General features: G+C 50.2%; 1 protein-coding gene across 1 annotated transcript; it reads right to left on the minus strand.

Annotated features, from left to right (window-relative positions):
• Positions 1 to 3,371: 3,371 nt before the first annotated feature.
• Positions 3,372 to 38,875, minus strand: VDR (vitamin D receptor). The gene is made up of 9 exons (XM_082634729.1): positions 38,772 to 38,875; positions 35,764 to 35,911; positions 24,717 to 24,847; positions 16,986 to 17,170; positions 16,663 to 16,783; positions 14,049 to 14,220; positions 8,125 to 8,276; positions 7,839 to 7,955; positions 3,372 to 6,561 (listed from the first exon to the last, which is right to left on the minus strand). The coding sequence occupies exons 2-9, from the start codon at positions 35,907 to 35,909 to the stop codon at positions 6,302 to 6,304; spliced, it is 1,284 nt and encodes a 427-aa protein (XP_082490855.1). The 5' UTR covers positions 35,910 to 35,911; positions 38,772 to 38,875; the 3' UTR covers positions 3,372 to 6,301.
• Positions 38,876 to 71,232: the final 32,357 nt, after the last annotated feature.

Consider the following 71,232-nt stretch of genomic DNA (forward strand, 5'->3'; position numbering starts at 1 on the left):
CACAACCAAGCTGGATCTCAGAGGGAACGTGGGACCAGCAGGGAAGATGCTTAGAGGCCCCAGGCACAGCAGGCCAGGCACCTTCACAGAGATAAAAGGAGGAGCAGAAGGGAGGGAGACGCAAGAGGGAAGAGATATGGGAACATATGTATATGTATAACTGGTTCACTTTGTTATAAAGCAGAAACTAACACACCATTGTAAAGCAATTATACTCCAATAAAGATGTAAAAAAAAAAAAAAGCAGGAGCAGGATGTAGAGGGAGGAGGGAGTGGGGGAGAGCAGCCCGGCGAGCAGCCCAAACCTGTCCCTATAGGGCAGTAGCACCACCTAGTGGTAAAGCTCAACATGACTTCGGGAGGAAAAAAAAAAAACACTAGACAAGGCTTCCCCGGTGGCGCAGTGGTTGAGAGTCCGCCTGCCGATGCGGGGACCACGGGTTCGTGCCCCGGTCCGGGAAGATCCCACATGCCGCGGAGCGGCTGGGCCCGTGAGCCATGGCCGCTGAGCCTGCGCGTCCGGAGCCTGTGCTCCGCAACGGGAGAGGCCACAACAGTGAGAGGCCCGCGTACCGCAAAAAAAACCCCACAAAAAACAAACAAACAAACAAAAAACACCAGACAGTCCAGAGCTGGGGAGCGGCTGGGAACGCCCCCCTCCGGAGGGAGCTCCAAGAACTATGGCTACCCCCTCCCTAGAGCCAAAAAGAAGGACCTGGCAGCATTCTGGTCCCTCCCCAAGGCGTCAGGTTGTACAAAATGTGAAGAAACAACCCCCAGTCCTACCTGCCCTTGGCTGAAAAGAGGTAACTCTTTTCCTGGGGACAGCCTGCATCCAAGGACGGGGTGATGTAAGACTGTAAAAGCCGGCCCCCTCACCTCAACTTGGGGCAATCCAAAGGGCCATCTCAGTTTCAGAGCTCCCCATAAGGGTTGGTTGAGATCTCTGCTGAGATTGCTTGGCAGCCCTTCTCCCTCTACCCAATCCCACTTTCTTCCCTGCTGCCCAAGCTTGAGACCTCTCCCCAGTAAACTTCCTGCACTCCCATCTACATTTCAGAGTTGGCTTCCCCAGAACCCGACCTGCAACACTATCTCATATACCATATACGGCATGTCTGAGTGGGGAGATTCCAAGCAGCTGTCTGGAGCAGTGACAACACCCCATCACCACTGCCAGCCTCTGCCCTGCATCCTGCTGTGCTTCTTGGTCAGTTGGAGCACAGACGCCTTCAGGAGCCTCACAGGCTTCTTGCCCACAGTGATGCTCGTTGACATGAAGAGGCAGCCCTTTGGCCGTACTAGGAGTGCCAGATGTCACTCATCACCCTTGTCCCCTGCAGGGCCATGGGGCAGGCAGACAGACCCAAGGTGCATAGACAGCTTCCAGGGAGCCTCGGTAGAAGCTAGAGACCCTGACCTGAGGGAGCTGGTCGCTCCAGGCAGGCCCTGTCTGCTTGTCCCCAGGACTGAAGGAATCAGTATTTCCTGGAACAGCGCTGACGTATTTATGCCACCTGAAGCTCTGAGCCCATCAACCTCATGACCTGTGAGATGTTTCTTCTTTATGTCTCTTTTGAGGAGCAGATGTGTTCACAGCAGTCCCGCTGCAGCATTGCTTGATGTAAAGGGAGGATGTCCCCTGAATGCCCTCTATATGGTGTCGATCACTTGGTGGCCATCTGCCCAACAGATCAACAGCAACATACCATCCAAACATAGGACCAGATAAGAATGCATTGTGTAGGGCTTCCCTGGTGGCACAGTGGTTGAGAGTCCGCCTGCCGATGCAGGGGACACGGGTTCGTGCCCCGGTCTGGGAAGATCCCACATGCCACGGAGCGGCTGGGCCCATGAGCCATGGCTGCTGAGCCTGTGCGTCCGGAGCCTGTGCTCTGCAACGGGAGGGCCCACAGTGGTGAGAGGCCCATGTACCACAAAAAAAAAAAAAAAAATAGAATGCATTGTGTAGACCAAAACCATCCAATAGAACTTTCTGCAATGAGGGAAATATTCAGTACCTTCACCGTCCATTCCCATAGCCCTGGGGCTACTGAGTGCTGAAAGTGTGGCAAGTGCAGTTGAAGAGCTTAATGTTTACTTTTATTTAATTGTAATGAATTTTAATGTCAGTAGTCACATGCAGCTACCTTACTGAACAGCACAGATGTAGACCCAAGACTTGGAATGTGAAAACTTAAAATCACTTTCTCCTAAGTGGGTGCATTCCTCTCTGTTTACCTGGAAAAGTTGATTGTAACGCACGGCCATGGAGATTTTGTGTTCCTCTGGATCATCTATAAAAATACTAAATAAGAGTCTCCTAACAGTTTCTAAGGACACGTCTTCACACTTCTCCTGCCAGAGCCTGTGTCCGTTTATGCAGCTGCTGGTTTCCTTTCTCTAAGTCCATTCACTTTTCTTGACAAAAGGGCCCTCAAGCCCCACCCCCAATTCTTCTATTCCCATCCCATCCCCCACTGACACATCTGGTTTGAAATCTTTTCAGATGCTTCTGAAAAATTAAATCACATCCACAGGTTCCTAGGCCAACTTATTGTAAATAAATACATTGTTTATGTTTTCCTTGCATGATTTTCCCTGCAGATGACCATGTGTGTCTTTGGTTAGTTATTTTTGCTTGTGTGTTTAATGAAAGCTGCCCTTTATCATAAACCCTACTTTTTTTGGAAATGGAGGGGGTACATTGGTTCCTCAGGGCCCTTTGGGAGTCCTGTATATTCATAGGAGTCACTTGAAGTTTGCCAAGTCACTGGCACAGCATTTCAAATACAAGACACATTTTTGTTAACAGCTGCCTGGTTTCCTATTCTTGAGGTTGGTTCTCAGGTAAGGGCCACACAGAAATGGACCCAACACATGTGACTGAATGCTTCCTGAGAGTAGAGCCCTGTTGGATCCAGCACCTCCAATTTCTCTATCCCAAGGCCTACTTTAGGAATGGGAATCTCCCTTACATCCACTTTAATAGAGAGCTGGCATGACTAGCTGTCATTTGTCAGCCCACTCAGCTCAATAGGAAGCAGTACAGTGTAGTAGGTAATTAATGGCTTCTGGAGCCAGCTGCCAAGGGTTCAAACCCTATCTCTCACTTACCACCACTGTGGCTTTGCGCAAATTATCCCCTCTGCGAAATGAGGGTAATAGTCGTCCATCTCCCCTAGGGTCCTTATAAGGATAAAGCAAGCTGGTTTGCATAAAGCATTTATTTACAGCAGTACTTGCCACAAAGTAAGTGCTATGTAAGTATGTGCCATCTTTATTATCATAAGCAGAGCTTTCTTCATTGGTTTATTTGACAAATTTCTGGCAAACTTTTTTCCTCTTTGGAAATCACTCAGGAGGCACTCTTCAAAGCTTTCTTTGCTGTTTTATTCCCAGATTTAACCAGATCTATTGTACATTCCAAGCTTCCCTGTTGGCCTCATTCAGATTCTCCTACTTCTTCCAGTCGGCCAGAGAAGGGTTTTCCTATCTCCCAGAATCTTGTTTATTTGGCATTTTTGGTGCAGACTTTCCTAGCTTTCCAATAACATAGTTTAAAAAGGTTGAGATTTATGAATGTCTACCTTCACATTCTCTCATTCTAAAACAGAAAAGATGATAACATTGTCTCCCAATTCAGCCCCAGGGAGCCTCACTTTTTCTCATCCTCCCAGCAGCTGGACTTCCCTCTGGGACTGGACTGTGCTGTCACGGGCCCCAGGGTCGAGGAACTGGCGTTCTCAGTGGGTCCTGTCACGTTCCCTGGGGAAGGCAGTTCCAGGGGAGCGCCAGGAGGGTGAAGACAGTACAAAGACAGATACACTTTATTGATAAGGCAACAGCATTACACCGAGCTGTGGCAGAGACCCCATCCGGCCAAGGCCACACTGGGGCGGGGGTGTGATTCACATTGAGACACAGGCTGAGGTGTCCCTTCTCCTCCTCCTGATGGGTCAGTGGGGTGACAACCCAGGGGAGCAAGGCAGGGATCTGGGACCCGGACATGTTCTGTCTAAAACCCAGGGCTTCCCCCAGGGATGAGGTCAGCCACGAGGGGAATGGGACATGGAGTCTGAGCTCAAGCATGATGTAGTGAAAACAGCACTGGACCCTAAGTCCAAAGTCCGGGTCCAGTCCTGGGGCTGCTTTGAACTAGTTACACGAGCTTGGGTGAGTTACACCTTCTCAGTGTCAGTTTTCTTTAACAAGAGGATAGAACTGGGTCCAAGATTTTCAAGCCCTTTCCACCACTGACTTGACAACTGGACCAATGTGTTCTGCAGCTAAAATCAAATCCCAGGGGTCTCTCCCTAATTTGTAAAATAACAACAACAGTAATTAACGTGTAGAATTTTCACAATGTACATCCTCATCACCCATAAATATCACTTCATCAGTGGTGCCTACTACCCGCTCTATTAGAATGTGGTACCAAATGGAGTCTGAAGACAACCCCCATCTAACAGACATCACAGTGAGTCTAAGGACGGTTCTGCAATAGGGACGGTGGCTGTCAGATGAAGAAACACTGGCCAGCAGACACTGGCGGGTCGTGGAGGTAAGCTGGTTTGCTGCCGGGGTCTTCAGGGAACAGCGGACGCAGGCAGAGGGGCATCCTGCTGACACCACCTCCTCCTGGCTGAGACGGCAAGCGCGGCTGCACCCCCCAAACTTGAGTATGATCTGAAGGACCCTCTGTGGCTCCTGGAGGAGCCCTGTCCGCTCTGCTCCCGCATGCCTGTCACCCACGCCCCAGAGAAGCCCAGCCGGGTACACAGGCCGCGAGTGCCCACCTGCTGAGCTGCTCTGCATATGGGGAGTTTGAGGTTCGGTGCCCCTACCCCGCCCTGCCTCACAGGTCCCTTTTGACGTCAGGGTGTGGGGTGGGAATAAGGAACTACCCTGCCCGACTCCCCCCAAAGTGCTCTCACTGACCAGCCACCAGGCCAACCCGCTGTCCCCCCACCCGGGGTGCCGGAGCACTGCCTTCTGCTTCTCCGGGGGACAGCAGTGTTAGAAGCAGAACTAGATGGGCAGGGAGGGCTTGGGCTTTTGGAGGTCTGGAAATTCCTCTCCCCCATCCCACCCTGCCAGGTGGGAAAGATGAGGCCCCGCTGGTAAGCAGAGCAGCACCTGCTTCTCCAGACTGTTGGGGGGCTCAGACAGTGGGCTGACCGCTGGGTCACCACCCTTGGCCATTCCAGGCTCAGGACCCTTCAGCGCCCTCGGCCACTGCGCAAGGGCCCTGGAGCCTGCGGCTGGTTCTCTCTCTGGGGTGGGAGGTAAGGCACTGGCAGGGTGAGGATGAGGATGGTGCCCACGATTCTCTGAAGCCTGGGGGCCATTCAGTCCTGCCATGTGGATTGTCGGAGGGAGAGCCCCTGCCTCGGCCAACCCCTTAGCTCCAGGCTGAGGAGCCATGGGCTTGGCGGCAGGATGGGTGTGGCCTCCATCGACCACTCTTATGTTCAGGCTGGGTTTGCCTGTCCCCTCACTGCCTGGGCCCTGCTCTCTTCCCTCCTTGGCCTCTCAGCACACGGGCTCTGGGCCAGTGGCCCGTGCCCTGGGGAGAAAGCCCATCTTACCACAGCTACTTCCGGGGAGAATGTTACCATGGCGATGGGATGAAGGTGGGCACCGTGGGGTTAGGCAAATGCCCTTTGGCCAGCAGAGGTGGATGAGGGGAAGCTGTGACCTTAGTCACCTTGGTTTTGGTCTTCCTTGGCAGTGAGTGTCCTAGGCAGGCCAGGGTAGGAAGGCAGAGGGAGAGGCCCCATCGTGGCACACTGCCGTGGACACAGTGGCAGCAGGATGAGGTGTGGGTCATGGGTCAGTGTTTATCGTGGGTGGGGCGAAGGAAGGGTGATCCCACCAGGCTCTGGACGTGTGGGCCTGGAGCTGGGTAGAGGTGAGGGTATCTCTGTCCCTGAGGAATGGCTGCGTCTCTCCCGCCTGCCTGTTCCCTCAGCACCAGCCAGCTGCCACTTCTGGAGTGTGGGAGGGGGGATCCCCGGGCACGGGCCCACCTTCAGCCTCTGCCCTCTGCCCGCACTTGAGATTCTTTGTCAAATAAAGAGCAATTCCTCATGACCGAGGTCTCAAGGCACTGGGGGCAGCCCGTGGCCTGCAGGTAAGGGGGACCTGGTGTTAGGTTGGGCAGGAGGGAGGATGGGCTGGGCGGGGAGGGGAAGTGGGAGAGGAGGGGCTGAACTCCAGAAGGAATGGGGAGAACTGCTGGGCAGCCTCCAGCCCCAGAGAGGCAGCCCCGCCCAGGCGCCAGGGCAGGCTGCCCTACTCAGGAGATCTCGCTGCCAAACACCTCGAGCACGAGGGGTGTGAGCTTCATGCTGCACTCGGGCTGGAAGGAGAGGCAGCGGTACTGCTTGGAGTGCTCCTCGTTCAGGCTACGCAGGTCCGCTAGCTTCTGGATCATCTTGGCGTAGAGCAGGTGGCTACCTGGGGGTGGGTGGCGGCAGCGGATGTAGGTCTGCAGCGTGTTGGACAGGCGGTCCTGGATGGCCTCGACCAGCGCGGCGTCCTGCACCCCGGGACGGTCTGTGGGCAGAGGGGCGGGCGAGGAGCTCTGAGCCGCAGCTCCCTCACCGTTCAGCCTCCCCCCGCCCACACAGACAGACCCCCAGCCTCAGCATCCTCCCCGGTCACTCCCGGATGGCTGATGACCTGTGGCACCACAGTCCTCCCCAGCCCCTCGGCCACTTCCCATTGCATTTAGGATCAAGTCTCAGGTCCGTCTGTGGGCCATCTGGGCCTGTCTCCACCTATTCTCTCTCCTTCTGTCTCTGTGCTCCATTTTTCATCAGGACCCCGATGAGCCACGCTCTCTGCACTCCAGGCTTCACATTTGTCTTCCTTCTGCCCAGAACTCAGCTCTTTTACCTTTGCCTGACTCTTGCTGACCCTTCAGGTAACAGCTTAAAGGACCTTCCTCAAGAAGGCGATTCCTGGTGACCCCATACCTCCATGCCCCAGACGACATCAGGTTCCCACTTTCTGCTCTACCCTCTGTAGCATCATGTATCATGTACTTCTTTTTTTTTTTTAAATAAAGTATTTGTTTAATGTCTCTTTCTACACTTCCTGGGAGAGAAGTCTGTGTCCTGGGTGCTGCTGAGTCCCTATGCACAGCATAGTGCTTGGTTCCTGCCAGAAGCCCAGTAAATCATTGCTGAGTGAATGAATGAATGAATGAGTGAATGCTCACTGGCCAGGAGGAGGGGCACCCATGTCCTTTCCTTGGGCCCCCAGCCCAGGAAAGCATCCCTGGAGAAAGACCACTGGCTTGTTCTCTGAACACAGTCCCGGTGGAGGCCTCATCAGCAATCCAGCAACCCCAGAGCCACAAGACCTCCCTCCTCGGCTTCTCTCCCTCTTCCCACCCCAAAGAGGCAGAAGAGCTCAAGGATCACAGCACCCTGCCTCCAAAATCAGTCAGCTAAACTGTCTGTCAGGCCAGCAGAACCTCCTATCAGACCCCAGGCTTTTGTGCCCTATCCCCAGGGGACCTCAAGTGTCAGCAGAGGTGAGTCCAGTTCACACAAGAGCAGAGCTTGAGTACTGTCTGTGGCCTGAGCAGCCCCATCTATTTGGTTCCTCAGAATCCCACCCATGAATCACCAATGGTCTTGCTAGGGCAAGGGCAAGGCCAAGGGCAGTGAGGGAACCCTCAACATACACACACCGCACGGGCTGGGCAGACCCAGCAAAGTGGGTGATTCCTTGTTGGTCTCTCCTTGTGCTCACTTCTCCCTCCAATCTTCCCTACTGGCCCCCAGCGGGACTTCCTCCTTCCCGCTCCCCACACTGTTAGGTACCTGGGGAGACAATGCAGATGGCCATGAGCAGCACGTGCTCCTCCTCATGCAAGTTCAGCTTCTTCAACCCCACCTGGAACTTGATGAGGGGCTCGACCAGTTCCAGGCTGTGTCCGGCTATGAGAGAGAACGGCCAGCTGCTGAGGGCACCCACCCCACCCCACCTCCAGCCCGACCCTCACCCTTCTCTCCCTGGTGCTGCCTCACTCCCTCTGATGCGCCTGGTGGGGCCCATGCCCCCAGGAGGGGCGGAGCCGGGGCAGGAGGAGGCAGAGCCCAGCCGCACCTTTGGTTACGTCACTGACTTGGTACTTGTAGTCCGGGCTGCCGCAGGTCCAGGACATGTCGTCCATGGTGAAGGACTGGTTGGAGCGCAGCATGATGACCTCAATGGCACTCGACTTCAGCAGCACGATCTGGTCCTCAGGGGTGAGGTCTCTGCCAGGGAGGGGGCGGGGGCGGTTGGGGGGGAGGTCAGGTTACTGGTCAAGACCCTCAAGTCATGCAGATCCGTGCAGTGCTTTGACAGGTATACACCTGCCAGGTGACCAGCATGTGCCCTGGGTCCTCCATCGAGGAGCTTGCAGCCTGGTTGGAAAGAACGAGACTGTTTCTTGGGGGAGAACGACTTGAGAACAACTCAGAGCTGGGACCAAATGCCAACTGATGTAGCTCAGCTACTAAGACAGGGAAAACCCAGTGACTTTCCAGGGTCTCCAAGGTCGGAGCAGCCATGGCTCTTCTAGGGTTAGGAAGATAGAGCCTGAAGAAGCTCCCAGGGCTATGGCATGAATATGGTCGTCTTCAAAAGCATGGCCAGAGCCATCCTCAATGGCTCCCATGCTTTCTTCCCCTCTCCCTCTTCCTGCCCTTCGGTCCTTCCAGTAGTGAAGTCAACTCTGTCTCCAGGACATCTCTGGACTCCCACTCCCACTGGGCTGCTCTGATTCAGAGCTCCATCATCTTTTTCAGTTGCCTCTTACTGGAATCCTGGAGTCAAGTCTCTCGTTCACCTTTCTTACTACTGCTACAGGGACGTGTCACTCCTGCGCTCAGAAATCCCCACGGACTATCAAATGCCCCAGGATCAAGCCCATACGCCATAACTTGGCTCCAACCTGTCTTTCCAGCCCCCATTCCCATCACAGACTCCACCAACCCTCCATTCTAACAACATCGGATTACTCCACTTTCAGATGCTAGGCGTTCTCATACCACCATGCTTTTGAACATGGGACAGCTCCAGCTTAGAGCGCCTATCTTCTGCTCCACCCCACCTTCCTGGTCCTGAATCCAGTGAGGTCTCCCTTGGATCCCTCCACCCTTCGATTCTCTTCGTAGAATTAGAGCCATTCCTTTCCGACCTGCTGCACATTGCCTGTAATCCTATTTTGCCCTTTCCCCTTCTTTTTGCCTCTGTCCTTCAGATACTTGTCTCTGGCTCTTCATCGTAAGCTACTTGAGGGCCAGCACCACCTCTTAATGACTTTAGTGTTGCCCTCACACTGTTCATTGAGCCCTGAGCATGAGGAGAGGGTCAACAGCTATGTGTTGATGAGTCAAGAGGCTCATGACTAGTTCCACTATTCTGAGTCACGAGCTGGGCTTGTCTGAACAATGACAAGGAAAAGGCAGGACCCACAGATCAAATTGCTTCCTCTTTTTTCTCCCTTTCTCTTTCTGTGTATTTCCTCCTGGATATCCTGTCGATGGGCTGTCATCCCCTGTGGCTGCACTTTGGAAAGTAAAAAGGTGGGAAACGGATATTAACTGATGAGAGTCCTGTATCAACAGGTGATATATGAGGAGGCGTGAAAGGGCTTGCATGATTAGATGACCACCAAAGGGCCTGCACTGAAGGAAAATCACAAAGTGCTAGGGTTGGAAGGCCCCACTTAGAGGCTATGTGGTCCAATTCCTTCCTCAGCATTCCTGACAGACGGCTCTCGCACAGCCTCTGCAGGACTCCCCCAGTGCCAGGGAGCTCCTGGTCTCTGGATACAGCCATGGGGTGCTTGGTTTTGGGGTTAATACCCTCCTCTGTTGGGCTCTAAGCCACGTGATCACACACTCATCCATTGCTTGTAGTTCTGCCCTCTCAAGGAACACAGAACCAGACTTCTCCATTAGCCGTGGGACATCCCTTTAACCATTTAAGGAAAGCCACCATGTCCCTCCTTGCCTTTTCTCTGGAATAAATAGCCCTGATGCCATGGCATCTAGGTGTCTCACCATCCTTGTCACCTTTTTCTGGGTGCTCAATCCACATTGAAAAAATAAAAACTAACACCACCCTCAATTGGGTTTTAATTCATTATACGAGTAAAACATGTTCATTATCAAATCTTTGGAAAATACATTCTCCCACCCACCTATTTTTGGGCATTTTGGTTGCTTCTAAGTTTTGCTGTTATAAGGAATTCCGTGAGGAACATCTTTGTACATAACCTTTTGTTCAATGGCCCACACAAAATGGATGGCCAGAAGTGAACAAACATCCCATGGGTGCCTGGCTAGAGAGATTTCCGCGGGATCACTGCCTGCTGTGATCCAGACATACTACTTCTATGGAAGCAAGCCTAGAATGACCTCAAATTACCACCCACAGCCTGGAAATACAGGGACTTTCTCAGTGCAGCTCACAGCCAGAACTGGAAATGGTAGTGGGTGGCAGTAGCGGTGGAGATAAAGGGGGACTCAGTAAGAGACCTCGTTCCTGCTGTGATGGGCACCAGCTCCGGCTCTGGGCCTCCTCCCTGGACCTGAGTAATATTTACACCCTGATCAGTTTCCACACCTGTGGCCACATCAGTTTCTGGGCACCTGTGAGGTGCTCTGGGGATGTCTCGTCTTCCCCACCCCCCTAGGCAGGGTCCAGCCTGTCCCCATCTGCCTTCCCTCGGTACCTCTTGGAGCCCTTATCTCTTCACCACGGCTATTCATATGTCTATCTCTTCCATTAGAAGCTGAGGGTCTTCCACAGGCCAGGGACTGTGTCCTAGTCATCTTTTATCCCTCACAGTTTATGTAATAAGCAAGCTGATTGTTGGACAGATGAATAAGTGAATATAGAGGAAAGGGCATAGGAGGAGGGAAGCACTATGACCCCAGGCCTCTGACCCAGGAAGGAGCCCCTGGGGATGGAAATGGCAGTGAGGTTGAAGGCGTTTAGCCCTCTGGGGTTGTTGGGGCCTGGTGCCTCATGCGCCCCTCTGGGCAGTGAAACCTGTGGTCCTTGGTTCTCGGATCCAAGACGGCTCCTGGCCACGGAGTCTCTGCTCCTGACACCACTTCCTCCATGCATTTCTTTTGCAGGGCTGAAGGAGGGGGATTTGTGGGGTGCAGACCAAGTGGCTGAGGGAGAAGAGGTGGGAGCCAGGGGCAGGGCCAAGGCCACCACAGGGCAGTCCACACCCAGCACAGCCCATCCAGCCCCGCCCACACTGGAATCTTGTCCTGTACTCTCCCCTCCACTCACCCACACAGACGTCTCATCCTGCCCTCCCCACACCCTCCACCCCCGCCTCCAGGCAGCAAGATCAAAGCCATCAGGGACGCAGCCACTGCTCTTTCACTTCTTGGAAAAGCAGAACCTCTAAGTGCAGGAACCGGCAGAACCAGAGAACGGTTGGGCTGCCCCCGCCTGGGTCCTATGGAAGCCTGGGCTCTGGCCCCCGTCCTGGTGCAGCATCAGCTCCACCCATTCCCAGAAAGCATCCACGTAAATGTCCCCACAGAGCTCTTGCTGAAGCCTGCTCCCTTTTTGTTGGAAAACATTCCACTTTGGGTCTTCTCAAGACATGCTGAAGTCAGAAAAGTTAACCCAAGCGTGTTTAGGATCGACTTAGTTGATTTTGCCTCCATAGCTGGGTGGCTCCAATACCCGCTCATATATACCTCACTTCAGCCAGGACTGCAGGGCTAGACCAGGGAACTCTGGAGGATGAGGCTTGAAAGGGAACGAAGGGGGTAGACTTCAGCTCATCCTTGGGGAGAGGAATTGAGGGGCAGGTGGTGCTATTTTGTGCGAAGGTATATGTGGCGAAGGGAAGGGATGGGGGCCAAGAGAAAAACTGGGGCTCAGGTTACTTAGTGGAGGTAATCTGGTTAAATGGGTCACTTTCTTTTTAGGACAGTTTTCCCATGTGGGCAATCCCAGCCACCAAACCTTAGCATCTGGACAGGGCTTCAGGTGCCCTCTGGTCCAGCTCCCCACTAGGCAAGGTTTGGGGACTGTGTAGATGAGGGCTGCTCCTCCTGGAATTGGGATGAGAGCCGCCTGCTACAGTGTATCCATCAACACCTTGAAGTGTTTTTTCTCTAGCTGTTTACACAAAACAAGACTTTGGGAACACGTGCAGTTTGCCAACAGTAACGAGAAGCGTGGGGGAGAGAGCTGGACCTTGTACTAAGCGGAACATCAGTTCCAAGGAAAGACTCTGGAGGGTAAACCCCAGGCCCAGTGCGATGCTGACCTCACAGGTGACACCCGTTCTGCCTGCAGAGTGGCCTTTACTCTTTTTGATGTAACCAAAATGCGCGATACAGTGAGAGTGTCTCAACACCATTTGATGCTTTCTCTCCTTTATAATTTTCACATTAATTCCAGGAAAGAACATTGGTGAATCCCTGGTATTTGAATTGGTGCGAGGCATAAAATAACACAGAGCAGGTTGTCTCAGGACAGAAACAACCTGGGATGCGCTGGGTTTAGCTGTGTGAATTACCATCATTTAGCTGGCAATGCAGCAATTTAGACAGGAGCTGACGGCTTCCCTACACACCAGAGATTCACCAAACAGTAAATGGCACCTCGTGTTAGCTTCCATACAGAGCTGGCCAACGTCCAGTCATTTCCCAGCTCCCAGTATCCTAGCGCTGAATCCAAGCGTCAGTATCGAGGAAGCATTCTACCCCTTCCGCTAGAGCTGCAACTATCGCCACTACTTGAAATGAGGAGAGTATTGCTTGATAGCAATTAATTTCTTTCTTTTTTCTTGTTTTGGCCACGCCACGTGGCATGCGGGATCTTAGTTCCTCCTCCAGGGATTCCCCCTGCAGTGGAAGGTGGATCCTTAACCACTGGACCTCCAGGGAAGTTTATTCATTTATTTCTTGACCACAATGTATATCTATTTGATGACAATGTTCCAAATGAACTTTTAGAAAGAATGAAGCTATTGATATACGTAAATATAGATATAACTGCCTCCCAACATATCTACTAAAAGCGTCAACTTTTATGTACTTTTAAGAATTTTTTTTTTTTTTTTTTGCGGTACGTGGGCCTCTCACTGTTGTGGTCTCTCCCATTGCAGAGCACAGGCTCCGGATGTGCGGGCCCAGCGGCCATGGCTCATGGGCCCAGCCGCTCCGCGGCATGTGGGATCTTCCTGGACCGGGGCACGAACCCGTGTCCCCTGCATCGGCAGGCGGACTCTCAACCACTGTGCCACCAGAGAAGCCCACTTTTAAGAATATTTAACACTGTATGACCATTTAAATATGAGTATTATAGATAGCATTATTACCAAAACAATAGAACATTTGAATGAATGAATGAAACTTGTATGAATGAATCCATAAGGGATGGTCTTTACTCCAGTAGAACTCCTTATACGTACCTACTTTGGCAAAAAAGATCTCAGTAGGATTAGGAAACAGCCTTGAGTGAAGGGTAAATTGGGTGAAAGATGCCCAGGTTATATGTACAAGTGCGTCTCCCTCTAGGATTCCTAAATTACATCACAAGCCCAACACTTTTTCCTCTCTATCACTTCATCCTGGTTTCAGAATTGGGTGTGCAGGATTAATGTAGGTTTAATTGAAAAGGATAATATGAGGAATAGATCCAAGGCAGCTGGAGTGGACACAGCAGTGAACTAAGAGTTCTTAACCCAGCTCTGGCACGTGGGCTCCAACACTAGAAATCCTGGTGCTGGCCATTGAACCACACTGGGCTCCTGTTCCATCACATAGAAAGTGTAAGGGATGGATGGCTCTCCAGTGCTGACCTGCCGAGTAATGCTGGATGGGCTGCACTTCTTAAATACAGATTCCTGGGCCTTGCACAGAGATTCTGATTTAGGAGGTCTGGGGTAGGGCCTGAGGCTGTATTTTGGGAAGCATTAGATTGGTAATTTCTGAGCCTTCTTCGGGCTCAGTCTAGGATTCTGACTCTGTTCCCTGGATGTCCCAGAAGCTCCTTACCTGAAACCTGGGATCATCTTGGCAAAGCCAATGACCTTTTGGATACTGTAACTGACCAGGTCAGCCAGGTGGGGCAGCATGGAGAGCTGGGACAGGTCCAGGGTCACAGAAGGGTCATCGGAGTCTTCTTCACTCAGATCCAGGTTGGAGAAGCCGGTTGGCTCCATCGTATCTGGGGAAGGATGAGGGAAGAGAAGGAACTACTTGAACCAGGCTTCCTTCTGCAAGGCCCCACGAGACCCTCCTACACCCTGGCAGCAGGGCCAGCTGGGAATCCCACAGTCACCACCTCTCTCCAAGGTCACTTCAGCCCAGGCTTCCCCCTAGGGTTCCCTGTGTCTTTCTTCAGCAGAGTGGGGCAGGAAAATCAAATATCAGAGACACTCTGAGATAAGAGACTTCTTTAAGATGTGATGTTACATGTTGTTCCTAATGATCTCAAATCAAAGATGCATTTGGAACCAATAAACTTGTGGAAAACAATGTTCAACCTCACTAGTGATCAAAGAATGGCCAAGAAGAACATTTACTTTTCACCTCTAAACTAGAAGCAAGTACGTTTATATGTTGACACCAGTGTTTGTAAAGATGCAGGGAATTAGGCAATCCTTGTGCAGCTCTGGGGTATAAAGGAGGCATACATTTGTGCAACTAATCTAGAAAGCTATTTGACTGTGAGGGCCAAAAGCCTACAATTATGTACACTCTATGACCAGTAATCCTACTTCCATGAATTCAACATAAGGAAAAATTCAGAATAAGTGCAAATATTTAGCTACAAGCATACTGTTATCTTAATGAAGAGCTGGGGAAAAAATCTAGATATCCAGTGATAGGGGTTTAGATATGTTATTGTACATTACACCCCAGAATACTATGCAGCCTTTAAAAATTATATTCTAGATGTGTACTGAATGGTATGAAGATATGACAATATACTATCCCAGCAAGTTACCAGACTGCGTATAGCACAATTCCATTTCTGAACATATATATGTGTTAAAAAAAATTGGGAAAAGATACATCACAGTGTTAACCATGATTATCTTTGGGCAGTAGGATTAAAGATTATATATAATATATATAATATACATAATTTAGTTTATATTTTCTGAAGGTCTACAATGAACACATATTGCTTTTATATAATAATTTTTTAAAAGTTAAAAATGTTAACTAGTTTGAATTTTTCAATAAATATATGCTATACTGAACATACCATGGGGGGGTGGTAAACACCTCAAATTAATTAACCTATGAGAAGAAATCAAAACTTCTAAATAATATAAAATTATTATGAAAAGTTGAAGTACAGACCAATGTATAGCATGCAGATTGGCCCTCTTCTTTTTTTTTCTCCCGGCTGTGCCGCAAGGCTTGTGGGATCTTTGCTTTCCCACTGGGGATTGAACCCGTGCCCTCGGGAGTGAAAGTGTGGAGTCCTAACCACTGGACCACCAGGGAAGTCCCCAGATTGACCCTCATTGATAAAAATGAATATACCATAAAGTAAAAAGAGCAGGAAAGTGGGTAGAGAAAATTACCACAGGGGAGGGGTTACTACAAGCTTAACTACAAGGTGAGGGGCTCAGAGGATCAGTTATCTGTGCAGTGGTCCATGCAGGTGAGTAGACACACGGCCAACTCCACTGTTAGCTCTGTCTAGTTGACACAGGGAGCCCTCCCACCTACTCTGGATCTGGGCACAGATCCATCAATGAGTCTGGAAGTACCATATCTGAGGATTCTAGTTCCCCAGAGGGGAGGGGCCTTTTCCATCCCTGCCTTTCTACAGGCCCCAACCAGAGGGCAGCTGGGTTGGGTGAGAGGTAGAAGGATGAAGGCAAGGGCAGGGGGAAGATGAGGCGGGAAGATGAAGAGGAAGGTAGGAAAGGACTCTAAGAGGAAAGCAAGGGTGAGCTGGAAGGGACAGGTCCTCCAGGGCCTTAGGGGCCCCCAAGGGCTTGAGGGGAAGGCGGGCTGTAGTGGGACCCACATCTTCTCCTTCCATGCTGAATTCCACCTTCCAAAGACTCAGGCTCTGGTGACTGTACTTAACAACACTGTTTGTTATATTTGAAAGTTGCTAAGAGAGTACGTCTTAAAAGTTATCACGGGGGAAAACATCTTGGTAACTATGTGAGGTTAACTAAACTTACTGTGGCAATCATTTTGCAATATATACATATATCACATCATTATGTTATACACCTTAAACTAATACAATGCTATATGTCAATTATATCTCAATAAAACTGGAAAAAACAAAACCCCAAATGAAACAAACAAAAAAACCCCAAGGGCCTGGGCTCAAAGTACCATTTAAAGGAATCCGGTCACTCCCAGGGAGGGAGCCAGGGGCCGAAGCCTGGCTTAGAGGAAAGAACAGAGGCTCTGCAGGCAGACCCTGCCCACCGGACCCCTGTCTGGCCCCTTCCTCAGCGTCCTCCACGTGGGCCCTCAGGAAAGCCCCGCCTCTTCTCTAAAAAAGGTTTTTCTCTGAGGACGTTGCCTGGCACACAGTATGTAAGTGCTGTCCTTCCAGCTGCAGCCAAGGACAGGTGGGCTGGGGAAGCTCTGGGCTCTCGGGGAGGGGGCGTGCAGTCCCACTTACCTGGAGAGGAGGTGTAGCGATCTGAGCAGGCGGAGGATGAGTTTCCAGAGAAGCTGGGCGTGTGTATCAACCAAGGCCCTGAGGGATGGTTCCCTTCATTCTCACCCTCTCGAACCGGAGGCTGGAGGGAAAGGTGGAGGGTCAGAGGCCCACACTTGGAGGTCACCTTCCTACCCCAGCCCTGATCTCTGACAGGAGGGGGAGTCCTCCCCCGTGTCAGAAGGCCAGAGCAGCCTCCGTCCCTTCCCAGGTTGTGTGCCCAGGTCCCCCTTTGCCCTCCGTCCCCCTCCGAGCCCGGGCTCTGCTGGTGGCCCATGCAGTACCCGGAACTGGCTGAAGTCGGCGTAGGTGGGGTCATAGGTCTTGTGGTGGGCGTCCAGCAGGATGGCGATGATGTGTTGCTGCTCCTCGGACAGCTTCGGCCGCAGGCTGTCCTTCAAGGCCTCCTCTTCCTTCCTCTTGAGGATCATCTCTCGCTTCCGCTGCACCTCTTCATCAGTCAGGATGACTGTGGGGCGGGAAGGGGGAGTCAGGGGGCCGCCCCTGCAGCCCCTCCAAGGAACCTTCCTCCAGGTAGAGGCACGAGATGGAAGGGGCTGTGCCTCACACTTGGAGCTCACCGGGCCGTCCGGCCGCGGGGACCCCAGGCCCACAATACAAATGGAAGATCGCGCATTCTATGCTGAAAAGGCAGGGGCACGAGAGAGGAGGAGATAGAGGATGTGGGAGATGGGATGCTGGGGCATTGTTAGGGAGCCTGGGATCTCAGTAACAAGGTGTCTGACTCTGCACAGACTGAGCTCTCCAGGCTTTTGTTTTCTTGTTTCTAAAATGAGAAGTTTGGACCAGATGATCACTTCTAAGTCCCTGTTTTGTTCCTTCCTCTGTAAAGCATGCGTATGTGGGGATCCTACCTCAAAGGACCGACTGCTCTGAGACCACAGAGCAGATGCTCACGAAACGTTTGTTCTTGTCACTTCTACCCCCTCCCTGTACTCCCTGATCCTGAGGGAGACACTGGGGGGAGGGAGGGTGCACAGTCACGGCGATAGAGGCTAGGAGGTGCTGAGAAGACCTCACACGGCCTTCCCCACATCCAAGTTTCCAGGCTTGTGATCTACTATGACCAACGCAGAAAGACTTTGCCTCTTTGGTTGGGCCAAAACAACCCCTGCCTCAGCCAATCCAGTCTTGAAATGATGCCCAAGGAAGTTTTCGAGTCCTCTGCAAGTCCCCAAGCATAGCAGCTCACAGCTCTAATCTGGGAAGCTCTCTCCAGCAACTGGCCAGTGTATCTCACCTCAGGGATCCCCTGACCCCTGCAGGCTGTGCAGGGGCTCCAGGCCTCCCGTGCTGGGGCAGCTGTCGGGAGGGCGGGGCTGGGAGCAGGGGTGCTTAGCACAGCAGCCGGGCACACAGACCTCCCGGCTGGGGCTTGCAGAGCGCTGACAGCAGGAGTGGGCGCTGGGGCCCTCGGCCTGCAGCTGCGCGCTCTGTGCTGGTCTTACCAGCGCATCTGCCCACAGAACTGAGAGTTTCACAAGAGCAGGGAGAGGAACCAGACCCCCAGAGTGGGTGGGTGCCCGGCTTCGAGAAAGGCCTATTGGCCTAGGCCCGTTGGGTGGGGGAAGGACGAGAGAAGTTGGCGGGGGCGGGGAGGGAGAGCCTGTCGGGGGTGGGAGTGGGCACAGCAGGAAAGGGAAGCCTGCTGCGAAAGATGGCCTGTTTCTTCCAGAGCTGAAACAAACTATACCTAGAGGAAGACTGGGGTGGACACCATGCCCAGGTTACTGAGTCACCTGCCCAAAGAGCTGCCAGCCCTCCTCCCACAGAGGGTGTCTGCTCAGACCCCAAGAGATCGAGCAGGGTGGGGGAGGGAGCATCCCATTCAAGGCAGGGTGTGAGGCCCTAGGGGAAGCCAAGATTAGGTGTCCGGTCTTTCCTGCTCACCTGAGGGGCAGGCGGAGGAGGTGATGAGGCTGAAGGGGGGTGGGGGGCTGGCTCTGTGTGCCCACAGGCATGCTTCTCAGCACCGACAGGGCTCTGATAACCCCCTGTGATTCTATGATGTCACTCTCCTGCTCAGAAACTTTTTCTGGATCCTTCCTGCTTACCATGCCCCAATTAAAGTCAAGATTCTCCGTGATTTCCCTTCTTCCTAACTTTCCAACCTCATTTCCTGGTGCCACTGGACACAGCTTCTGCTTTAGTCACGTTGGGATTGCTGACCTGTGAACATGATCTGCTCACTCTTGCCACTGCATTTCTCCTTGTGCTGGATGCCTGTCCAGCTGGGTCTTCTCTCCCCAGTAGCCGTGCAAGCTCTTTTGGTTCTCCAGCAACCAGTACACAGCCCTCTTGTACGACGAGAGGCTTTCTTATTGCCTTGATCTGCAGTGAGCCGTTTTTCCCACACACACTGGCACCCGATCGTTTTTCACTCTGTTACATTTACAGTTAGTACAGGTCCCAGTAAATGTCTTTATAGAGAGAACCTAAGAAGTTCAAGGTCTCCTTCACTGGAACTGCAAGCTACCTAAGGGTGGGGACCACATCCTACAATGCCTGAGTCTTCCCCACCAAGGCTAGCCCAGTGGGGCTTCCTCAATAGTCTGATGCACTGGACACCCAACACATCAACACTGGCTGTACCTACTATGTGCTGGTCGTCATCCTGGCTCAGGAAAGAATGGTGAGAAGTATAGCAATGCTGCACGTTCCCTACCATGTTGGAATGGCACACGCCGTACGCCAGTCCACCAGTTCACTGAGCAATGCTTACATGGTTAATTTAAATAATTGTGACTGAAGTATTTTCAAGACAGAATACCTTGTAACAGAACACCCGTAACATCACGTAACCTTTGCTTGATGATTCAGAGGCATCATTCTGAATAATTCTTAGACTTCACAGGGACAAGGTTATGACCTCAGAATTGTATGGAGTTGTTTTCCTGCACTATATGACTCAGCCAGCTGTGATTCTGAGTTCTTGTACTACTTTTCATACCAGTCTAGCCCGCTCTCTTCAGCTATGTGTTGTCTCTTCTTATTTGTGTGTCTCTAGAAGCGTGCCTTTATCCCCCTTAAGAGTTACTTCTAATCTGTTGGGAGCTGGAAATCCTGGTGATCAAGCTGTATGTAATAAAAAATACTGTTAATAAAATAGAGGTTTATTTGAATGTACCAGCCACTATTCTAAGTGCTTCTATATATTAACTCACATTACTTAGTCCTTATCATAACCCCTAAGGCAGGTACTATTATCCTCACTTTGCAGATGAGGGAAGTGAGGCCCAGAGAGGCTATAAAACTTGTTCAGAGTCACACAGCAAACAAGTGGTGGAGCTGGTATTTGGGCCTGGGCAGTCTGGCTGTACAGTCCAAGGTCCTAACCACTACCCCATACTGCCTGTGACTATAATTGGCTATGAATGCTCAGCAGGACCCTGGTCCTCAGCCATGGAGCTCTGACACACAAGGTGTTCCAATCGATCTGAAGAGTATGAAAAAGTAAATAAAGTTGCAAAGCTTGTAAGTGATTTACCTTAAAAGGAAAAAGTTAAGAGATTTGAGGTTAACCATATGACACTCATCTTCTCCCTCACTCCTAGTGAATAGTGACCACCAGCCCATATGCGGTACTACAGGAAGAAATGCTAAGATCCGCTGGTTTCACATGAAGGCTGCCAATCCATGGGCCTCCCTCCAGGCAACATTCTCTGGGGACTAATAAGTCATAATTCTCTCACATATGCAGATGTTGTTGTGACTTATGAAATAAGTCATTTGTTTAAAGGGGCTGTTAATTTCATAGGATTTAAAGAATCATTTTCTCAATGAATTGCTACTAAAATACCATTATTATTATGTAGGAGGGCACTTTTTTTGCTGGTTTGTTTTATTTTTTGTGTTTTTTTGGCTAAACAATAGAAATTTATTTCTCCCTAGGAGGCACATTTTGAAGTTAAAAGCCACTCAAGTTAAAAGCCCATTGATGGGTTCTCCAGTGAATAAAGGACATGAGCTGTGTACAGGGGTTTTGTGAAATCCGTTGCTTCCCAGGTCCTTGCTGAGTGTGCAAATGGCTTTGCTCAAGTTAATCCCGTGCAAGATATTCCCTGTTCCATAAAGTCTAGAATAGAGTTAGGGGGTCAAGATCTGAAAACATGAACAACTTAAAAACATTTCAGTCTGCCACAGGTGGCCTAAGGACAACATTAGGGGAACAGACATAAAATTTTCCCAAATGAATGACATTGACAGTATCAGATTTGGGAGATCTTCCTGATATATAAATCAGTGGGAGATGCAGAGAAACAAAGAAGCATAATGGGGAGCTAATATTCAATCATTCAACACATATTTACTGAGTACCTACTATGTGCCAGGGGCTGTGCTCATGCTGGGCAGAAAAGATGTAGATGTGTGAAAACATTAAACAAGTTCACATGTGCAGGCCGGGTCTACAAGAGGCCAGAACTCAACTGTGAAATGTCTTGGGCTCCAAGGACATCAAGTCAACTTTGACTTGAAGAGAGAGAGAGTCTTTAGCGGGAACAAAATCTCTTCCGCCCGCCCGTCTCTTAGGGCCCCAGACAGTGCCTGGAAATGCACAGTGGAGGAGCTCTGGCCCACTGAGGGGAGTGGAGGGAAAAGGGGAGGGGGGTCGAGAGGCTGTGCTGGGGTGGAGCCCACAGGCTTGACCTTTGGAAACAGGCCTAGATGATTAGCTTTGGAGGCATGATATATATATATATATATATATTTTTTTTTTTTTTTTTTTTTTTTTTTTTCGGTACACGGGCCTCTCACTGCCGTGGCCTCTCCCGCCGCGTAGCACAGGCCCCGGACGCACAGGCCCAGCGGCCATGGCTCATGGGCCCAGCCGCTCCGCTGCATGCGGGATCCTCCCGGACCAGGGCACGAACCCGCATCCCCTGCATCGGCAGGCGGACTCTCAACCACTGCGCCACCAGGGAAGCCCCGGAGGCATGATATTTTAATTTCTCTGAATTTGCTCATCTATCACAAAAAATAAAAACAGAAGTATTTACATATTTAGGGATTGTTGTCAGACTTTAACAAGAAAGTACTAGTGCCCGACACTGGTACAGTAAGTGGTCAATAAACATTAGTTCCCACAGGCATCTCCTCTGCTTCTTATGCCTCCTCTAGGAAACGGCCACCTCCCTGTCCCCACCAGAAAGGAGCCTGGGTTTGCAGCTCCCTTCAAAGGGAGCCCTGGGGTGCCCTGGGGTTTTACTAATGTTGACACTCAGTTGTCTCTAGGAGGCTAGGCCTTGGGGATGACAGCTAGCCTGGGTGATACATAAGCAGCTCTCCTAGGGTCCTGAGCTGGGGAGTTCCAGGCCCCCCAAAGCTTGGCTAACTTGAGGCAGGAAATAGAGCTCTTCCTGGAGGACCTTCCCTTTGGGGCAGTGGAAGGAATAAGCCTCGCGTTGGCCCAACATTTCTATTACAAACGGAGCTCTGGGGCCCAGACCCCAAAAGCACAGCTCTGCCAGCCCATCCCTAACTCAGCACAGCTCCCTGCACTAGCATGGTGAGAGTGGCGGGCACAGGGCTGCCCTGGGCATAGAGCAGGAGGGGGGCACGGGGCTCCGTCCGAGGGACTGAGGCTGAGATTAGGGTGGATGAGGCACAAAGCTGACCAGGGGCTGGGGGTGGGCATCCGCTTCTGGATTGCTGGCCCCCCACCACGTGGTGTTCCTGGGGTGGGAGCACCCTGAAACACTCAAGGCCTGCTCAGCACGGTGGATTCAGTGCTCTCCCCGGGGACCAGGAGTGATCTAGGAGGGACAAAGAGTTGGATTCTAGACCCAACACGCTTTCCGACTCCAATCCTGGCATTAATATGTTTGCCTTTCTGGGTCTCAGATGACTTCTAAGTGTGCTTCCTGTTCTAAGCGGATGGAACATCTCTTTTCTCCTGAGACATAGGAGAGGTACTTCTGGGACATCAGTGAGGCTGGCCCTGACCAGAACTCCTGTGGCACAGCCTTACTGAGTTCCAGGTGTAACTCTGGGCCATTCTTGGTTGGCTGGAGCCTTAGAACCATGGTCCCCTGCCCTGTGGAGGCTGTGTGCTCGGAGCGGGCAGGGGCAGGGGGCGGTGCACGCTGCCTCCTGTTTACGTCCAGCCTGGCACCTTGAACAGAGCAGGCTGCACTAAGCCAACGTGTGAGAAGCTCCACGAGGCACCCAGGCCTTGAGCCTCCATGACTCCAGGATAAACAGGAGTTGGGCGGGGCAGGGGACCTGGGCTAGGAGTGATCAGCGTGCCCAGGCCTGCATGCTCCCATGGGGGCGAGGAGGAACAATGGCCTGGAAGCTTCTTCCAGGGCTGCTGGTGTTGGCTGGGGAGCTGGTATCGGGAGTGAGGGGCCGTGGCCCACCAGAAGGGAGCCTGTCAGGGCCCGAGGGGCCGCCACTTCGCCTCTGTTTCCCAAAAACCCAGCATTTTTTCCCATCAAGGAAGAAACTTCCCGTCCCCTCAGTCCGGTCCTGTGGCTTTTTCCTTGTTCCAGACACGTCTCCCCTGTACCTAACCTCTCCAACGCCCACCCCCTGACCCCAGAATTGGCTCCATGGCCAGGAGGGCCTCCAGGGATGGCTGTATCTGAATGTCCCTCCTGAGTCTCCTCAGGCACATAGCTTAGCAGGGCATGGCCCCCATCCTAGGCCCTGGAAGGGATCAGGGTACAGTTCACAGACGGGGGTGAGCAAAAGGCACAGAGCAGGGAATAGTGTGCAGAGGGCACCCATGACCAGGCCAGCCCAGTGCCCTTGCTTCCAGCCCAGGGAGGGCCTGGCCAGCCCTGCCCAGGGTCTACTGAATTCAATGGTTACTCTGCTTACCAAGTAACTGGCACTAGAGCTCAGATGCAAAGTCCAGGGGTTATTTTTAGTTTAGCTTAGTTTTGTTTTGTTTTGGCCACGCCACACATCATGTGGGATCTTAGTTCCCCACCAAGGATCCAACCCGCGCCCCCTGAGTTGGAAGCACGGAGTCTTAACCACTGGACCGCCAGAGAAGTACCCAAGGGGTTTTTTGCTTGTTTGTTTGTTTGTTTTGCAGTATGCGGGCCTCTCACTGTTGTGGCCTCTCCCGTTGCGGAGCACAGGCTCCGGACGCGCAGGCTCAGCGGCCATGGCTCACGGGCCCAGCCGCTCCGCGGCATGTGGGATCTTCCCGGACCGGGGCACGAACCTGTGTCCCCTGCATCGGCAGGCGGACTCTCAACCACTGCGCCACCAGGGGAGCCCCCCCCAAGGGCTGTTTTTAACAGTGGGTCAGAACATGTTAACCTGCCACATTGGTCCTCTTCTGCAATGCCAGTGCTGGACAGGAAGTCCTAGAGGATCGCTCCTCTTTTTCAATCTGGATCTAGAGGGTCCTCCTAGAGTCTAGGGCTTCCCCTTACAGGATCTTTCCACCTAGTCCTGGACACCAGCCCTCTGATCTGCTCACTGGGCCAGAGTGGCTGGAAGGCTAGGGTGCGGCAGAACCCCCATGACAGCCAGGCTCTGAATATTTCTCCTCTCCATCACTCCTGCCCCTCCCCACTCACAGCAGCCCTCTCTCCCAAAGTCCAAAGAACCCCAGGGTCCTTGAGCCTCATCCTTTCCCCGAAGGTCCTGGAAAGAGGCTGCTGTAAGAATGGCGATGACGTCTTAGAGGAAGACAAACCTGGGGGGGCTCATGAAGGCAGTGCCCTGCCTGTCCCTCCTCACAGGCCTCGCACAGGACGGGCCCTTCCTGGGCCTCGGGACACACACACACACAAACACACACACACACGGATCCTAAAAAGGCTGGCAGGACTCCTTGGGCCTTTGACCTTGGAGTTCCAGCCTCCCTGCCTGATGCTGCTGGTCCCACTCATGCCAGGACTCCCGACTCAGGCCCCAAATGCCGGCAGCTACAGGGGAAGGGCAAAAGGACATTGCTGGCCAAACCTGGGTAAACAGCAGCGATCTGCCCCCTGACCCCGCCCTCGCCCTGCCCAGGCCCCGCCCCTGAAACTCACACTCCTTCATCATGCCGATGTCCACACAGCGCTTGAGCCGGCAGGCCTGGCAGTGGCGGCGGTTGTCCTTGGTGATGCGGCAGTCTCCATTGAAGGGACAGGTGAACAGTGCCTTCCGCTTCATGCTCCGTCTGCGGAGAGAGCACAGACCCTCAGCTGGGTCACTACTTCCCAGCCCCTCGGCCCTGCCTGTGGGAGAGTGGCCTGAGAGGGCTGTGATCAGGAGACCTGCCAATGCCCCCCACCCCCACCCCCGGGGCTCTATGTCTCCCAAGGAGGATGGCGGCCCAGCCCAGTCATTTCCTATTCTGCCCCCATCATTGGTTTTACTTACCTTTACAGTACTCTCCTCCTCCCTTTCTTTTTATTACACAGGAAATATGAGTGAATTAGCTAGCAAAAAAAAAGTTTAATACTGAAATCTGCGGAGTTGCCCTCACTGTCTTTAGTGCCATCATGAGAGGCGATGAAGCTGATCTCAGCTTTAAGTCTTCTAGAGTCAGAGATCTGTGACTAGAGCATCCCCGGTTCAGGGACAGACATGTGCACAGGTGCAAAGAGAAGGGAGAAAGGGCCCAAACCATAGCTTCAGACATCCAGACAACCTGCCCAGAAAGAGAAGCAGCCACATGAGCAGGTGGGTGCCTTGGGGTTTGGCCTTGCCTTTCCAAAAGGTAGAGGAAGTTAAGAGTTCTGTAAGAACAGAAAACTACCGAAGAGCTCTTAGCTCTTAGCTGGCGCCCCCCGCTCCACCTCGCAGCCTATGTAAATTTGTGTGTGTGTGCACACGTGTGCGTGTGTGCACACGTGTGCGTGTGTGTGCATGCACAGGCATGCGTGCAAGCCCAAAAGCTCATTTTCCTAATTCTGGCTTTCTCCCCTGCTCCCAGCCACAGCACATGGGACGTTTATGAGGCTGCATAAAGAACAGCTCCCCAGAGGCTTCTCAGCATCTGTACCCTAGAGGTTCCTCTTACTCTCCCCAGCCCCAGCAAGGGGAGGTCCCACTTTTTCTGCCCCAGGACAGGTGCCAAGATTTAGCTGGGGAAAGATGGTGGCAGAATCACTTTCTCTGTGAGCAACAGCATCTTCCAAGGAGCTGTGGAGATACCCAAGCCTTAGAAGCCAAGGTCCAGGCTCAACCCTTTCCCTCTCCTGGAGATGAGCTACCGATATCGTCTTCTCCTGTTGTCATATACTAGTTATGTTTTTGATGAAAAATGACTTATTGTTCACATTCACTAGAACACATACGGATTTAGGACAAACACGTTCATCAGTCGACATGGACATATGGGGACCAAACCAACTTGACCCCTGGGAGAAGGGAGAAGAGACTAGAGGAACAGGTAGTCATAGGTAGTCTTACGACCCTTAGGGCAGTCCTCATTTTATGGATAGGACCCCTGAGGTGAAGAGACTTACTTGAGGCGATTTAGCAAAGAGTTGAGCCTCCCAAGTTGGCACCTTAGGAATGTGAGGCTCAGCTTTTAGCTTCCTGGATTGGACATACTGTTTCATACCCAGAAACTCAAGGAGCTCGATGAAGCTGAACCCACAGGCAAACAGCTTCAGGCAGCTGGCCCTTGAGCACAGCTCAAGGCAAAGGCCACCCAGTGGTCTGGGAAGCAGGTGCTGTTGGCTTTGGACCTCAGCCCTGGTAACCCCCCATCACAACCCTCATACCCAAGGGGTCACCAGCAGACTGGGCAATACGGGGAGGTGGAGGAGTGCTAGCTATTCGGGTGGTTTAGCCCCCAGTCCAGCCCACTGAAGGCCATGTCCTGCCCCTGCAGTGACTCCCCAGGGAGAGACTGTATCCCAGGCTCTTGCCTATGGAAACAGAAAGCCTTTTTCCTTGTGCTTCCATACGTTTACCACAGCTTCCCAGGGGAACAGAAGAACATGGAAGCACCTTGGTTAATCTGAAATGAGATACTGTCATCACCACAGGGCACATCGATATGTTCCCAGACATGAGATTGGCTCCCCTTTTACTCCCTTGTCTCCTTCCCACTTGAGGCGCCACCTGTTACCACAAATGCTCGGGCCCCAGAATGCCCATAATTCTCTAACCCTACTCAAGGACCAGAAGTTTCTAATTAGAGCAAACTCTCATTTCCTTCTTTTTTTTTTTTTTTTTAACAACCACACATTTTGCCTGGGGGCTGAGCTGAGGGGCTGCTCTGTCCTCCTACCCACTGTCTGGTCTGGCTCAGAGGTCACCCTGTTCATTCTCTAGGGCCGCGGGCTCCAAGAAGAACACACATCACAGCACCTCTAGACCCATGAGCCAAAGCCTCTCACATCCCTGTGCTGGGGGCTGAGAGCTTCCCGAGGCCCCAGGAGGGAGGGGGCCCCAGCGTCCTTTCGAGGCTCGTCTCTCCTTCCTCAGGCTCTACGGGGCCTGCCCCTGTCCCTCACCAGTGGGCACCTCCTCCAACTGCAAATTTGCTTGGAAAAAAGATTTTGAAACTTCACTCTCTTTCTTTTATCTTTCTCATGTTGTAAATCTGAAGCCTAACCCTGGCTTTCACATACAGGAGAGTGGAAGATAGCTGCTCAGCCCAACTTTGCCTGACAGCAGCAGTGGACTCCAAGAGGCTGGGGTAGGAATCCAGAGGATGCAGAGCTGGGTTAAATGAAAATACTGGGGGAGGGGGACCCGTGTCCTTGCTTTCAACCTTATATTAGGAGTATGAAGCGCAACAGGATTGAGATTGAAAGAGGTGGAGGAGGAGGACCAAGACCATGACAAGGAGGGAGAGATGGAGAGAAAGGAGGTGGTGGAAGGGGGAGAGAAGAAAGGAGGGAAGGAGGGAGGGAGGGAGAGAGAGGGGGATAGAGAAAGGGACAGAGACAGAGAGGGAAGGAAGGAAGGAAGGAAAGGAGAAAGGGAGGGAGGAAGAAAGATGTTAAAAATTCTACTGGCCAGGCTCACAGCAGGGCTCAGACGGGGGGTAAGAATGCAGCCTGTAATTTTCATCTGTTGCCACACCTTGTCCTGAAGCCCACCAACCTTGTACTGTGTCTGCACGTTATTTGAGCAAAGCAGAAAGCAGCCTATAAACATCTGGAGCTCTGAAGTTATTATTATGAAAGCATACAGTAACCAGCTCTTCGTGGCTCCTCTACAGACAGAATCAGAGGCAAGGCACTGGATAGTGGCTGGGAAGACGGAGGCTGCACGTCACGAACAACGTCATCATGCTCCGGGTTGTGGGGTCAGCCTTTGGGGCCCGGAAAGCTCTCTCACCAACTGCAGCAGGCAGACCCAGGCCCTTCCCGGAGCCTGGGTTCTGGAGCCAGCCTTTCTGGCTTGTCTGGCCCAGCATGGCTGTTTGGCAGGACACAGTTTCCCTGGTCTCTGAGGCCCAGTTCTTCCGTGTTCTCCCGCCTTCTAAGGGCACTTGCACACATGTGGTTGTCAGCTAGCCTCTGCCCACGAGAACTTAGGGCAGCCAGACTGGCCAGCCCTGGCTCTGTGCTTTGTCCTGAAGATCCACGCCCTGCCCTGCCTTCCTCCTAACACTAATTGCCTGGGAGCTGGTTTGGTTTTGAGAAACAAGAGCCTTGGCTTTCCAAGGGAGCCCATTTCCTCAGCAGCGCTCTTAGCCTGGACCCTGTCATTTTCTGGATGGTTGGCAATTATACCCCAGCTCAGGAAGGGGGTGGTGGTAGGGGTGGTGCAACCAGGCTAAATATAGATGCAGTTTCTAGAAAGCTAGGGTGAGAAAGGACATTGACAGATTCTTGCAACAGAGACCAATTCATCAAAACATGAGACAAGCAGCTCACAAAAGCATCAAGCGCCTGGGGCCAGGGTCTTGGGCCTGGGACCGGAGGGTCCTTTTTCAGTAGGTAACCCCTGACAGCAGAGACACACCTTGTAAAACTCAAAACTGGGGCCTAATACTAGCTCTGAGTTTTGTCTCCACTGCAGCTCTAGTGTCACAGAAATCCCAGAGCCCAGTCTGGATGCAGATGTCTTACAGAGCTCCTGATATGAAAGGCCTGCCTGTGTGGTCTGATAATGAGGCCCACTGGGCACATTTGTGTGTGGTGACATCAAGGGGTTCTCAGCAGGTGGGTTAAAAAAGAAAAACCAACTTTAAGGGAAGGTAGGTTAGCAGTGGTAAAGACCGCAGGCCTCTTTTTTGGAGGGCAATTTGGCAATACAGCCATACATTGAGACATCGCAGGTTTGGTTCCAGACCACCGCAATAAAGCCAATATCGCAATAAAGCGTGTCACGCAAATTTTTGGTTTCCCAGTGCATATAAAAGTGATGTTTACACTATATTGTGATCTATTAAGTGTGTAGTAGCATTACATCTACAAAAACCATGAATACACTTTAATTAAAAAATACTGTATCATTAAAAACCATTAATTATCATCTGACAATGCGGGGTTGCCACAAACCTTCAATTTGTAAAAAACACAGTATCTGCAAAGTGCAATAAAACAAAGCACAATAAAATGAGGTATGCCTGTATCTACCAATATATAAAGTGCACAGAGCCTTTCACACAGTAAAGCACTTCCAGGAATTCATCCTGTGGGTAGGGACTTGAGAATTGGGTTGAGAAGGAGACATTTTTCACTTATGTTCCCTTATGAACTGTCTACATCTTTTTAAAAAAACCATTCACAGGCACTAGTTAACCAGACAAAAAACAAAAACAAAAACCCCACCCTTTATAGCTATTTAAAAAATTTTAATGAAACACAGACTTTGGTTAGATGGATCTGTTTGGGTTTAAACTCTAATGCACAACCTTGGGTAAGTTATTTAATCTCCCCATGCCCATGCCTCAGTTTCCACATCTGTAAAATGGAAACAACCTTACAGAGGGGGTTGCTGTAAGGATTAAATAAAGGAAGCAGGACCTGGTACAAAGTAAGCACTAAATAAAGAGAAGGGAGAGAAGCTGGCAGGGAGGGGCAGTGGGAGGGAGTGCTGAAGGGTGGCTGAAGAAAGCAGTGAGAATCCGAGACCCTGGAAGCAAAGAGCACATCTCACACCAACGCCTGGAGTGCCTGGTGTGGGACTCTGCAGGCAGAGAAACTCAAAATGTACTGTTGCTTCATGTATTGTCGCTCCTGATGTCTAGACCCACAGTCCTTGTGTGAGTTACAGCGAGCAATGTCCAGTTTCTCTGAGCACCAACCAGGTCTCACAGAGTCCTTGATTGACGTGAAGGTCTCTAGAGACCCCGGACCAGCCCTTTCTTTCTCATACCTGATATTTAACTCCTGTTCGGGGACCTTTAATCAGAGACCCTTGCTGACACATAAAGTCACACATGTTCCAGGTTCCATGATAGAGGAGAGGAAAGGACTGTATGTTCTCAGAAATTCAGACACTACAAAGGGACAGTGATAATAGGTACCACTTACTGAGAGCCTTCTCTGCCAGTACTTTACATATTCTCTTCAATGCTCTCAACAACCTATTAGGATAGGTATTATCCCTATTTTACAGGTGGTACAAAAAGGCAATGGAAAGTTAAATAATTTGCTTCATGTCATACAGCTAAAAAGTGTAAAAGCTGAGATTAGAATCAAGATCTGTTTGATTCCAAAGCCTCTGGTATTCTTACATAATGTGGTCCTTATCATGAATCCACCATATCTCAGTCCAAGCCAGAGCAGCCGTCAAAAGTATGCCCTCTGGGCTTCCCTGGTGGCGCAGTGGTTGAGAGTCTGCCTGCCAATGAAGGGGACACAGGTTCGAGCCCTGGTCTGGGAAGATCCCACGTGCCACGGGGCAACTGGGCCCGTGAGCCACAACTACTGAGCCTGTGCGTCTGGAGCCTGTGCTCCGCAACAAGAGAGGCCACGACAGTGAGAGGCCCGCGCACCGCGATGAAGAGTGGCCCCCGCTTGCCGCAACTAGAGAAAGCCCTTGCACAGAAATGAAGACCCAACATGGCCAAAAATAAATAAATTTATAAAAAAAAAAAAGTATGCCCTTCCAAGTCCATGAGCAGGAAGAAGGGGCTGTCTGAAGGACTTCTGTAGGACAGAGAAGCCACTGGGATAGAGGCAGGATCTGAGATGGGCGGGTTGGAAGTAGGGGATAACATATGGCCATCCTCTCCACTGGCACCTCTACTGCCATCGCACGGAGAGGATTCCCAGCGTGTGTCGAGAGGGAATTCACACCAGTGAGCCCTGAGGAGAGTGCTGGCTTCCTAAGGAAATAAAACACTGACCAGAAAGAAATGTACCCTCTTCCTCATGTCCACGTAGCTGCTTTTCCTTTTTTTTTTTTTTTTTTTGGCGGTACGTGGGCCTCTCACCGTTGTGGCCTCTCCCGTTGCGGAGCACAGGCTCTGGACGCGCAGGCTCAGCGGCCATGGCTCACGGGCCCAGCCACTCCGCGGCATGTGGGATCTTCCCGGACGGGGGCACGAACCCGTGTCCCCTGCATTGGCAGGTGGACTCTCAACCACTGCGCCATCCGGGAAGCCCCGTAGCTGCCTTTCTTGACACCTGCAGTGGCGTTCCCTCTCCAACGATTCTGGCCTCCTCCCCCCAAGCTTCTAAACATCACTCTTGGCTGATCCGTAGCTGACCCCCTCATTCTCTTCCGTTCACATCTTTGAGCAGCTACGGAGAGAGGCCAGATGCCAAGCTGACCTGGGCAAAGTTCTCTCCAGCAACACCAACCTCTTGGTGACTCATTCACTTGTGCCCACAGAATGACCCAAGCGACCACCCCTCCCCTCTCTATTTACTCTACTGCCTTTAAGCACTTTGAGTCGCTGCCCCGTTGCTCTGCGCCCTTCACAGCACAGCTCCCGCAAAGATTGTCAGGATGAACTTCCTGAAAGCCAGAACACTCCTCATGTTCCTGGATCCTCACCAGCCTGTGCTCCCCAAGGCCCGTCATTAACAAGGTCCCTGAGAACCTTGGGACTCACGAACAAGAAGGCATTTCTCCACACCGTCTTTGTTGGCTTGGTGCTTGCTGCACATGTCAGCTTCACGGTGTCCTGATGAAGAGGAGGGAGACGACATACAGAGGCAAGCAGTGATCTGTTTCTCAACCTTGCCTTCCAAGTCCACCTCTTAAACGTCACCAGTATTCTTCATTCTCTTCATCAAAAGGGTCTTTCTGATTTTTCTTTTCTGTCCTTTACACCTTTCCCCTATATCAAACTCTGGACAAAGCTATTCATGACCAGAGATTCATCCACATCCACAGATCATCACTATATATATGTGTGTGTGTGTGTGTTTATATATACATGCTTTGTAGTGGGCTTACATATTTTCCTCCTATGTCTCTTGCTTATGCTCTGGTTGTTAACCTATTACCAAGACATATAACCATCTAGAAGCCTGCCCATGCCAATCTTTTATTCACACTAGAAATCTTTCTCTGAGTAAGTACATGTATTCCAGAGGAGCAAGAAGCAGAAACAACATGAAATAACTTGCAGGAGGAATTGGCCGGCAATAGTCTCTAATTTCTGACCATGGATCAATAGAACTGACCAACCCCCATAATCACACTTCGGTTTGATTATGAGTCTTGGACCTGCTGGGATGACCAGAGCTCTAGCTTCTAGAGTGGTTTAGCTTGACTTAGAAGTCAATCAAACACTAAATGGTCAAATGGGCTTATACCCCAGGGCTTAGAAAATAGCCAATGACTCAACACCGAAGTAATGCTCTTGCCTTGAGAACTGCTACTGTGGGGTTGAGTGAGCTCCTTGACAGCAAGGACTTGTGTTATCTTTGTGTTCTCAAGGATGTGGTACCCGACACAGAGAAGTACCTCCCACTGACAGAGGCCTTCCTTCCCAGCATCAAGATTTCACAAACAGATATGTGACAATGGAATTCTCGAACAACTATTTGAAATAGACTAAAGTGGAAGAATATCAAACAGAATTTGTACGAAGCAAAGGAGGAGAAGTAGGGGAAGGGGGGGAAAGAAGAGAAGAAATTACATATAGACAGTCTATTCTTGTTATTCGAGGTAGTTATGTTCTATCAAGCAAATATTGAACCATCAGCAAATATTGAACCATCGCTCCTAAGAGAATACGGGTTAGGTTCCTGAGAGCCTCTGGTCACAACATTTTCGTCAATCCAGCAGTACATAACTTTGTTTCATGTGTGTTATCTGTTTAAAGGCACCTCATTTAGCACATATTGTTGATTCATTAACATTGAACTCACAGCCAACAGCACTATAGCTCACGTCTGAACAAAGCTTGTCTAACACGTCTTTTTTCTGTAAGGCAACCTGTAGCTTTCCTGTGCTTAGGAGCACCTGACAGAATTTCAGCACCAGGCTTGGGTGCCATCTTGAGCAGTGAAATCACCATCACGTACAAAAATGCAAAAAGGGTGGCACTAAATAGACCAAGAAAAAGACACTTGTTTACAGCGTGAGAGCTGAAGCAGAGGCAGGATGTCTTGCGTGGCCTCAGCTGGGAACGTGTGCATTGGGAGACTCGAATTTTTCTCCACTCTGCACGTGTCCACAAATGAGCACAAAAGTGCTTCAAGTATTGATTTGGGGATTACAAGTAAATTTTAGCAGGTAGTCAAATTTGCAGATACGGACTCCACAAACAGTGAAGATCAACGGTGCGTGCATGCATGTGTGCGTTTGTGTGTGTATTTATAAAACAAAATTCAAGCCAAACAACAGAGATGTTGGCTCTTCAGATAGTGCAGCCTGGCTCAGTCATCAAGGCAGAGATAGTAAAGATATAAGGTAGACCGAGGTCAGGGTAACAAGATAAAAGCAGCCTGCTGCTGGTAATGTCAGGCCTTGCAGGCAGGGATTGTGGCCATCAGCCAGCAGCAGAACTCTGAGGCATCTCAGAGATAGGGGCTAAGGCTGGGTTACAGTAGCATAATGTGCCCACGTGCAGCAAGCCACACTGTTGGTCCGTGGTGCCCTGAATGTGCAAACCTGCCATCCCTGTCCTGTTGGTATCTCCCAAACCTGGCTCTGGACATGAGGGAGACTGTCCTGCCTCCACCCGGATGCCTAATGGGTCTGTCCCAAGGATTCACCGCCTAGTGGTGTGTCTGAGGGCAGCAAGCCCAGGTGCACAGGGATCGGAGCTTCTCTAGTGAGGAACTCCCACATGTCATAATCCAATAAGCAGCCACCTAAGAGTCCCATCTCTCAGAGCAGAATCCCAGTGGGTGGTGACCTGGAAAGAGAGGGGGTTTGGGGTGGGGTCCATGAATCAACCAAACAGCCCTGAGAGCAGTTGGAGACGTTTGGGTTACAGATTGAGGAGATATGACCTTTGTCTGGGTCTCCATGTCCCTAGCTCCTAGTCCAATGCTCGGATCACAGATGCTCATTAAAATCCGGGAGGCAGTGTGTGAAAGAGAAAACAGAAGGAGGGTGGATGGCTGGAGAGACTTTTGTTTATTAGGGCAAGGTTCCACAAAGGACGTCAGTATTGAACCATCAGGCTCAAATATGTAGATATTTCTATTGTGCTTTGTTTCTCAAAACACCTTTGTATACGTTCTTTCATTAATCCTCATTTTATTCTATATACTAGAGGGGTCGGGTATTTATACACCCATGTGGTTAGTTGGGGTAACTGAAACATAGAGAAGTCGAGAGATTTGAGCAAAGACAGACAATTAATTAACGGCACGGTAGCATTATAGCTCACACATTTCTGCCTGGTTTTAAGATGGGAAGCAGGCCCTGATGCGAGCACACAGACTCCTTCTCCATTTTCACTCTGAAGGCAGCTTCCCCATCCCCAGGCCCTGGCAGCAAAGGGTCCAGGTGGCACCTGGGACACAAGGCCTGGGCTTGGGAAGGCCCACCCTGCAGAAAGCACGGGCTTCAGGCCAGAGGAACAAGAGACGTGGCAACAGGACCTGGAACCAGCGACGCTGTCGGTCTGGTTCCTGAGCTCAGTAGGCAACCAGTGCCAGGCCACACAGGCAGTTAGCACCCACAGAAACCCTGCCCGTGGCCCAGCGGTTGCTCAAGGCAGTGAAACTCTGGGCCTGCCAGCTCCCGAGACAGAGGGCAGGTGAGTCCCTGAGCCCAGGGGTCCCCGAGCTGGAGGGGAGCACCACAGACATCCTGAGGCCTCTGATTCACTCTGCCCTCGATGCCCGTTCAGGGAAATGGGAGTCCTTGTTCTGGACTTGATTGACTCTTCCCACTCTTTGATGGCTAAAGCCTTGCCCTTAGTTTTACTCACCTCCAACAAGACTATTATACAGAAGCTCTTTTTTGGTCACCTTCTTGCAGGCTTCTCTCTCTCTCTCTCTCTTTCTCTCTCTCCAAAATATGCCAAATGCTAATTTCTCATGGCTCACAATCCCATCCTGTAATGCATCACTTCTCTATCCTCCCTCCCTGGTTCTGGATGGGAACAGCCTTTGTCTAGCCTTTCTAGTACTTTCCCATACTGTTTACACTGGTAATGCTGGGCTCACATGAGAAGAGAGGAGGCTGCTCATAGAGAAACTGGCCCTGACCAAACAGGAATGCCTGCGCTTCCTGAGCATTCTGAGGGTGGTTTTCCAACCTGGGACAAGGAAGCCGTGGATGCAGATCTGGGCAACAGATCAACTATGGAGGTCCAATCAGGGATGCAGTTTCCCTTGTTCCAGGGAATGGTTTGATTTGGATGGGGGGTGGGGAGAGGGCAAGCTCTGAGGCCAAGTTCTTGGGCCTCCCCGAGGCCATGCCGGTCTCTTGGATTAGGAAGCTGTGATCATCAGCTGGTAGGAGGTTTGCTCCGGGCGGACAGACACGTGGGTCGGTGCAGGGGGCTGCGGGTCAAGGGGTAATGGAAGGATGGGGACCTACATGGCACCTCAGGAAAGCAGTTTCTGAGGGGGTCAGAGGACGAGCTGGAGCTGAGGGCAGAGGAGGAAGAAGACAGCCTCGAGACCCTATCGCCCCTGGGGGCTGTGAGAGCTGGCGTGTTCCCGGGCCTGGTAGGGAAGGAGACACGGAAAATGCAGGGTCTCTTTCTGGGAAACCCTGTTCCTCTCCTTCCCGTCGTCCTTGGGGAGGACTTACCTGAAGAAGCCTTTGCAGCCTTCGCAGGTCATAGCGTTGAAATGGAAGCCGGTGGCTCGGTCTCCGCACACACCGCAGATCCGGGGCACGTGCCGGTCGAAGTCGCCGGGGTCAGGTAAGGAAGTGCCGGCTGCCATCGCCTCCATCCCTGCAAGGACAGCAGGCAGGGGTGAGACAGTGCCAGGGCCGGCTGGCGGCCCTTCCGCCAGGAGCTCAGCAAAGCTGGGCAGCTCCCCGGCCGGAGCAGGATTCTTTGGTGCCCTCCCTTCATGGCTCTCGGTCCCCAGCTCACCCTCCTGACACTCCGCTGGCCTCGAGCAGAAGGCGGACTCCTAACCCAGTTCGGAGCAAAACTGTGGAGGGGCGCTGCAGTGATGCTCACGGCGTGGCCTGGAACCAAGGTGCCAGGGAGCAGAGGCTGTGCCTGCTGCCTACAGGCTGGGCTACTTTGGGCAAGATGTTCAGCCTCTCTGCACCCCACTGTCCTCATCTGAAGAATGCGTTTTTCTTCACCAGGTGAGAGGAAGGATTATGCGAATGAACATACACACGCCACTGGTCTCAGCTCCACCTCAGAGGGGGACCTGCCGCAGGTCAGAGGACTCTCTCGCCTAGTGTCCCCTCCAGGAGGGACGAGGGCCCTCCAACAGCCTCCAACGCAGAGGGAAACCCTCAGCCCCTCTTTCCTTCAGGGCGAGGGGAAGAGGATAGACTATGTGCCCAAATCAGACCCTGTCGTGCCAGGTCCTCGCCGCCCTGCAGCTCAGGATGGACAGGACTTGTGCCCCTGCGGTCCTGGTACCAAATTCATCAGTCTTTTTCTCTCTCTTTTTTTTTCAGTAATGTGAGTCATATACAGTGAACTAATTTTGTTTTCAGAGATGGCTTTTACAAATAGGCATTATCTAGAGATGGATTTCACACTTGAAGAAAGTGGGGAAGGAGATAGAGGGAACAAAATATATAGCTTTGGGAGATCCTTCTCAGGAAGCGCTGACAGGTCTTCCCTTGAGCAAACTGGGGCCTTGGCTTCACCCGCTGCCCCTGATCCCCACTGCTGTCAGCTCAGAGCTGCTTCTGGGGTCCCTCCTGCCTCCCTGAAATGGTTTCAGACCCTGCTTCCTCCCACTTTTATCTGAGTGCTCACATGGGTTGTTACAGGTTTAAGTGCCTTGGCTCCAGGGCAGGAGGGTCCCTCAGGACAGAAGAGAAACAAGAGAGAAAGCCAGTGGTGAGGGGACAAGCACCCTACCCACTCCTACCCTGGTGCCACGTCCTCCCACTGAAGGGAGAGAGGTAGCTTCCGGGGGCCCTTGGGAAGCTCCAAGCTTCTTTCCAATGACTAGGCTCTCAATCTGAGCTTAGGTTTGACACAACAATGCCTGGTAAGGTCTTATTTCAGTCCATCTTCATCTCACCCCAGTGAGGCAAGTACTATTATTATCACTTGTTTTTACAAATGAGGCCCAGAGAAGCCCAAACATTGAGGTTTTCTAGCAACTATAATTACAAAGTGCACAAAACGAATACTTAATCTTACAAAAAGAAAAATCTCACCAAGAGCTTCAAGCCAAACAAAGGAAGCTGGACAGATAAGGACAGGTATTGTCAGTCCTGCAGGGGCAGAGGGGCCCTGATCACAGACAGATGTATTGGATCCCCTAACTTTCTCTTTCAGCTCTTCTTTTCCTGGGAACTTTAAAGTAATAATAGTGACCCTGTTGCCCATCCCTATCACAGCTAGGTTGATACTTGTTAAACAATAATGTTTATATATATACACATGCAGAGACAGAGAGAGAAACACTTTTAAAAAAAAAAGAACAAAGGAATGATTCACAGAAATTTTTGAGGGAGTAAGATTGGGGAGGGCATGCAGAGGCATTATGTAGCAGCCATATTCCATTTCTCTGAGTGGTAGGTATACAGTGTCTTATTATTCTTATTACTACTACTAAAACTCTATTTTCTGTTTTATATGCTACATAAAACATTGCATAACTGTAAAACAACTAAAAATAAAAGAGAGTGCCTTTGGGTTTGTCAACACTGTCCCTATAGCCCATATTAAGTCCAGGCTGACTCCAGGCTCCTGGAGTGTCACCCACATCCCAGACGTGGGCAGGGATCCCAGAGACCCAATACCATTGTGGGGCAAGAAGAGAAACTGTCTAGGATGCTTGTGGCTTGACCCCAGGTCAGCTGAGATGATGCAATTCCCAGTCATCGTGATGTTGCTACAGAGTCTGTGTCATCCAGCGACCAAACATCCGGTGGATTTGGTGGAAAAAAGAGAAATTAAATGTGAGGGTGGAAGGAAATCAGTCAGATCAGTACAACAAGTATTCAGCATCATCTGGGCTCACTGGAGATGTGTTGATGCAAGAGAACTGAAACAACATGACACCACAGCTGGGCAACTGCGCCTTCCTGCAAGAGAGTGACGGCAGGAAGGCTCCTGGCCCGGGGGTGGGACCCCAGGCACTGGGTTAGGCCTGACAGAAGGCTGGACCCGGCGGCCAGAGGCCCAGAGTGAACAGGACAATTTCAGGTGAGCTGAGAGACAGCTCAGCCCTGCTTGGGGTTATGCGCTGCTACCAAGAAGCCAGGGCCCAGGACCAAGAGTCCAGAGGTGGAGAAGAGTCCCAGGCACATATGGCCTGAGATCTGGCAGTGCCAGGAGTGACAGGCAGAGACCATGGAGGGCAGGAAAGAGAAAGGAGTTGGGAGCTGGATAGGAAACCTCACCATGCTGGATGGCCCCCTGGGGTCTTGGCCTGGGCATCTGCAAGCCCCTCCCTCTGAGGCCTCACCCCGATCAGCCTGGCTCCAGGTCTCCACCGCGGGCTGCTGAGGACTCTGCTGACACAGGACTGGACCGACCCACGTTTGCCAAGGGCAAGGGAATATCTCCTCTTCCCCCTGCCCGCCGCCTTCCCATGCCCACCTCCCCTCGCCCCCCGGAAAACAGAAAGCCAGGAGGCTGTGGCTGAGGAGGAAACACCCACCTGAAGGAGCAAAGGAGGGAAGGGAAGTCGCGCGCAGAGGCGCCCTTCTGTGAGGGCTCGCAGACGCTTCCAACCAGAAGGACCCTGAAATGAAACGGGGGAAGCACTTTACAGCTCAGCGCTGACCTCACCGCTGGAGAGCTCATCAAGCAGGATGAGAGGCTCCTTCCAGGGGCTTTAGTCCCTAGATCAGGGACTGAAAACTTGACGGAAGTGATCTGTTGGGGGCAGACATGCGGTGTCATCACTGGGAGGACTGAAGGGGCGGGAGCCCAGCTAGCAGCCAGGAACAGCCCTCCGTTGAGGCCGGGGGCAGCAAGAGCTGCGGGAAGGAGTCGGAGTGGCATCCAGCACAAGGGCAAATGGAAAGCGCACCAGAGAGTGCTAGGAGGGGAGGGTGGGCTTCTTCCAAGGGAGCGCGACTGCTCCCACGGCCCCACGCCCGGGTTTTAAGGATGCTCGCAGAGCCAGAGGGGGGCCTGGCAGGCTGCTGAGGGCGGGAAGGAGACTGGTGCCCGGGCGATGGCAGAGGCCACTCGGGAACTGGGAATGGTGCAGGTTAGCCCTGGCCTCTTGGGATAGCTTCAAAGACAGGTGTCTGGGATCTGCTGTCTGTGGAGACTGGGTGTAGGCGGGGCAGGTGCCGCAGGGGTTAAATACAGCAACGCACCGCTCTCAAACAGGATGTTTTCTGCCACTTTTAGCTCTTCCCCAGACATGCTCAACACCTCCGGCCTCGGCCAAGGCTGAAGGTGGGCTGACTCTAGTGTCCAGACTCTGGGTCTCAGTGGCGTGATGGGTCACCAAGGTGGGGCTGGTGGAATTTCACCCTTCCCACTTCCACCCACACTCAGTGCTACTTGCCCACCCAGACAGACAAATACACACACACTTCCTCCCTTCCCTGACGCCAGTAGGAAGTGGCTGGGGAGATAATAGATACGCAGGTGCCTGACCCCGAACCCTGGCAAAGGCCTTTCAGGCAAACCCCATGTGGGGAAGGTTCAGACCCCCAGCTTTTGTTTCACTGCCTCCTCGTGGCCCGACTAGGCAGAGAAGGGGAGAGCCCAAGGGGCATCCAAGACCCGGGCCCAGTCCTAAGACTGCCAGCCCACGGACCCATCTACCACCCCCTCAGGCACTGCCCACCCCCAAGGAACAACTGAGGAAAGTGTCAGTGGACCCTACTGAGATAACGTGAACATGGCTGGCCCACTCCCAAGGACCGTGGGTGGAGGAGGGGTACCTGCAGGGCACAGACATATGGCCACTTCCTCCAAGCCAGGCTCTCCTCTGCTCTTGCTGCTTGTACTGCCCAAGGCCCCCCAGCCAACCGGGCTCTTCTGGATTCTACCCCATGGCCTTAGCAATTTCCCAGACTCCCTGCTTGCTCCTCGGGAAGGCTGAGGTAAGGACCAAATGGGTACAGAAAGGACCACTGCTTTCCTGCTCTCAGCCCCTAAGATATTTAGAAGTCAGACCTGAGATCCAGGTAGCCTGCCAGCCCTGAGCTTAAAGAGAAAGTGTTTGAGTATCTACTATGTGCCACCCGGGATCTCATGTAACCTCCGAACAGTCCTGTGAGATGAGGGGCAGTCCCATTTTACAGATGGCAAAACCAAACTCCAGGTAGGGCACTTTGAGAGACTTGCCCCAGGTCCCACGGCCAGGCCAGTGGTGGTGCCAGGGACCAAACGAGGACAGGCTGGCTGCCCGCAATGGCCAAGGGCTGCCCTTGCCTCCTGCCAACTCAACACACCCCAGTGATAATCACCAGCACAGGCGCTAATACTCACGCCGGGCCCTGCTTCAAGTTCCTCCTGTACCCTCACTCATTAAATCCTCACAACAACCTCGCGGGCGGGTACTGTTACTACCCCTATTTTAGGCATGGGGAAACTGAGGCACAGAGATGATTGCCTTTGGAGCCCAGATCTGAACCGAGGCAGCTGAGCCCTGAGTCTCTGCTCTACTTTTCCTAAGGGAGATAACTCAGTCATTTCCTCACCCTGTGCCCTGGACTCCCTTCACTGCCACTAAGTCAGGGAGGAGCAGACAGGGCAACCCCCAGGTCACGACGGAAGAATGTCGTGGCACTTTTTCTTCCAAGGCTCCCAAATCAGCCAGGATCTCTCTTCTGCCAGCCAACCCCTCTTACCTGGGAAAACCCCATTCAAAAGATGGGCCTCTCCTCCCCATGCAACTTTGCACTACTGGGCTGTCCTTTTAGGAAAGATTGTCCTAGATTTAGCCTGTAGGTCCAAGTGCATGGAAAGTGGGGTAAAGACACAGGGCGGAAAAAAAACAAGTGGAAAAACCCCCAGCTTAATACCACCCGCTTTGCCACGTCATACACCCCCCACCCCCAATTCATGTTCTGAGTATAAGAGCATCCCACTGCCTTTGCTGGGGCTGTCCCCAGAGCCAACCCCTCCTGCCCTGCTTTAGAAATACCCAAACCCCTAGTATAGAGCCTCGGAGAAGCAGAGGGGTAGCAGCTCAGCTCTGCAGAAAGCCCCTGGCTTCCATTCCTCCGGGGTCAGCATCCCACATCAAAACCCCTGTCTGAGCCTGACCCCAGGCCTGACCTTGATTTAGCAAGAAATGAGGAGATAATGTGTTTCCTTCCAGTCATCGAAGCCACAACCACTGCCTCTCCCACACATCTGCCCGTCAGCTCACACAACAGACACCCCATCTTCCAGTGACTTCTGCTGAATGGGCATCCCCAGGCAGAGTCTCACCTAGGACAGTCTTGTACGGTGGGGACTGCAGGGTGTCCTGGGGAGAGCCCTGGCAAGACAAGGATCGAAGTGTGCTACAGGGCTCAGTTTAACTGTGCTGCATTCACTAGACCCTCTTCGGAGTCCTGAGGGCAGTAAAGCTGCGACTCTAGGAGGACCAAGCGGCAGACAGAGGTCTGACTTCTAAGGTCTTTCCTAGCTCTGAAAGTATGCAACTCCAAGGCTGAATTCCCATCATGATGAGGCCTTAAGACCATTGAGGAAGTGAAATTCCTACACTGAGCGCTCTCCCCAACCCTCCCAGTAACAGGGGAGGCCCCCTCACCCTCAGATGCTAAGGGGCAGGAAGGGCGGGAGTGATGTGGCCCCTTTGGGTCCTGTGGGGACTGGGAGCCCAGGAGAGGGGCCTCCCTCAGCAGGGTTGGGACTGGACTGATCAAAACAGGCTTTCTAATTGTTGACATTAGCTCAAAGTTCCCTCTCCTTCTAGGAAGAAATGCAAAGCTAAGTGATTTCCCAGCAGAGGGGGAGAAAATTCCTCTCCTTCCTAAAATCGGCCCAAACGGAATCAACCACATGCTGGGCTCTCTCTGGAGCGGATGGGCCTGTGAGCACGCCAGCCACAAGTGCACATGTGCTTATGCGTGCACGCCCTTTTCTTGTTGTTTTCATTTCATCATCCTTGCAACTCTGTCCATAGAGTGCTGAACGCTGTATGACCTACCCAACTTCTTACTTGCTGTCTCTTTATTCTGGCATAACTTAGGCACGGCAGTATCATGGCCAGTTGAGGTAATGCCTTTTCTTCCTTCTTTACCATCCCCAACATAAGCCCACATTCTTTCTCCAGAGAAGTCTCAGCATTACTTCCCAGAAGAAGCTGAGGGGGTTAGAGTGGAAATGAGGGCAAGGAAAGAGGAAAGTGTACTGTAGAGTTAGAACTTGGCCCATTTCTTTCTTCCCCCACTATCTCCCCAGTTCCTACACACACACACACACACACACACACACATCTTAAACGTGGCTGAGAACATTCAGAAATTATTTTCTGAAGACTACAATTTCCAAAGTAAAACCCAGTGGATACCAGTCATCTCAGAATATCTCAAGGTTGGAAGGAAACTCAACACCACCTACTCCAACCATCTTACATCGCTTCTATAATATTCTAGCCAGTTTTCTAGCCTGGATTTAAATATCTTTTCTGTTGGAGAACTATCTCCCACGGTAATCCGTACTCTTTGGATGGCTCTATGCTTAGAAAGTTCTTCATTATGCACAGATGAAATAGCCCCTACAGTTTTCAACCACTGGTCCTAGATCAGCTCTCCGCAGCCATCTAAGATGAATCTACTAGGCCATTCCCACAGTGTCTCTGGAGGAGGGGTTGGTAGGGCCACCATGTGATACTACCACACACATTAGAAAAAGAAGCACACTCCTCATCTGCTGGGAAACTGTCATGAAAAGATTAAAAAAAAATTACAAAGTTTATGATGCAAGTGAGGTTTCGGGGAGAAGCGCAGGAAGCTAGCCTGGCTACATTTAATTTTGATTTAGACCTCATAAACGTCCCAGGTACGATCATGATTCCCACAAGGGCAGTGAATAAGGTGGTGAGTGCAGACATCATCTGCCTCCTTGGCTTCACCTGGAGAGAAGTTTCCAGCCCAAGAAAAGGGCCCTGTGGAAGAGTGTGAGTAGCTGCATAAATTCTGCCAAGGCAGCCTGCCACCTCTGTCTTAGGCTCAGTTGTTTCCAGGGAAGGCTGGCCCCCAGCACTGCAGCTCTAAGAACATGCTTGAGGTGGACCAAACTGTTTAATGACTGACTGAAGGATGGGAAATTAAGTGGCTGATGATCCAGCAGTTTCAGGAATAAGTTTACCCCTGAAGGCGCTTCTTAATTAACTTCTTGGGGAATATACGTCACCTTTGAGAACCTGGTAAAGGTCATGAACTGACGCCCCATACGGTGTCACGGGTTAGCAGGTCACCCCAGAGAAGCCATGCTACAGACTCCCACTCTACTGGGCATTCACCAAGGCTCTTTCTTAGCAGATGGTCCTGTCACTCTTGGGAGCACTGGTAGCTTCTTGGAGCTGAGCAAAACCCAAAGGCAGGAACCCACAAAGCTCTAGGCAGTGGGACAGGAGATATGTAGCTTACTTAGATATATTTCCACTTCTTATCAACAACAATTATTCCTGCAAGCTGCTTTTTTCCAGTGGAAACTCAGCCCTCAGCTTTGTCAACAAGATTTCTGGGTTGATTACTGTTCTCCAGGTAACAGGCAGGCCATGCCCTGTCCCTTCCGGAAAGCGTGGGCAGCGACAGTGGCCGGTGAAGCAGAGGGAACCGGCCCATTCGTAGCTGCAGCCCAATCTCTCTGGTTTTACAGCAGAAGAAACTGAAGCCACCAGAGGGAAAGCGAGTTGTCAAAGGCCACACAAGGAGGGAGGATGCTTCTCCAACCCCACCCTGGCCAGGTCCCAAGACCTCTCATCACCAGCCCAAGCAGCTTCCCAGGGGAACAGAGTGAGGTGGGAGAGAAACAGGCCACGGAAGGGGGCATGAATTTCATTCTTCAGAGGAGGGGAGTTGTGGAGAGGCCACGAGGAGGCCCTGAGGCAGACTGCAGTGACACCACCCAGCACTGACTCCATCCTTACAAGCAATACAGAAAAACAAAGTGGTGGGTGAGGGTACCCACTCGCTCCTGCCTGACCAACTCTGCTCCCACATCCGGCTTCTCTGGCCTGAAAAAATGGATGAGGACTCAAGACAGTGAGGGACTATTTTAGAGGGAGGTAGGATACACCTGGCCTGGGTGTATCTCACTCCTCTGGGTGGCTTTCCTGGGATACTAGGGTGGGAGTACTTCCCTGGGGCATCTGCCACAGGTGGAAGTTGATGGGACAAGGAGGCTCTTTGTCCAGTGACTTGGAGACCAAGGAGTAGAAACTGAGGCAGCCCAAAGAGAGGACCAAGAATACAGGGAGAGCAGATCTAACCCTCCTCTGGGGACACCTGAACCCCTGGGATTGCTGATGCAACTGATGGCCAAATGGGATTTTCCTTGATTTTCTAAAAAACAAAAAATGGCCCCAGGACAACAGGAGAGAGCTGCTTCTTTCTCCCAAGCGATTTCCAAGGCCAGTTTTTAGTGCCCCATGACCCTCTACCCAGCTTAAGCATCTTTCTGACTGCTGGTCCCCAGCCCAAGTTCATGTAGGCCCAAGTTTACGCCTGCTGGGATCAATGCAATCTCTGAATCCCTCAGACTCTTCCTGCACTGTGGGAAAGGTAGTACCCAAGTCCCAGGTCCTGCCAGCTCCAAGGGAGATATTCACGATCCTTGGCATCAGATCCCTTGCTCACCTCCACAATCACCTCGGCCAGCCTGACACCCTTGGCTACCTGACTACTGTCCAGCTTCCCCCAGAACCCGTCCCTGTGCCCTCATCTACAAATAGGGACATGATAGTGCCCAGGTCACAGGCGGTCACGGGGACCAAGATCTCTGTGCAGCACTCAGCACAGGGCCCGGCACACTGGAGCTTTATATGTTTGCTCTCATTATTAGAGCAGTTCCTGTTGTTAGTACAGTTGTGGAGAGTTCAGGGCCCAGAGAGGTGCCGTTGAGGCCAGGAAGCCTGTTCTCCATCCCAGAGGCTCCACCCCAAACAAACATTGCCCAGAGAGCCACATATCTGCTGAACTGGGAATAAACGGACTACCCCACCCATTGGCTGTGACTCCTAAAAATCTGGCTGCTCGGGGTAGGGAGAATGGATTGTTCTAATCTCTCCCTGACAAGCAGAGAAGCTGAGCTACACATCTGGACTTTTCCTCCACAAGGAAGATGAGGCCGTGACTCCCAAGGTGCCACCGGTTGCTCACCGCTTCTGCTCATAGCGCGTCCTTTCCCTGTCTCACCCCATGAGTCTCTTTCCTACCTCCTCTGGCATCCAGAGCTTATAGGGTATCTGTTCTCCCCTTAGTGGGACCTTGCTCAGCAGCCCGGGGGCGCCCCCTGTCGGTTATCAGGGCAGCGGCACTTCCTCGCCCCATTCACGGCCACCACAGCAGGCATTGGAAGGCAGAGTGATGGGAAAGGCTGGCAGAGGCCAGGGGGCTGGATCCGGGGGCGGGGCAGTAAGGGCTGCAGCCCCCCTGGCAGCAGCGTGGCCCTGTCGTGGCCCCTAACCTAAGCACTGGGCTGGCTCTGGCTCAGTGGGCTGCCAGCAGCTCTTGGCAGCCCTGGAAAGCCATTCACTTATCCTAGGATAGATTCTGAGGCCTGTGTCAGAATCCATGAGGGATCCCAGGGTCCTCTGAGATGGGTGTGGCTGGGTAACTCTCTACCAGACAGCTCCAGTCCCATAAGGGGCTGATTTACCCAAAGGCATCCTGTCTCTGTTCTGCATTATTAGTGAAGAGGTGAACACTTCTCACATATTCATGAGGCTTCTCAGGAAGAGGCCAAGTGGGGAGGCTTCCATTTACTTTAGAGGGTAGCAGCAGACACCCCCAAGCTGCTACTCAGTTCCTGTGTAGAATGATTTCCCCAATAGAGCTTTTCCAGGGCTTCTGTTTGGTCAGAATTCCAGCCATCCTGCTGTGCCGTGTAGATTTCTTCTTGGGGCCCATATTGGAGGGCCAAGGAGGCCACAGCATTTCTTCTTGGCCTCACACTGTGCTGGGTATTGGTTCTGGCCTCTGATGCCTTATCTATGATGGTGACCCCTGCCTGGTTTTAAGCACTGACTATGTGGCATGCTGTATACTAGGACTCAGAGACACCACGGTGAGCCGCCCAGAGACCCGGCCCTCATGAAGCTTACACTCTACTGAGGGAGACAAACAGGAATCTCCAACTCAGATCTGCACTGCAATACAGGTAGGCACAGGTGTGACGGGAGCACGTGGGAGAGCACCTGGCCTGGTCTTGGAGAGGGAGAGAGGTTCTTTAGAGGAGGTCACTTCTCTGCCCCTCAACTGAGACAGAAAGGACCATAGTTTAACATGGCAGTGGTGAGAAGGGTAAAGAGGGGTCCGGGCAGGTGATACCATGTGAGCAAATGCTATGAGGCAAAAGGGAAAGAGCATTTTGGAGGTGGAGAAACTAGCTCCATATGGCTGGAGAGAGAGAGGGAACACAAGAAAGAAATAAACCAACTGACCACACTCATTTCAGTCGGAAGTAAATTCCATTCTTTCCTCTACCGAGTGTACTTCTTCTCGTAAACACACTGAGTCTTGAATACCAGGAATTTTAAATTACTGCAATGATATTTTGCAACCAAAAACTTTCAGACTCCATTCAGCTTCCCATTCCAACTGGAATTGACCTTGAGCTTTGTGAAGGAAGTAAAAATGGGCCTCCTTCCCAACTGCTCAAGGAGAAAGGGCCCCCCAGGTCAGGAAGGCAGTGGGCCTCTTCTACCGTCCTGGTGCACACCCCTTGTTCTCCTTTGCGGGGGAGGATGCTTTACCCTGGGATTATTCCATCAGTAATTGAGCTGGAAGGGAGAGGTAGAGGAGAGAATTCTGGAAAATCCTGCCCAGCTAAATAGGAAAACATACTTTTTGTGAGAGAAAACCCAAAGAAAGAACAAAAGATTCAACAAGGGCAGATGGAAGTTGTGAACAATTCAGTGGCACATCACCAGTCACTCCTTATTTGATGCATCAATCTGTCCAGGGTGGCCAGATGCGGTTGCCGGGCGCAGGGAGAGCTGCCTTACCACGGAACACACCAGTCCCCACATTTGCGTCCACCAGTGCGCTCGGCTTACTCCTCTCTCCCAGTCAACAAGGTCACTTCCCTGTTGCCAGGAATCCCTCTAAGGGCACCAACCACACACACACTATGGTCACAAACAACTTGAGCCATGGACGTGTGTAGGAAGTCCGCTGCATGTGTGGGCACACGCCAGCCCCTACCCTGGGTCCAGATGTCCACGTTCACTGCTGGCCGATGACATGACACAAGCACAGCCTTCCCCTTAGAGCTATCATTGAAGATAACCCTCTTGTTTCAGTGTTTCAGGCCAAACCGCTGGAGGATTCTTCCCTGGGGCCACAAAGTGGTAGGAAATAGTGGCCTTTGTCCTAACCCATGAACCCTCTCCAAACTAAACCCCCCTCCCCCAACCCTACCCATTGGCTATCTTCCTCTTCCTTGTTTTTCTCTGGTACCCAGGGGCAAAGATGGAACAGATTTGCTACACAGAGTGGCATTCAATGCTGCCTGAGCCTGCACATCCGGAGCCTGTGCTCCGCAACGGGAGAGGCCACAACAGTGAGAGGCCCACGTACCACAAAAAAAAAAAAAAAAAAAAAAAGCACGTTATAAAATTGCTATACTCTGTACCAATGTTAGTTATTAGTTTACAATCATTTTCCCAGGTACTTAAGAGGGGGAGGAGGCCTATACTCCAGAGCAACAACTTCTTTCCCTCCTTGGCTGTCTGCAGCCCCCCAGCTGCCCACCTGGACCTCCACACCAGGTAACAGAATTTCCACCCCCTTCACTCAACACTCCTTCGGGCAGAGGCAAACATCCCTGGGGAAGGAATCTGATGGACCAGCTCAGGGCCTGCACTCAATCAAAGGAGCTGTGAGTGAACTGCACTCCAGCTGGCTGGGCAGGCTGCACACTGTCAGCTGGAGTGGCCGCTGGTCAGGCAGCCTGATGAGCAGCTTTCTAGGCAAGAAGGCCAGTGCTTGTGGCCATCGCAGCCCCTGGGGGAAGAGGTGGTACCCCTCCACCCACCGCTTCCCCTTTGCTCCCCGACTCACCACTTTTCCCAGTACTCCTCCTGTCCTGAAACACACTTCTGCAGCCAGGCTTTTCAGTAATCCAGGATTGACGTTTAACAGACAAAAATAATTCTCTTGAGTGAGCTATTTTCTGCCCAGCTTGGGGAATAATGGCTCAGGGTGACAGGCAGTCGGGTTGGGAGTGGAGAGGAGGCTGGCCATGGGCCACCCTTTGGTTTAGGGCCTTCCCCGTGCCCCACACCACACTCACCCTGGAGTGGGAATTTCAGGGAGGTGGAGACCTCAGTCAGAGGCTCCGGACTACCAGCTGTCCCCCCTACCCTCCCACCTGTGGATGCCAGGTGAGGAGTGAGGGCGGCAGGTATGGGAAGGCCTGGGGGAGCCAGGGGCTCCCCGCACACCAGGTTTCAATCCTCCCTGGCTACGGCTCTCTTATGGAATGGAAGGAAAAGAATTAAACACTGCTACTTTACCAAGCCTCCAAAAGGGGATTCTATACCCATTTGCCTATCTCACAGGAATGTTGTATCAGCTGAGATTTAAAAACAAGTGTGTTATAAAATTGTTATACTGCATACCAATGTTAGTTATTAGTTTACAATTATTTTCCCAGGTATTTAAGAGGGGGAGGAGGCCTATCCTCAGGCATAAAGGGGAAAGCTGTGAGAAAACATTCTGAAGTATAACGAGGAGCGTGATCCCCTCTCTGACAGCATGAGGTCCTCACAGCCCGGGAGAGCCCACAGTGTAGTGAGGGTTTCAGACCCGGCCTGATAAGCGTCATTCATTGCTTACCGAGCCCAATCCAAAAATGCCACTTTTTTTGGTGGGGGGCGGGGGCTAGAGACCCTTTCTTTGACTGTTAGTTTCCTTTTGATTTTTCTACATCGAACCTTCCTTCTAATATCTATAGGGAAATATCTGACTAGGAAGACAGAGTAGAGGAGGAAGGAGGAAGGAAGGAAGGAGGGAGGGAGAGAGAAAGATAAGGAGGAAAGGGGAGGATTTATTTTTTATCATCAGACTGAAAGATTTCATTATAACTCTCCAGAAGGAAACACTCTGCATTGTAAAGTATTATCACACGATGGAATGGGTACCCATGGAAAGGAATCACTCATGCCTTTAGTAAGGAATTCTATATACACTAGGGCTTTCCTGGTCCCCCTCCAGGTAACACTCATCCCTTTTTTTTTTTTTTTTCTTTTTTTTGCGGTACACGGGCCTCTCACTGTTGTGGCCTCTCCCGCTGCAGAGTACAGGCTCCGGACACGCAGGCTCAGCGGCCATGGCTCACGGGCCCAGCTGCTCCACGGCATGTGGGATCTTCCCAGACCAGGGCACGAACCCGTGTCCCCTGCATCGGCAGGCGGACTCTCAACCACTGCGCCACCAGGGAAGCCCAACAGTCATCTCTTAAAGGAAAGAAACTACCAGAGGACACACAGGAGGTCTGCAGGCTAAACCTGACCATGAATGAGTTCTGTTTGTCACCCCCCTACCCATCACCACCAGTGATTATACCTTTTTTAATTGGCTGTCAATGTTTCCAAAAAATAGAGAGATTTGACTTTTGGAAAAAACCTGGATGTCCCGCTTCCTATTAAAAATATTGTATAATCTGGCCACACTGCGCTGCAGTGTCAGTGGCCACCCTGCTGGCCTGAGGCGGGGCTGTCCCTCTAAATCAGGCTTGTGCCATCCCACCAGGGTTTGCACTCACTGTTACCTACCTGGCCCTAGTTCCCGGAACAAGCCCCCAGCTTCAGCCGAGCTCTGTGATGAGGGAGACACTTGAGAGAAGAGGCTCTGGAGGCAGCCTGCCAGGGTACCAACCCTGCCTTCCCTCCCTGCCAGAGGTGTGACCAGAACCAATGACCTGAGCTCTCTACGCTTCTGTTCCCTCACCTGTCAAATGAGAAAAATAACAATACCTATCTCATTCATCTGTGAGGATTAAATGAGATAATGTATGTAAAGTGCTCAGCACAGGGCCTGATGCGTGGCACCTGCTCAGTGTCAGCGCTTGTTATTATGCACGGTTGGTTCAACTCATCTGAGCTGCAGTCCAGATTTTTAAGGATGTTTTAGTCACACGAAGCGATTGCCCTCCAACTCTCCTTTCTAGCTTAGGGGACCCGGTCTACCTAAAAAACAACCCAATAAACATCTACTGAGCATACCCATGATGAGTTAGGTATTGTGTGGAGTGGTGACACCTCAGAGATGGGTTCAGAGCTGTTCTCAGGGGCTCACAGCACAGTGGGGGAAATGGACAACTGGACAGTCACAGCCTTGCTTCCTCCAAGTCCTGCCCAACCACTGGGGAGCCTGGCATTCAAGGAGAAACTGGGGTGCATCTGACCCTTCTCCTAGGCTCCAAACCCTCCCAGAGCCTCCCTAAGAGACACCCAAGGGCGAATCAACTCCATTTCATTTCTAGTTTCTCAGGCTGCATATTTGTGTTCTTCCACTGCACCCAGGTTAAAATAATTCCATTTTAACCAAGCCATTCAGATCTTAGATGGCGTTCATTATAATGGAATTTTACCTGAGGCAGCCCATCCCCCAATTCTCAACATCATGGCACCCAAGAAGTTGGCAAGCTTGCCAAATAGGCTGGGCAGAAGTAACTTCCCGCCTCTGGCACAAGTCCAGAAATTCAGAGACTTTTGGAACAAAGAACTCTGCCCTGAAGGTGTTTTCCAGCATCATCCTGGCCAGCCTGGAACTGTCCTATTCCCCCTCCACTGGCACCACCTGCTGCCTCTTTTTCCAGCCCTCTTCAGACAGGAAGGGGTGGGGAGCTGAAGGACTGGGACGCAGGGCAGGACAGGCAGTGGCAGGTGAAGAAGGACCCCACGTCGGGTCTTAGAAAGACCTGAATTTAAGTTCTGGTTCTGACTTGGGAGCTCGATGGCTTTGGGCAAGAAATTTAGCCTCTTAACTTGTTCAAACTCAGTTTCCTCTTCTGTAAAGTGGGGATAACAATATGACCTACCTCATAGGATTATTGAGAGGCATATATGAGAAGATGCACAAAAAACTTTTAACCCAGTGCCTGGAGCACATTAAGTTATAGTAACCTTTTGGTTTATTATGATTATCAGCTATTATATGATATGCGAGCTTCAAAAGGGTCAAAGGTTGGTACAGAGAGAGAGACACTGGGGCAGAGTTGGGGGTAGAAGTGGCTGAAGGATAGGTGAGGCCCTGCCCCTGAGCCCAGCATGGGCCTGGTGACCAAGATAAGGCCCAGGGCAGAGGTGCTCGCCTGCCTGTGGAGCTGACAGGCACAGACTAGATGGGTAATTACGGGATTGTGGGCTGGGGTGGCCCATGCTACTGCCCAACCAGCCACATTCTTTTGTCCCGTGGGTGGCTGAGTGGGTGGGCAGCTGGCTGTTTATTTGGCTGCCAGGACACTGAGTGTATCTAACACCTTTCAAACCGGTACCCTCCACCCCCGGGCAGAGTGTTCAACTCTTGGAAGGGGAAGGGATTCTCTGTGGGCGTTCACCTTCTCCTGTGGCATCAGGTGGTGCCAGTGGAGGGGGAATGGGACAGTTCCAGGCTGGCCAGGATGATGCTGGAAAACACCTTCGGGGCAAAAGTCTTCGCTCCAAAAGGCTCTGAATTTCCAGACTTCTGCCAGAGGCAGGAAGTTACTTCTGCTCAGCCTATTTGGCACCTCTTCTGTTCTCTTCACCCCATCTTCCAGATGCCCCCTGCTCTCCAACCAGACAAGTCAGAGGGTCAAAGTTCAAGGCCAGACTCTGAACAGTTGGTCAGTGGAGACTACTAACTTTGGTTCACCTCACCTGGAGCCTTCAAATGATCAAGACGCCCAAGACAGACATAAATCCCATCACTGTCCCCAGCCCCAGTGCTCTAGTTAGCTAGCTCATACATGATTCTGATACTTCCATGTCTTGTTCTTAAAATCAATGCTCAGGGAAAATATACATCCCTCCCAATCCATTTGGCAAAAATGCAATTCAGTGGGTATTAACTGAGCACCTGGTATGTTCCCAGCCCTGACTTCAGCCTCTCGGTTGAACTGAACAGAACAGCAAGTGTTGGGAAGGATGTAGAGCCACGGGATCCCTCACCCACTGTCGGTGGGAGCCCAGTGAGGAAGGGCTTCAGCTACACCTGGGGACCCTGCAAAGGGCTCTCAGAGTCAGGCTGTGGCATTTACGGGGCCACCTGTGTACCACACATCAGACAGGCACACACATAAGCCAGAAACCAGGCCCTGAGGTTAAGAATGATACACTTGTTATAGCCGAAAGAGACTTTAGAAGCTCATCTAGGGCCTCCCTGGTGGCGCAGTGGTTGAGAGTCCGCCTGCCGATGCAGGGGACACGGGTTCGTGCCCCAGTCCGGGAAGATCCCACATGATGCGGAGCAGCTGGGCCCGTGAGCCATGGCCGCTGAGCCTGCGCGTCCAGAGCCTGTGCTCCACAACGGGAGAGGCCACAAAAGTGAGAGGCCCATGTACAGCAAAAAAAAAAAAAAAAAAAAAAAAAAAAGAAGCTCATCTAGTACAACTTTTTCATTTTAGAAATGAAGTCTATATCAAGTGTTAAAAAGGATGGGGAACCATAGGAACTTTTATCTTTTTTGGGGGGGATCTTTTATCTTAAAGGAGTGTTTTTGGTACAGTCACTGTGGAAGACATGTAGAGTAATGCCAAACAGGGAATTCCATGTGACCCAACAACTCCATTCCTAGGTATGTGCCCTAGAGAAAAGTCTACACATGCACCAGAAGACAAGCACAACATCTTCCTAGCAGTATTCGCTTATCATAATAGCCCCAAACCGGAAACAGCCCAGATGTTCATCAACAAGAGGAAGGATGCCCAAATTGTGGCATATTCTTATGGAATACGACACTGCACTGAAAACTAATCACTACAGCTGTGTGCTTCGAAGTGGATGAATCTCAGAAACATGATATTGAGTGAAAAAAGGGCATCGCAGACAACACACATGTAGGTAGACTCCAAAGACGTAAAACTAAACAATACACTGTTTTGTAAAGCATACAGAGATGAAAACTTGCAAAGAAAAGCAAGGAAATATTAACTAAAATTCATAATATTAGTTACAGTGTGGTGGAGAGTGAGGAAGGGGATGCAAATGGGAAGAGGAAAGGGGGCTTTTAAGCTTCTGTAAATGTTCCACTCCAAACTTAGGGGGTGGGTCAGGATATATTACACTACTCTTTAATGTATACATAGGTCTATTGTGTACTCTTGTGTGTATGATGTATTTCACAGTCTAAAAAAATAGAGTCTTGGAGAAGCTAAACGACATTTCCAAGCTCATCAGCTAACAAATAACAGAAAGAGAAATCGATTTACTGAATCTGAGTTTAGCCATTCCTGGCTTCTAAAAGGACCTCTCACAATGATGAGTTTCTGGTCTAGGAAATTTGAAAACAATTGCAAGAGTCTTTTCTTTTCATTGTTAAATTCCCAGTGTCTTGAATAGTACCTGGTACACAGTAGGTCCTCAGTGCATATCTAGTGAATGACTGTCTGCACAAGCTCTTCTGGGGCTTACATCATGCCAGGCGCTCGACTTGTATCATCTCTAATCCTCACACAATGCTGCAAGGGAGTTATTCTTATCCCAGTTTACAGATAAGGAAACTGAGATTCAGAGAGATTAAGACACATGCCCGAGGTCACGAGCTACAAAGTGACAAAGCCAGAATTTAAACCTAAGTGTGTCTAACTCAAAACCAGTATTTCTCCCATTCCGCAAGGCTGCTAGCACAGCTTATAATGGCACTATCTAGAATTTCAGTCATTTACCAAGAAACCCTGGGAACCCCAGCTGAGGGGTAGGCTCAGTATTTTCTCCTCCTTCTACCTGTCTCCAGGCTCTGGCTCCGGCACTTAGAGTGGTTTGTACAGCCAGGCCCATCACCAGCACACAACGTAGAGCTGTGGTCATGGGTTAACTTTACAGCATGGGGCAGGTTACTGCATCTCTTTAAACCTTCGTTTCCCATATGCATGCTGGAGAGAATACTAGTAACTTACTCCAAAGAAAAGCTGCGAAGATTAAAGGAGACAAGGAAAGTGATCAGCACAGTGCCTGGCAGAGGCTGTCAGGTGAGGCTGGAGTCTGTTTCTCTTTCCAGGTGGGTAGGTTCAGGAGTGTTCCTTAAGGGGTAGCCAGGAGAGGAAGAGGTAAACAAGGTGAGGATAGCTCCCAGTTGGCCAGCGGGACAATGGCCTTTTCTTCCTTGGTGCACTTAGCACATAGAAGGTCATCAATAAAGTGGTCTGTTTGAAACTGAGAGTGTCTTATTTGCCTTCCAGACCATCCAAGTCTTCTTTGATCCCTGCAATCTCTCCACACAGAGCTATCTCTCTCGGGTTCTTGTCTGCTGTTTTTACCCAAGTAAGGTACCCAAGACTGCCAGAAAGGCACCGAGGCCTGAGAGTATGGCAGAGGGAGCCTCCTCTGAGAGGCCACTGTCCCCAGAGTAACCTTTGGACAAACTGAACTTGCTCCCAGGTCAATTCATTCAAACTGCTACATAAATCTAAGCCTGCTGCTCAGGGACATTTCTGCAGGCCCAGTATGTGTGAGGCGGGCCCTGAATGCTCGTGGCCGCCTGGTAAGGGCAGAGGTGGCAGGGTCCCCTGAGGTTAAGATAGACCCAGTGTGAGTCCTGACTCTCCCTCTCACCAGCTGTGTCACCTTGGCACATGGCTCCACCTCCCCGATCCTCGCTTTCCCCATTTTTGTAAAACAAACATGGTGGTGGTTCTCGTCTCACAAGCTGTGACAGCTCTGGGGGGCAGTGCACGCGGCGTCCAGGGCCCAGCACCTGGTACCACTGGGCTGAGTGCTCAGTAAGTAGCTGTTCCTGGAGCTACAACTCCAGTGCCAGCAGGTGGCACACACTGGATGTGTCACCAGCTAAGCTCTGGGCCGCATGGGTGCCTCACAGGGCCTAGAATATCACACTTTGCATAACACCTTAAAGCTTCAAGCTGTCATCAGAAGGCCAATGAAAGGCAGCAGCTTCCCAGGAACTGGCTGCTGGGTCCTGCCCAAACTCCACTTTCTCACTGGTGCAGCTGCCTACACCATGCTCAGGACCAGGCCCCTGCCCTGTGCAGAATGGGAACTTTGTGTGGCAAAGACTGTGGAATAGACTGCTTGGTCTGTTCCTTGGCATGGGACCTGTAGGGCAGGTTTGCGAAGGTATGACACACACTCAGACTCCCCGAGCATCTGTTCCTTCTGCCTTTGGCTCCTGCCATTTACCTACCAGCCTGTCACCCCTGCCACTCCTGAAGCTCTCTCCTCTCCCCTCCCCATAAGTCACTTCAAAGGGTGGGACTTCCCAAGAGGTCTTCACCTGCCGTTTTCATTTGTCGGTGATGAGAATGACTTCCTTCCTGCTACAGTGGACAGAGTCACTACACAGTCATCAAGGAGGCTCCACCCCCATGCCCGGCACCCCGTCTCTCATACTGAACCTCTGGGGACTCTCCAGGGAACCTACCCTGAGCATCTGGGCCACAAGGACCAAGGAGGGAAGGCAGTTTCTCTTCCACGTGTCTCCACAGCAGGCTGCAGTCACCCGCCGCCACCAATGCCTTTAGTTGGGGTTGAGAAGAGTGTGTCCGTACCCTGGACCATTTCCCCAGTAGTCAGACAAGGCAAGAGTCAAGCTCCAGTGTCCAGGGGACCTGGCTTCCTCTCCTGCTACGCAGCTTCTCTCGGCCCTGACCTCCACTTTGCTTACCATTTCCCCAGAACCTGATTACAAGTGACCTGTGCCCTTTATCCACATGGGCAAGGTTTCACTATCCTTCCCTTCCTGGTTGTTTACCTGCTTTAATGCTGAGCTTTCCCGCGGGACGGTGTGGCCCCCGGAGGTCTGGGAAGATAGATGGACAGAATGAAGAGGTTAAAGATTTGGGGGAAGAGAGAAGAGGAAGCGTGAGCCTGAGTCTTGGCTTCAGTATAAATCCCAGTTCCCCAGGGGCACCTGAAGGGGAGTTGGCAGGCCTTCCTGTCCCTGTCTGAGGTAGGGGTAGGGCAGGAAAACCAAAGGTGAGGCCAGTCACAAGTCAAGGGTGAAGGGAAGTCACAGGCAAGGGGAAGGGAGTGAACAGTAGGCTAGTCCAGAGAGAGGGCGGCCGAGAGCAGTGTTGCCCTCAGGGAGAGACTGCAATTAGCGATAACACCACAGAGCAGGCTACCCCCATCTTCCCCTCATCATTAAGCACCACCCCCATCTTCTCCTCATTAAACCCACACCCACCCATCTTCCCCTCATCACCGTGACCTCCGCTGGGTGCGGGGTGGGGTTCTCTAGAATGCCTCAAGGTTCCAATTTGTCCTGAACAGCTTGGGTTTAATTATCCATCACAACCCTTTCACTCTCAAAAGTCTCCCAGTTTGGGCAGTAAATTATACAGTCACTCTCTCTAGCACATCCAGGAGGGCACTGAGACAGGAGACAGTCAATGGGGAACCGGAGAAAAGCATAACTAGAAGCAAGACCTTAGTGGTCCAGAGCTACAGCCAGGCTGGCTCCTGTCCAGCTGGACCCCCTGAGAACTGGACTGTAGTGAAAGAAGAGCCCGCCAGCCACTGCCCAGCCTGAGCTCAGACCGTCTAGGGGGAGGAGGCCTGGTCTGGTGGGTTCTGTTGCCTGTCATCCCTCAGAGGGCCTAGTACCACGCTGGGCACAAAAGAGGCTCTTAAGAAAATCTTGTCATTTCCTTACTTCTCTTTACCTGCATCCAAACCAGACGTAAGCAGTAACAAATGGAAAGCTGCAGCTCCTATAACTCATCCTGCCCAGGAACACACTGGAGTGCCATCCTAGCTCAGAACTCCAGGTGCTCGTGACTCTGGCTCTCCGGCCACTAGAGCCCACATGCTGGATGTAAGCACCAGCCAGTTTCTTGCAGAGAAACTCTGGTTCACAGCCAGGATGACCTCTGCCTCCTCAGGATGTGGGGTAAAGAAATGAACAACTGCAAGTCCTTCTCCTGTCTTGGATAACCACTTAGCCTGGCCCACTAGACCCCAGGTCTTCCTCCAAATGTGAAAGACATTGGCTTTAACACTGGCTATTTGTTCTGGGAGTGGACAGTGTGGGTCCAAGAGGTCCTCCTGGTGCTTTCTCTGGGACTCGGTGCCCAAAGGAGATCAGTTCTGAGGCCGAATAGGGAAAGAAGACCGAGAAACCATAAACACAAGTAACTAGGGCACCTCAAACAGCATCAGACCTTCCACAGTATTTATACCAATAGAGTGTGATGGTCTTGGCTGTGAGTGGTGAGGAAAGCTCCCTAACCCTAACCCTCTTCTTTCCCTCCTTCCTTATCCCACTCTCCTCTTTTCTTATCCTTTTCCTCTTCCCCCCTTTCTTATCCATTACCCTGGAAAGGGTCCAAGTCATGGCTGATGAGGGACAGCCAAACTGAAGTCATGGGACCCAGCCAGAGCACAGATTGTGAATTCCCCAGCTGTTTGCAGTTTGAGTCAGCCCCCTAGCCTGCTTGTGGATTGTCTTCAAATGGGTCCAGAGAGGCCACTGAGTAGGGGCCAAATGGGGCCCCTGCTTCTGCTCAAGGATCTGAAACACCCAAAGCAAAAGCCAGAGAGAGATCAGCAGTCTTAATAACCTCGTGGTCTGGCTGCATACAATCCTGACACCATTCCAGAAGGACTCACCATCCCCTCCAGCACTTGGACAGGGATGGGATGAGGAAGGTCCCCCGAAACACAGCACTCTTGGTTCGTAAAGTTGAGGCTCCAGTGTCCAGATAATCCATTTCCACCTCAGCAAACCACCCCCACTTCCCAGCCTGACTTAAAACCTTTGCCAGCACCACGGCTTCCCTTATCCCAGAGTCTTTCCCAATCTCTCGTGCACGCCCACCTCCCTAACACACATAGGCAGCTAACAAGATCACTAGGCAGAAATGGCATATGAGGGGCTGGAAAATTCTGCCATGCTGGGATGCACCTCCTGATCCCAGGGGAATAAGAGATGTGGATTTACCACAAAGCCACAATCCCTTCCCAGTCAACCCATTCTGGAGTCATACCATAGCCATCCCATAATCATTGCTGTGCAGAGTGTCCCCTTCAGGAGTGGCCACCACCAGCCATGAGGAAGCCGGCCTTCCAGCAGGGAGCTGGTGCAGAGCTGAACTCTGCCCAGGAGAGCTTTTGCAATGCTCAGAAAATGCCTGCCCAACTGCTTGCCTGGGCTCTGGCCCCTCTGGCTGCTGAGCCCAGACAGGAGGTTGACTCACTCACCGCATGGAGAAGGAGGAAGAGGAGGAGGAGATGAGGGAAGGGCCTGGGTTCAGAGACCCAGGGCTCTCCCAGCCTAGGCAGCCTAGGTCTCAGCCTCAGTGGTCCATGGCGGGAGGGGGGGCCATGTTAAACTGCTCCCCGGAGACCATAGGATGTTCCCTCCTAGATACTTCCCCTGAAATCCTCCTCATCCACCACCCACAGATGTGGGACTCCTCACTCCCCCAATAGAAGCTACTCCTTGAGCCCCCTCCTCAATTAGACGCTTGCTCCTGAGTTCCTGTGGACATGTATGGATGGGCTTTCCTGAGAAAATAAGTCCAGTGCACTGGATCACCCAGGTCTAAAATAATTGGTGGCTTAAAAAAAAAAAAGCGAGAAAAGAAAAGGAAAGGAAAAAACCCTCTACTTAAAAGATCCAACTCCATCATCGCAGGTAACCATGTGTGGGTCCTATAAGATAACAAGGCTATACGCACTCCATCCCCAGAAGACCTCAGCACCCTAGACAGCCAAACCCACCCTTTCTTTTTCCTCCAGTCCATGCCAAGGCGGCCCGACAGAGGAAGGAAACAAATGTTTCTTGTTGCCCAAGTGCCAAGCACCCTGCTGGAGGAGCGTTTCTGTGATTGTGATCCGCTGCCTGAGCCCCGAGGAGGTCGCTGCTCCCCTCTCCAGCCTGGCACGAACTTCAGCTTTCTCTCAGACCTCAGGGTCCCCTTAGTGCCCCAGCCTCAAGGCACGACAGCCCAGATCTCGGTCGCCAAGTTCGCCCAGACTCTAGTGCTTGCACACGGGCACTCAGGCCCGGTACCCCCGACGCCCCCACCCCGCGCCTAATCCCGACACTGGGGCACCCCCCTCCCCGCCGGTCCTGGGTCCGCACCTGGTCCTGCGTGTCGGCACACTGCTCCGCGCTCCCGGCGCCTGGGGATCGGCGGCTGCCTTTTGACAAGCAGAGACAGCCCAGCTCCTGGCCCCTCCCCTCGCAAGGCCCCGCCCCTCCCCGCCCTGGGCCCCGCCCACAGATCCAGTCCTCTCTTGCCCAGCGCTCCAACTGCGCTGCAACCATCTTGACTTGGAGTCAACCACTGCACTGTCTCCTGGGGGACTCTGCCCAGTCCTCCAAGACTGCCGTCCACGGGGCATGGCAAGCTCTGCCCTCCGTGCGTGAGAGCTTTCGATGGTTATGTGTGTGCAGATCCACGATTCTGCCTGCGATAATCCGTGATGCCTCCCCTCTCCCCCCACTGCAGTGGTTCTACCCAGCCTGCTGCGGACGCCTCTTCCAGGTGCGTCACCCCCACCTGGGCTGACCCGGCCGGGACTTCTCCGTCGTCTGCGGGGCTCTGCGGTGGGGGTGGAGAGGTGCTGCGGCGGGCACCAAAGGTTCTCTGAGCGCTCTTGGAGAATCCCAGTGCAGCCCGCCGTCGTGTTACTCCTGCAGAGAGTCAGGGAGCTCAGCCCGATCCCACACGCTGGTATAAAAGAGCGAACGAAAACGGAGCCGAAGAGGAGGCTGGAGTTGCATTGTCACCCCTACTCGATGTCCCCTCGGGCGCGACCACGGCCGACCACGTTCTCGGCCCGTCGCGAACCTCATCCAAACAAGCTTAGTCTCAGCTTCCCTGGGCCCTGGTCCCCAGCCCCACACACCCATCCCATACGACATCGGTGTGAAGGGATGAAAGGAGGTAAAATGTACATCTGAGACCTGGGATTGTAGGTGGATGCGGAAAATTCGCCATAGAAAATCTTGGCTAAAAATTACTCCGTTTCTTTGGCTATGTACTAGGCACAACTCTAGATGCTAGAGGAGAGCCGAAAAAGATGTGGTTCCCTCCGTACAGGTCACTGTCCAGTGGGAGAATATATAAATAAATAGTAATTACAATGTAATGTTCTATAATAGAGATGCCCAGGAAGTCATCCAGCAGTTGGTGACCCCCTTTAGGGAGGGAAGATGTTGTCATTCACCTTTTACAGAGGAGGAAACCACGGCTCAGAGGGACAAGCTGAACAGGTGGGAAAATGAGGTATGGAGAGGTTGATTTGCCCAGCATTACATACCTATTCAATGAAGGGCAGTACTAGAGCTCAGCAAATAATAGCCTCTGATCCATTTCTGAAACACTTATGCTAGACTGTATGATAACCAGCCCCTCTCAAACTCTCAATAACTGGATCAAGAGAAATGGACTGAGGCTAAACAGAAAAAAGGACCTTCAAACAGTGAAGTTTGTTAAGCACTGTAACAGTTCATTAAGGGAGTATCATGGACACTTTCTCTCTGGACAGGTTAAAAAAAAATAGAAGAGACACAGATTGTTTGATTGACCTTGGGAATGGGCTATCCATTCTGAGAAACAGATGAAAGGAAGTGCCTCCTTTGGAGGTCCTGCCAGTCTGATGGATGGATTAGCTGCTTGTAATGAAAGTAAAAGAAAGAATCCCCTTGCTCAGAGCATCATGGGAAAGCTAGCAGTGATTCTCGTGGGCAGGAAAGTGTCAGAGGAAATCTCTAACAACCAACACTTTGGGACATCCTCAGAAAGTTCCATGAGCCTCTGGAAGAGGTTGATCACTCAGAAGTCACTTTCGTAATGCTTAGTTGGCCAGACAGGTGAACGTGGCATCTTGAAAATAAACCTTATCAAAAAGTGGTAGAAGATGAGTCCTAAGTGTTCCACAGTAATTGGCAGTGTCTCTTCACAGCTCTTCGTTTGATCTTCATCATGACCTTTTGAGTCAGGCCAGCTAGAAGTACTCTCCCTGTTGTATAACTGATGTGCGGAGTTGCCAAAGCTCTTGTAGCCGGTGAGTGACAGAGCCACTTGAACTCAGATCTCTCTGCACTTTCCACTGTTCCATGCTGCCTCTCAAAAAAAAAAAAAAAAATGTCCATAGGCTTTCCACCTGTTTCACCAATCTAGATAACCCAGCCTTGGAGAACTCAGAGGTTCTGAGTCCGACAGATTTGCAGGATTATCGATGTGATCACAGTCCCCAGCATATGCACTCATCAGCCCATCTCTCTATCCCTAACCAACTTCTTTTTATCTTCCCCCAATACCTGAACTGCTCCCTCTCACCTGTCCCTCCAGACCCTGTTCTCTTCCAGGCTGCTCTCCAGGTAAAAATGTGCCCTTTGAGCCCTCTCTGGAGCACTCCCATCTGTTTCTTTTTCCCTTTTTTAGGGCCTTTTTTTCTCCTTAAATATTTTATGGTTATAGGTATGATGGGAATGAAGGAAAGACTCTCACTCAGCAAACTCCAGAACATCTGAGAGACACAGTCATGGATTCATAAAGACAGAAGCTACCAGGCCATCCCAGTTAGTTCTCTTGTTTTAGAGATTAAAAAAAATTAAGTCCAGAAAGGTGAACTTATTTATCTTTTCTAAGCCATGTTAGGGCTGTTCTCTCTGTTTATGTTCCGGATGGTGAAAATGGAATGAATAAATGGAAGAAGCTGTAAGCAATGAAAGCAACCCAAACAAAAGGGTCTTCCCAGGACAGTGTTTACCAAAATTTTAACTGCAACCCGTAGTAAGAAACAATTTTTTGTCATGACCTAGTATACCCATGCAGATATACATTATATAAAACAAGAGATACCCTGCAATGTTTTCCATTATTTTTCCCTTCCTTCCTTCCTTCTTTCCTCCCTTCCTCCCTTCTTTATGTCTTTCTTTTTCGGATCCACCAAACTGATTTCACAGACCACATGTGTTGTGACCCAAAGTTTGAAAAAGTCCCTGTTATCATGAGATCCCTTCATTTAGAACCTGCAACATGAGATTCACAGAAAGGCCTTTGAGAGCCCAGCCTGGTTTGCACAGAGCACCCTCAGAAGCCCATGGGGGCTCCAAGGCTTTGGAGGATTCTACTTCCAAGGCCACATTGTCAGGATTAGGTCACTGAGGCAACGTGTATCTACCCAATGTTTGCCTTTATGGCCTTAACTCAGCTGTTATCCTACCATGCTCCTGCATTTTCTAGTATGGGGGCTTCTTTCAGCCTCAGGAAGCTTTATGGCATCTCAGAAATCCTGACTTCCCCAGAGCAGGACAGCTGTGGGGGAGTAGTGTGCAATGTCATGAGAAGTGAACGTCCACAGGCTCAGCTTGCCCTAGAAAGTGTAGCTCACCCCCGGTTGTTCAATCCAAATGCATGTGGCTCCAGGGCTCCATTCCCAGTAGCCCAGCTCATGTCCCCATCCTCGGGGCTTTTGGCACTTGTCTTTTCCATCTGCTCCCATATCCTTGAGCCCTAGGCTGCCTGCCTGCTGGCCCGCATACAGCGTCTGCTGGCATGGTAAAGCAGAGCCTAGGGGCCGGATGAAGGAAGGTGGAGACTCCCACCTGCATCTCCAAGCAGAGGGAGCTCCAGAGCTCTCCTAGGCTCCCAGGTATTTGCTGGGCTCCCATCCAAACCCCAGCATACAATGATGACTCTTCAAGCCCCGATATCAACTACAGAGACCAGTGGAATAAACAAGAGGCTCAAGATCCTTTCCCACCTATGAGGGTCTGTAGCTGTAAGTTTTGCAACAATTACGATCACTCTAATAGGAAGTGAAGTGACCCTATCCCCTAGCCCTTGGGGAATTCTTATTTTGCTCCTCTAGGGAGGCATATCTTGGAGAGCCTAGTGAGGCAGGTGGGTGGAGAGGCTCTGAGGCATGAGAGTAGGTATCCTCGGAGCAGGTGAGAGTGCCCTTAGTGTCACATCACTGCTGAAGAAGTCAGTAGGAAATGGCTGACTGTTTTCAAAGGAAGCCCCCTTAACCCAGAGGAGAGTCTCCAATGAAGGCGATTATGCAAAGATCTCATTTTCTTCATACGAAGAAGCAGAAGCCTCACAAGCCCCATCCTGGGCATGCCTGCTTCTTTCTCCAGAACAGGAAGGACATTCTGTAAGCAGCCCAGGAATGCATTAAACAACTCTTCCCTGGGGCCTTGACTCCAGAAAGATGTGGCTATTGACAGCTGTTTTCCTTTGCCTTTGGCCTCTGACCTGGGACGAACACTACTGAGCATGGATGCCCCTCTCTTTGTATTTGCCTCATTGTTTCATGTTGTTAGAGATGTCACCGTTGTTAAGACTGGTGTTTCTTGGGCTTCCCTGGTGGCGCAGTGGTTGAGAGTCCGCCTGCCGATGCAGGGGACACGGGTTCGTGCCCCGATCCCGGAAGATCCCACATGCCGCGGAGCGGCTGGGCCCGCGAGCCATGGCCGCGGAGCCTGTGTGTCCGGAGCCTGTGCTCCGCAACGGGAGAGGCCACAGCAGTGAGAGGCCCGCGTACAGCAAAAAAAAAAAAAAAAAAAAAAAGACTGGTGTTTCTGGTGTCCATCTCCACTTCCAACAGAGTTTACTCTGGACTAAATGATAGTGGTATTGTGCTGCTTTGTATCATCCACATGTCCTACAGCCAAGAAGTGGTCTCTAGACATTTCTGATTGTAAAACCTTATTGGCAAAAAAAATTTGCCATCCCCATATATGAATATGACTTTAAAAGTTCTATCATTAACTCATATTTCAAGTCAAACTGCACAGTTAGAGTGAGATTCATCATCAACATTAATGAATGTAAATTCGTATTTCAATTGATGTTCTTGATACTTTTTACTGACTTCCCTAACACTTCTTTGCACTCAGATACCTCACCCAATATACCTGACACGGAGACCATCTGATACGAGGACCAAGTGAGGGTTCAGTGTCAATGTGTATGTTAAACATACTAAAGCTTAATTTTTTTAAATAAAATAATTAATTAAATTTTATTTTTGGCTGCATTCAGTCTTCGTTGCTGTGCATGGGCTTTCTCTAGTTGCACTAAGCCGGGGCTACTCTTCATTGCAATGCATGGGCTTCTCAATGCAGTGGCTTCTCTTGTTGCGGAGCACGGGCTCTAGGTGCGCGGTCTTCAGTAGTTGTGGCGCAGGGCTTAGTTGCTCTGCGGCATGTGGGATCTTCCTGGACCAGGGCTCAAACCCGTGTCCTCTGCACTGGCAGGCAGATGCTTAACCACTGCACCACCAGAGAAGTCCTAAAGCTTAATTTTTAAAAAAGAAAAAAAAAAAAGAAAAAGGAAGTCTTTGATATTGTCCTCCCATACCCAGTGGATCGTGTAACATATCCTCCCTCAGAGATCTCTGCTCTAGAGAACAGAGAAACAAGATTTGGACCCAGAGTGTTCAGCAAGTTTAGGTGACCCATTCAAGTTTATAATTGGTGAGTTGCAAAGCAGGGACTAGAGGCCAAGTCTCCTTCCTTGAAATCCAGGTCTTGCTCTTTCCACCACCCTGTGCCTCCTCTTCCCTCTGCTTTGTGGAGAAATGGAAGCACTTTGTGTGTGTGGGGGGGAGGGGGGCAGGGAGAATCTCTTGAAGGCTGGGAAGCTAAATTCTTTGATCTGTTTGGCTTATTTAAGCAGAGTCTGAGGCAAGATACAGGTGGAATTGACTGTGGTGCACATCTGGAGCCACAGCTGCCAATAGTCTGATGCCACAGGTCCCCAACCAGATTAAACCAGAGAGGCAAACAGGACAGGCTCTCCCAACAGTGGCTACCAGGGTTGGGAGAAAGGGTGTGGTGGCCACTTGTGGGTAACTAGAAGTAGGAGAATAGACCTTAAATTCTTAGCTTGGGCACCACCAAGGACCTTCCTTCGACCCACATTCTCGAGGAGAGGTGTCACTCAGTTGGGGTTTCTGGAACCTGGGAAGAAGGGGTTGCCTGACCTCTGAGTGCCAGCTGCCAAGCCCAGAAAGAATGTGGTGAAGAGGCCTGAACCATCAGGGGTTTCCATCTCTTTACCCTTTAACCCTCCTTTTCCCCACCCATCTTCTCAGTCCAGACAAATCAGTTACTCCTCCCTAGATCTTTCTTTCCTGCTCTCCCTCTGCTCTGCAGTTTACTTCACATACTTCACATGCCTCTGTACCTTATTCATCACCAGGCTCCTCATCTGTCAAGAGATGGGGAGTTTGAGGGCCATCAAGGGCTGATGATCAGTAAGTCTATGACTTGGACCTGCCCAGAAAGGAGAATAATATCTCAGTTGCCAGCACTCCCCCACATTCTCCCTGCCTTTCCTCCCAGTGAAACCCAAAATATGGGTGAGGATGAGTTGAGAGAGAACATTTAGGCAAGTAGTCCAGGTGCCCAGGCATGAAAACGCCAGCTATAGGCTCCTCACAGGGTTGGGATGGAGTTCCTGAGCAGGATGCTAGACCCAGAACAATGAATTATAGCAACTGAGTCTTTGTTCTGTGTCCTTGAAGTAATCTTGGTATCCCAGTTCCCTGTCCTCGTCTCTTCCCAAGAACCTTATGCTTGATCTTGACAGAAATTAGAAGTGAATTCCAAAGGCAAATACCAAAATCTCCACTGTAGCTTCCTAGAGATGATCAAAGTAATTCAGCCCCTTCCACCATGTTGGGAGCTGGAACTCTAGAGAAACACGTCTCTACATTACTTTCACTCTCCCATCTTCTCTCCCATTCCATGAGGCTTAAACTGTGGACTGATACCATATACCCTGTCAGTTGTGACAATGCAATCTAGCCTGATAGAGAGGCTAATCTGGTGCCTACAGCTGGTTTACTTCCTTGTCAAACCCCTGAATGTGAGGAGATACAATTCCTGCTTTGTGATTAATAATAGTCTCCCCTCTAATCACTTGTTATCTTACTGCCTTATACTATAAGTTGACATTTGATCTGCAGCAATTAAGGATTTATTGCCATGTTTCTTTCTCCCAAATAGCATACACCCTTTAAGTAGAGGACATTTGAGGACGAGTGGTGTTGGAACCAGAACAATTGACAAAGAATTGTATGTGTCAAGGTTGCATTACCTCTGTCTCAACCTCAGTCTAAAAAAGATGTTTTGTTTCTAATAGTACAATGGATTAGATACCTTGAATGACCCTTTCAGTTGAAATAACAATTTTAAACACAGCCATTTAAATTAAACAACATTTAATCTTAAATGTATCACCAAGCTGGCACAAAAGAAAGAAATCTACAGAACTCAAAATGAAGTGAAAATAGGAACACAGGTTGGAATGCAAGGGCCAAAGCTGGTCTTCACCCTGAGAGAGTCTTGGGAACCTTGAGCTTTCACTTTGATGGTTTCACAGGTCATGGGACAAGAGGTATGGCCAAGGGATTATCCTGCATAAATTTGGGCTCTCAAAAGGTATACCCCAGAACTCTCTGTGTAAAGAGAATGAGAAATAAACCTCCATATAGAAAGGAGCAGCAAGGAATTTGGCCTGTGTCATTCTGGATGGTAGGAAAAATAATAAATATTCCCTCAGAATTCACAACCACAAGCCAGTGCTCAGCTGGGTTTGCAGTCCAAATTCATGTGCTATGTGACCAAAACAAACAAACAAACAAACAAACAAACCCAAAAAGCAAAAACCAAAAACTCAAACAGAAAACTTAAAGTTATCCTAGGTTGGTACTATTCAGGTAACTTGCTGAATCAATTGTAATCCTCTTTGTGGGAACTCAATCACATCCTAGTACTCAAAGGCTGGCCACAGGTGAAATATCAGGGAAAATCACAGCTTATGGCCCAAGTCACAAAACACACATGGAAATAAAGCACGTTGAGTGAAAATCAGCAGAAATAGACCCACAAAGACATTAGATATTTAAAGTTTTAGACACAGAATATAAGGTTTTTGTTTGTTTGTTTTAAAGAAACAAAAGAGAAGCTCAAAAAAGTGAGCAGGAAATAAGACTATAAATAATTAGACTTGGAAAATAAGCAAAAAGAATTTCTGGATAAAAAATAATAGGTGTTGAATCTTAAAACTCAGTGGATAGACTTAATAGCTGATTAGATAAGGCTGAGGAAAAAATTAGTAACCTGGAAGCCAGAGCTGAAAAAATGACCTAAAATGTAATCCAGAAAGACAAGACATGGAAAATATGAAAGATTAAAAGACATAAAGGAGACAGAAAATCGAACCGTGCCAAACTAGAACTCTGGAATGAAATAGAAGGATAGGAAAGAGGTAATATTCAAAGACAATGTCTGAGATATTTCCAGAACTGAAGAGAACTTCTGGAAGCTCAGTGAATGCCAAGAAGATAAATAAGAAAAAAATCACATGTAGGAAGACCATAGGAAACTAAACATCAAAGAAGGAAGAGAAGATTGTGAACACTGGAAGGAGAATTATCACCGACAAAGGAATGGTGTTTAGACTTATGGCTGACTTCTCAACAGCAAAAATGAGGACTAGAAGACAGGGATATAGCAGTATCTTCAAGGTGCTGAAAGACAATTACTATGGACCTAGAATCCTATATCAATGCAACTATCTTTCAATAATGAGAGAAAACAAAAATATTTTCCAGTAAAAATTGAGAGTATTTATAACCAACAAACCCTCACTAAAGGAAATTCTCAAGGATTTATTTCAAGCAGAGGTTAATGATCTTAGATTGACCATCTACAATACAAGAAGGAATGATGAGTAAAGAGATTGGTGAATACCTAGGTAAATCCAACAAACAGTAACTGTTTAAAATAGTAATTATAACGTCTTATTTTCGTGTAGTGGGGGAAGGCTAGTACTAAAAGAATGGATGATAAAAGCAGGTAGGTTGGGTAGGGATGATTAAGTTTAAAGTGTTTTCAAGATCTTTGTATTGTTCAAGGGGGAGACACAGAAATTGATTCATTGCACACTTTTTTAAAGTAAGAATGAATATAAAGAAATAGCTAGGCTAATCATTAAAAAATGATATTAAGTGGATAACTTCAAGTAAAGGGGAACAAAAGAAGTCAAGAAAAGTATAAAGAAATGAACACAAAAATCAAGATAAAGCACTTAGGAGGATTACTGGACTGAATGTCAACATTATGACACAGAAAAAAAAATATATGTATGTGTCATCTTGGGCATGTTACTTAACTTCTTGTCTCATATGTAAAATGGGATAGTAGTAGTATTGTTGGGAAATTATGTGAGATAGTATATGTAATGTAGAGCACTTAGAATGGTATATGGTTCAACCAAAGACTATATATGTGTTTGCTTTCTTCATGGTATTTTATTGTGTATATGCAATATAATTAATTTAGCTAGTTTCCCATTGATCAATGCATAGCATTTTCAATTCCTCTGCTATTCCAGTGTTGTTGTCAATATCCTTACATATCCATTAAAAAAAAGATAAAGCATCTTAATAAGATGGTAGCAATAAATCAAAATATGTCAATAATCCCAGAGTTGTAATTAAATAAATGTTCCAGTGAAGGATGAAGCTAGATCAGATTTTTAGAATTCCAGATATAAGCTGTTAAGAGTTAATTAATCAGGAAGCTAAAATAATTCTAAATTTGTATGTGTTAATAACATAGCCCCAAAAATATAGAACAAGAAGACAAGATGATAAGAGAATGATAAGCCCACTATCAGAGTGGGAAATTTTTACTACCTCGGTCAGGAATTGATAGATTAAGGAAACAAAAAATCAGTGAGGATGGAGAAGATGGTTTGCAAGCTTGATCTAATATGCATTGAAGGAACATTACACACACAGTTAGAGAATAAATATTCTTTTCAAACGTTAGAAGGAATGTTTATGGAAACTGGACACATAGTATGCCATAAATCCAGCCCCAACCATTTTAAAGGATGACTTTCAAACAGATTGTATTCTTGGACCATAATTCAATTAAAATAGAATTAATATCAAGTAGGATAGGCTAGATTATGGTGTGGTAACAACATCAAAACTTGTGTAGCTTGACACCATGATGTTTATTTTTTGCTCAAGGTACTGAGAGATATCCAGAGCAGCTGCCCACTATGTGTGGCGGCTTTGTATTCCAGACTGCTCTGACCTAGTGGCACCTGTATCTCAACATGTATTTCCCCAATCCCTGCAGAAAGGGAAAGAGCATGGATAATTGCATGCTGCTTTCTTAAACACTTCCACTCACATTACATTGAGCAAAGCAAGTCCCTTGGCTATGATGAACTCCCAGGGGTCTATGAGGTGTAATCTTCTCATAGGTCCAGGCGGGGAGGAAAACTGGCAATACTGAAAACTAACATTTTAAAAACACACTTCTGAAGAATAAATTATAATGCAAAAGAGAAATTACTAAGAATTTAATAATAACCATACTATGTATCCAAACTTATGGAAGTAGCTAAAATAGTACTTAGAGGAAAATATATAATACTAATATTTACTTAGGATTTACTGTGTGGCAGGCATTGGTTTATGAGCTCTACATATTTTACTCATTTAATTCTCATAACAACCCTTGAGGCAGGCATAAATGGGGAAATTGAAGCATGGAAAAGTGAACCAAGCCACACAACTAGCAAGTGGCAGAGCCAGGAAATGGACTCAGCCAGTGTGGCTTCCAAGTCCATATGTTATAGTTGCAAATGCTTACATTAGAAAAATGTCAAAGCTTAGAATTAATGTGCTAAGAATTTTGTTTAGGAAGTTAGGGAGGAACAAAAGCAAAATGGCCCCAGAAAAGTATAAGAAAAGAAAAAATGAACAGGGTCCAAATTAAGTTGAAAAAGATATATTATAGGGAAAAAAATTAACAAGTTAAAAGTTGGTTCTTTGAAACAACTTTGAAACAGTATAGGCAAACCTATCACAAGATTAATCAAGACAAAAAGAAAGAAGTTGAAAAGAAACAATATTAGCAGTTGAAAAGGGGATCTAATTAGAAATGCTGTGGAAATTAAATAGTTGAGAAAATATTAAAAACAAATTTATGCCAATAAATTTGAAGTTTTCAAGGAAGTGGATAAATTCCTAGAACAATACCATTTGCTAAAACTGACTAAAGAAGAAATAGAAACCTGAATAGTTGTATAAACATTAGAGAAAAAGAATTGAACTGGCAGTTAAAACTGTTCCCTCAAAGAAAACACTAGGCCACACAACTTAATTACAGGTAGTCGTTGTGGCCTGGGTTCCTCCAGAAAGCAAAGCCAGAGTCAAGGATTTGGGTGTAGATGGTTTATTTTGGAAAGTGAAATGTTTTATTTTGGAAATGGAGAACCAGGAAAAATGAAACAGGGAAGGAGGAACAGCCAACATAAGGGAGTCACTAGTATGGGCGACTAAGGCTCAATCTTGCTGCATGGAATGTACCTTAGAATCGTTTGCCCAAGAGATGGAAGGGGAAAGCCACCAGTTTCCATCCTCCATTGGTCAAGCGTTGCCCCGTAGGTTATTAACTTTCTTGAACTTCCAGATTTTCAAACCCTCAAGTGCTAGGGGTTTTTCCAGGCTCCCCTCAACATCCATAGTGGAGAAGCCATAGGACAGAAAGTGAGAGATTGGTGGAGTAGCTGAGGCAAGATTCTGTCACGTTACACCTGTATCAACCTGGTTATCACTGCCATAGCTGGAGTGCCAAAAGGATGTGAGGTGGGCACAAGAGGTGGTACATATAGGAGGTCCTAGAAAACATTCAAGAAAAGACATTCCTTAACTCATTTTATGAGACTAGTATAACTTTGATTCTAAAACCAGATAAGAACAGTATAAGGAAAATTACAAGCTAATCTCACCCATAAACACAGACAGAAAAATC

The sequence above is a fragment of the Mesoplodon mirus genome (genome assembly GCF_964341445.2).
Source record: "Mesoplodon mirus genome assembly, chromosome: 11".
Lineage (NCBI taxonomy): Eukaryota > Metazoa > Chordata > Mammalia > Artiodactyla > Ziphiidae > Mesoplodon > Mesoplodon mirus.

What these genes read in the sequence shown, in the direction of transcription:
- VDR (XM_082634729.1), bottom strand. Translation starts at nt 35,909, where the DNA reads ATGGAGGCGATGGCAGCCGGCACTTCCTTACCTGACCCCGGCGACTTC. An exon ending in TCGCTACACCTCCTCTCCAG is followed by an intron (nt 14,221 to 16,662) that starts GTAAGTGGGACT and finishes ATCCTTCCCCAG; the next exon opens with ATACGATGGAGCCAACCGGC. An exon ending in AAGATGATCCCAGGTTTCAG is followed by an intron (nt 8,277 to 14,048) that starts GTAAGGAGCTTC and finishes CCTCCCTGGCAG; the next exon opens with AGACCTCACCCCTGAGGACC.